General features: G+C 39.8%; 1 protein-coding gene and 1 non-coding gene across 2 annotated transcripts; both read right to left on the bottom strand.

The window, feature by feature from the left end:
* Positions 1–19,050: 19,050 nt before the first annotated feature.
* sf3b3 (splicing factor 3b, subunit 3) lies at positions 19,051–58,306 on the bottom strand. Its single transcript, XM_088339585.1, has 27 exons — positions 58,185–58,306; positions 54,575–54,675; positions 52,820–52,975; positions 51,838–52,008; positions 51,285–51,457; positions 50,937–51,078; positions 50,675–50,787; positions 49,458–49,595; positions 48,781–48,884; positions 48,442–48,607; positions 45,956–46,051; positions 43,836–43,908; positions 41,989–42,140; positions 41,738–41,893; positions 36,916–37,071; positions 35,931–36,074; positions 35,034–35,156; positions 34,791–34,945; positions 34,428–34,602; positions 28,780–28,985; positions 28,523–28,679; positions 27,212–27,337; positions 26,828–27,040; positions 26,446–26,544; positions 22,993–23,136; positions 22,808–22,912; positions 19,051–20,848 (listed from the first exon to the last, which is right to left on the bottom strand). The coding sequence occupies exons 2-27, from the start codon at positions 54,642–54,644 to the stop codon at positions 20,708–20,710; spliced, it is 3,654 nt and encodes a 1,217-aa protein (XP_088195711.1). The 5' UTR covers positions 54,645–54,675; positions 58,185–58,306; the 3' UTR covers positions 19,051–20,707.
* Positions 58,307–61,051: 2,745 nt separating this feature from the next.
* trnal-cag (transfer RNA leucine (anticodon CAG)) lies at positions 61,052–61,134 on the bottom strand. The gene has a single exon. It is a non-coding gene; the product is annotated as a tRNA-Leu (tRNA).
* Between the last annotated feature and the right edge of the window lie 10,955 nt (positions 61,135–72,089).

Here is a 72,089-nt window from a genome sequence, read left to right as displayed (position 1 = left end):
GGAAATAAAAGTCGTCCAACACTCAGGGACAAAAACAAAAACAGGCTTACAGGCAAACATGAACAGGCTTTTACTCAGAACGGGCAAGTACAGGTTTCCTCAAGTCAAACAGAACAGAATAATGCAAAGTAATGCAATGAACCCGCAACCGGCAATCCCCAAAACCCGTCCTTAAGAAGCACACACGCAAATTAGAAAATCTGCTACAGCCGGTGCCAAGGGGGCGGGGCCAGCCGGTCGCCACGGCGACCATGCTGGACATGACAAATATGAATAAAATGATGACTCACAACACGTGGTAAGCTTTCTCTCTTGGCTTTGATCTCTTTGATCTCCGGCAAAACTAACATAAAATGCGACAGAAACAAAATGAAAATAAATCCAAACAGCTTGCCAACATCATTTTTGCCGTTCCATGTATTCCGTTACTCCCCAAACTTGCACAAAATTTAGTCATTTTATTCATACATATTTAGTTTCTTTTGTCTTTTATTACCATATTTGGTATTGGAGTAATCCAAAAGTAATTGAAAGTAATCGAGTTAAAGTAACCCTACCTAACCCTGGCTGGCAGTCGAACAGCCAGGTTGGGTGGGCGCACAAGTCAATGTGCTCGTCCAAAACCAATTGCAAAACCCGGCCAGAGCTGCAGCTAGTATTTCAGTGTATCGTAACATTGAAGAGAAATTCATCAATTAAATCTGACTCTGAAGAAAGTGAGAAGAAATGGTGATCACCAGCAGGTGCTCCGTGGATTGTTATTGGGTCGGGTAAGAGACTGAGGCAGCGTCGGAAGAGAAGGGAATAGCGGGACCAAAGGTCCTGTATACTTCAGGTAGGTTACATCCCTCACAAACTACCCCTACCCGACCCTACATCACACCAATACCAGATTCATTACCCATGAAACAGATGACCTGGATCTACAACTGCTAAATTTGTAATGGTTGTTATGGAGACCCTGTTCTATTCAAGACACCTGATGCTAACGTGCAGCTAGCCAGCCCCTCTCTAAATCACTTTTTTTACACTCCAAAGAGAAGCCCTCCAGTTTTGTTGTACTTTTGTATAATTGATAGTGTTCTCGTTTGCCCGCGTCCCTGCGTCCTAGACGCATCATTTTTGCTGGGGACGCATAGTGTCAAGTCAACGTGCGTCCCCAGGACGCAACATTTTTGACACAAAATTGTCATTATTACCCAATTACTTTTTTTTTAACAAAGATTTACCGCACTCCAAACTTTTCGTCAGGCAGATCCGCCATTGTTGTTTCGGTCTCGCGGTTCGAGTTTTCGCCGATCTCGGCAAACGAGATCTCGTTTCACGATGACGTCATTGTTGTGGTGCTTGTCGTCGAGCGAAAGAGAAGTATGCCTCCGAAAAAACAGTTAGTATTAGGCGCAAATCAGCACAAAATTGGTAATTTCTTTAGTGTCAGTAATAAGTCGAAACATAATACAGAGAGTGATAACAACGGCATTAATTCCGGCACGAAAAAAACGGCGGAGAAATTCTTCAGAAGATCGCGGAGGCAAGGAAAACACGTGTGTTGAAGCGAACGATTCGACGAAAGAAAATAAACAAAAGAAAACTCCTAGCAAGAAAAGGACTTTTCTGCCAAAATGGACTCAATTATATTCCTGGTTACGCTCTGAGGAGGATGATAATGGATTGGACCTTTAGAAGGCATTACAACTGTGGCGGGACAGCAGACCAAACTGAAAAATCTGAAGTGATACCTCCTTTTGTATTACCAATTAACTGTGATGATTAAAACTGCATGAATATATAAATATTTCAGCAATATTATTTTGTATAGTGTACAATATTTTTGTGAACTGAAAAATCTGAAGTGATAACTGATTTGAATTACCAATAAACTGTGTTAATTAAAACTGAATGAATATATGGATTTATATTATATATTTGTCGCCGATTTACAATTTCAACCCCCCCCCTCCCTCATTAGCCACACTGCTTATCCTCAGTAGGGTCGCGGGGGTGCTGGAGCCCATCCCAGCAATCATCGGGAAGTGGGCAGGGGACACCCTGAACTGGTTGCCAGCCAATTGCAGGGCACACAGGGACAGACAATCCGCTTGCTCATTCACACCTAGGGACAATTTGGACCGGCCAATTCACCTGAAATGCATGTCTTTGGAATGTGGGAGGAAAACCCACGCAAGCACGGGGAGAACATACAAACTCCGCACAGTAAGTCCGGTAGTTGGATTTGAACCCACACAGGAGATTCCCAAGACCTTAGAACTGTGCCGCACACCCGCTAACCAGTGCACCGCCGTGCTGCCCTTATTTGTAGATCTATAGTTGTTATTTTGTTACACTGTATACTCTCAGTCAGTAAGGACATCATCTCAGGGTAAGTTTGACCGTTGGGGGCTTTTATAAAGGGATGATAGATAGATAGATAGATAGATAGATAGATAGATAGATAGATAGATAGATAGATAGATAGATAGATAGATAGATAGATAGATAGATAGATAGATAGATAGATACTTTATTCATCCCCGTAGTGAAATTCACACCTCCAGCAGTCTACCCTGTTGTTTATTAACAGATGAACATGATGCCTTAGGGGTGCTTGTAGCGGAGTGGATGACGTCACACGCCAGTCCAAAAGTTCGACATCCCTGCGGCAGATGGAAAACTTTTCTTTGTGAAAATCCAGGGATACACCACCTCGTGTTAGCAAGTCCGCCTCCTCTCCGATTCTCCCCGGCTTTCGTGTCTCTGTTTAGCGGCGTTGAAGCCGGATAGCTCCGGGTAGCTCCGGGTGGCTACACGTTAGCGTCCGGAATGCTAAACGTGAGCCACGTTTCCGCAAAACACAGCAACTGCGCTCCCTGTGCGCTTCGATGTTTTCCACCAGCACTCGATGATCTTATTTGGTCGTGAGTTCGCATTTACCATGATTACGGATGGTACCGAAGACTTACAACGCCACTAGCCGCTTCGCTAGCTCCGGCTCTTCTTCCACGATAGGCCCCTTCATCACGCCGCCACGAGAATTCTTCAGGGCAAGGAGTTGAAATTCCTTGAATACACGCATTTTCTGTGCGCTAAAACCCATGTCCCATAGGATAGAAGTAATCCATTGTGTAGTTGTCAAAATGGGAAGAAAAAACACCAAAGTTAGGAGCAGACAATAAAACAATAGGGCAGCTGCTGGAAAAGGCAGCCGCTCGTGGCAGCGCCGCTTTGATGTCGCTACTTTGTGGATTTTCACGTTTTGGTCACCAATGACCGTGATAACCGAGGGATCAGTGTACAATTTTTTTAAATTCAAGTCAGGTGGTTATGGGTGGGAACTCATGTTCTCTATTCTGTTGCCGATGGTGTCATTTGAAACAAATCTAGGATGATTTACCATCGGCTGCCCTTCTGGTTATCAGATTTGCCATCTTGAAGGGTATTATTAAAGATTGTTACATATTTTTTTAATTTGGCACAGTACTTTTGGCGATCATGCAGATATGCTGCAAAATATTCCACGAGCCGGGGGGCTCGATAAATTTAGTCTCAAAGTTGACTGATTTACTCTGTCACAAGATGGAGAAAAATATTCATAAGAACGGTGGGTTCCGTTGAAAAACAAACAACGCTAATTTCTGCTTGGAAAAATTGGAAATTTGCTTAACGTGTCGCTGGGGGGCTACTGACTGTTTTGTCCGAGCTGCATGCTTTGATCATTAAAAGCTGCGTAGTGTAAGTTAAGCCGCAGATGTGTGCAGCGCATGTTCCTTTTTTACCTTCGCCTCCTTTTAGTCAAGTCAAGTCAAGTCAAATTTATTTATGACGCCCTTCATCACAAAAATGTCTCAAAGGACTGCACGGGATTACAATGACACAATGACCTGATCTTAAACCAACATGCGGGCAAGGAACAACTCAAAAAACCTCAGCGTGAGGAAAAAGAAAAACCTTGAGAAGGGACCTCACAATTGGTATCCCCCTTCCAGGATGACCAGGGTGAATCACAATTAGCATTACTATACACAAGCATAGTAAACACTAGGTAACATGTAGAGAATTTGTCCGGAAAGTGCATGACAGGAGCGACGCCCCCAGCCTGTAAACTAGTCCAGAAAGTCTATGACGGCCACGACGCAGTTTCCCATCTCTGCCAGCCGGTCCATGCGGGCGTTCACATGCTTCAGGTCAAACGCTGGTCCGCTGACTTATCTCAAATCGTCCTTCTCCTTCGTATCACCACCAGGCAGGCGGTCGGAAAAAGACAGGACAATACAGAATATGAGGTGGGCATCAATCATAAGCTTTGGAATGGAAGTGTGTCTTAAGCCTTGATTTAAAAACTTCCATTTAGGTTGCAGATCTTATCTCGGGAGGCAGGGCATTCCATAGCACCGGGGCCCAGATGGAGAACGCTCTCAAGCCTGCAGACTTCTTGGCTCTCGGAGTCACAAGTAGACCGGCATTTTCCGAGCGCAGACTCTGTACAGGAACATAGGGGGAAATCAAATCGGAGAGATAAGAGGGTGCAAGCCCATGCAAACATTTATATGTTAATAAAAGAACCTTAAAGTCACATCTTAAGTGGACTGGGAGCCAGTGCAAGTTGGCCAATACAGGAGTAATATGCTCAAACTTTTTGGTCTAGCTGTGACTTTTCCTTTTGTTTTTTTTGCCGCTTGTCTTGCAATATTGTCCAGATAACTCCTCATTAGCATCCAGGCTCTTGAAGGCTTCCAACCTCGTTATCAGGCGGTTACTGGCTAGCCTGCAGTTTTTTTTCCTCAGCTGGATTCGTGCTTGTTGCTGTGGCCGGTTTTCGTTGTAGGGTCTTGGGTAGCTCACCAAATACGTCATCTTGCAGCCATTACATTCGATGATAGCACGGAACCATGGCTTCCTTACATCCGCGAGGGTCTAATAAATCCATCCATCCATTATCTGCACCGCTTATCCTCAGTAGGGTCGCAGGGGTGCTGGAGCCAGTCTCAGCTGTCTTTGGGCAGTGGGCAGGGAACACCCTGAACTGGTTGCCAGCCAGTCGCAGGGCACACAAGGACACACAATTCGATCGCTCATTCACACCTAGGGACAATTTGGACCGGCCAATTAACCCAACATGCATGTTTTTGGAATGTGGGAGAAAACCGGAGTGCCCGGAGGAAACTCATGCAAGCACGGTGAGAACATGCAAACTCCACGCAGGAGGTTCGATCTCACGGCCTCAGAACTGTGCTGCACACGCGCTACCCACTGCGCTGCCGTGCTGCCGCTCTAATGAATCCAACCGTGTCAAATATTTATTTCGAAACAAATGAGAATGCAGACGTATTTAAAAAAAATAATATTAAGCCCAAAAGCATCCATACATCGATGGACATTCCTTGTTGCTAGCTGTCCCTTTACCTCCATAAGTCATCTATCTATCTATCCATCTATCTATCTACCTTGGTCATATCCCTCTAGAGGGGTGACCGACAGCAAGACAAACACATACAATAACAAAGAAAATAAAAGGGAAAAAATAGCAAAAAACACACATAAAATGTTTTGGGCCATGGCCAACCCAATTGCCCAAACACCCAAACGAGTTAGGCACCTCGGCACCTAAGTTGGTCATGCTTTCGTCCCTCCAGATGAAATGGGACACCAGAAAGCGGCCATGTCACTCGGGTCAGGGTGACAAAACACACTCTTGTTCAACAGCAGGGCCCGACAGCTTTCACTGGTTTACCCCTGCCGCATCATACGGGTGCCCAGCCCATCCTTAAGAACGTGTCCACAATCCCACTATCCTTTCCATAAGTCATAAGTAAATCATTTTCAATTGTATAATGTTTTATATTGTAAGGCTAAAAAACTTTTTATCCCCGAATAACTTTAGACAATAGTGAACTATTCAAATGATGATTGACACATTATTTAGCCAAAGAAATTCTGAAAAAATCAATTGGAAGATGTCCCAAATGTATTCAAATTAAACCCTAAAATAAGTGTGTGTAACACCACGATTGATTCATCATTTTTATGCGCAAGTGTGCACAATAGTGATGCATATTTACTTTAACTGGATTACTTTCAATGACTTTTGGATTACTCCAATACCAAATATGCTAATAAAAGACAAAAGAAACTAAAAATGAATAAAATGACTAAATTTTGTGCAGGTTTGGGGAGTAACGAAATACATGGAACGGCAAAAATGATGTTGGCAAGCTGTTTGGATTGATTTTTATTTTGTTTCTGTTGCATTTGATGTTCGTTTTGCCGGAGATCAAAGAGATCAAAGCCAGGAGAGAAAGCTTACCACGTGTTGTGAGTCATCATTTTATTCATATTTAGTTTCTTTTGTCTTTTATTAGCATATTTGGTATCGGAGTAATCCAAAAGTAATTGAAAGTAATCCAGTTAAAGTAACCCTACCCAACCCTGCATTTTATGTTCGTTTTGCCGGAGATCAAAGAGATCAAAGCCAGGAGAGAAAGCTTACCACGTGTTATGAGTCATCATTTGATTCATATTTAGTTTCTTTTGTCTTTTATTAGCATATTTGGTATTGGAGTAATCCAAAAGTAATTGAAAGTAATCCAGTTTAAGTAACCCTACCCAACCCTGTTGAAGAATGGAAATACAAGGAAAGTAAATACAAACTCACATGCTGGATTACTGCGCTTAAATCGGTGAAGCACTGATTGGCCAAACAATGTCACGTGATCATCTGCAGCCAGTGATGGCCAAGTGGGGAATGTCAGTGTGAACAGGCATGATTTTAAACTATAATGCATTGTATTTATTGTATTGTTCTCTAGTTCTGCCATATGTAACATATTGTGCAGAAGTCTGGGGCAATCATTAAAAAAGTTCACTACAGCCCCGTTTTATCCTCCAAAAATGTGCAATTAGAACCATACACTGTCTCGAAACGGACCGGGAATCAGGAAGTTGGAACTCATTTGCGTAGACGATCTGTCACTTTAATCGAGAAAGAAAAGTGGTCCAACACACAAACGGACCAAAAACAAAACAAAGCAGGCTTAAAAAACTACAGACTAGGCGTTTAACGGGAATAAACAGAATTTGCAGGAATCTCTCTGAATGTTACACCGGAGTGCGAATAAAGTCCAACAAGCAAAACAAGAATAAACAGGTAAGTACCCATAGGAGTAATCAGGAAAATGCAGGTCAGCCGGTGTCAAGGGGCGGGGCCAGCTGGGCGCCATGACAACCGTGCAGGACATGACATACACAGGGTAGGATATCGAGATCATACTCATATTTTATTCCTGCAGTCCAAATTATTAAAATGAGATGATTCAGTAAAACTTTTCACTGCACAACTGCTATTTAAGGTCAACAAAAACATAGTGCCAGAAAACATCCGTAAATTATTCATTTGGAAAGAGGGAAATTATAATTTAAGGGGCTGTGGTGAATTCATAATCCCAAAGGTGAGAACCACCAGGAAAAGTATTCGTGTGTCTGTGTGTGGAGTCAAACTTTTGAATTATTTACAAGATGAGATCAAACAATGTCCAACTATTCATGTGTTCAAATTTAAATACAAAAAAAACATTACTGGCGAGAACAGAGATGAGGAGGGTGGGTTATGAGTGGTGCGGGAGATTGGGAATAGTGCGTCGAGTTAACTTTGTGTTATTGTTGCTATTCTTATATCAAAACTGTTATTATTAACAGCATTACAATTGTTGTTATATTTGTCAGGTTCAACCCAACACTTGTAACAAAAACCTGCATGCAAAAAAGACACAGAGAATTGCGTATGGTTTACTTGCAAGGGAAGCTAACGGAAAACTGCTTTTGGTTACAGTTCCTCCAACTCACTCCAAAGCAGGTTTCCCTCACCTTGCTTTTTATTCAAAAAAGGAACACCCTGGTTACAATGTCATTTCAACACTAAGGGTTAGGGGTTGGTTGAAGGTTGAATTTTTCCTTTGAAACCAGTTCTTGCACAACAACTTGTTATTTGAAATGTGACTGATTAACTTTTTTTTTTAATAGCTGCACACAAGACTTCCCAAAGCGCATTACAATGTGCTCCACATTTCCCAATAGTATTGCAGCCATGTAAGACGCTAGCCTGCTTATTGGGGGTATTGGGGGTTCAGTGTCTTACCCAAGGACACTTTGACATGTAACACGGACAAGACGGGATTCGAACTGGGATCCCTTGATCCCAAGACGAGCGCTCTACCTCCTGAGCTACTGCCGCCCCTCTTCATGCTATACTTCAGGAAAAGATCCTTGGTCTTTGGGTCAAATCTGTAACTGATTCACACCGTTAGTTCTCTCTAGGGTGCAGTGGAAAACTTTTGCTGAGAGAATATCCTATTTTGTAAGCACAATATCTCACAAACATATAACACACATAAATTATAGTAAAGTTGCATAACTTATGTACATTATTCCAACAATATCATTGGTGTACTTGGTGAAGATGAGCATATGCTTCTTACTACCCCTTTTCGAACATATTTTGTAGCATTATTTAGTTGTTGAGTTATTGTTTTTGTTCTGTTTTGATTTTGATCTTCGAATAAAGTTTTCATTCATTCACGATGAGTTTGAATGTCTTGAACTCCACGACAGAGACTCCTCTGAAACCCTGAGACTGACTCCCCGAACCCCTAGGGTACGATCGAATCCAAGTTTGAAACCACTGAGTTAGAGGGAAACCGAGTGTGGTGAATTGCAGAAATACGTAGAATGATCCTCCAATCCGGTGCCAGACAGGCCATTTTTAATCATGGCTTTACTGTTCGATGTTCTTGTCACTGTTTGGGAAAATTGATGGGGGTCTTGTAAGAGAAATGCTAAGAAATATAGTTGCTCGTGTTGTGTAATCAAGATTGGAATCTAAAAAAAAACCTGCCTCTGACGTTAAACAGATTAAAATTCACGTCATGCTAGATCAGCAGATGTCTTATGAAAGCCGCAAAAATCTAAGTTCCCCAAAGACGAACCGTAGGATAAGCTTTGATTTTTCTAGACCTTTCTTGATTGAAATTAATCTGTTCCAGTTTCCCAAACACATTTTTTTTTAATTTTGTACTGTTTGTCCTATTCACAGTCTTTAGAAAATGCATTTTCTTTTTTATATTACATATAGCGCGTGTGCGGCACAGTTCTGAGGTCGTGAGATCAAACCTGTGTGGAGTTTGCATGTTCTCCCCGTGCTTGCGTGGGTTTCCTCCGGGCATTCCAAAAACAAGCATGTCAGGTTGATTGGCCGGTCCAAATAGTCCCTAGGTGTCCATGAGCGAGTGAGTTGTCCGTCTCCATGTGCCCTGCGACTGGCTGGCAACCAGTTCAGGGTGTCCCCTGCCCACTGCCCGGATACCTGGGATGGGCTCCAGCACCCCCGTGACCCTACTGAGGATAAGCGGTGCAGCTGATGAGATGAGATATTTATTTTCCCACACTCAAGTCGAGTTAATCATACGCAGTTTGCTTTTTGGGAAGGAATAGGGATTAAATCGTGTCAAGATTGAACGGGGGAAGCAGTGGTTAACGCGTGTGCAACACAGTTCTGAGGTCGTGAGATCAAGCCTCCTGTGTGGAGTTTGCATGTTCTTCCCGTGCTTGCGTGGGTTTCCTCCGGGCATTCCAAAAACATGCATGTCAGGTTGATTGGCCGGTCCAAATTGTCCCTAGGTGTGACTGAGCGAACAAATTGTCTGTCCCTGTGAACCCTGCGACTGGCTGACAACCAGTTCAGGGTGTCCACTGCCCACTGCCCGGATACCTGGGATAGGCCCCAGCACCCCCGTGACCCTACTGAGGATAAGCGGTGCAGATAATAGATAGACAGATTGAATGGCCTCTTATTGCTCCGTCATCCAAAATGTTTTAGGACAATCTTGCTCAATGTTCAATTGCATAGTATTTAAGAAAATATGGTATCAATGGGCGACACTGCAGCCTTCCTGGGCGGAGTTTGTATGTTCTCCCCGTGCTTGCGTGGGTTTCCTACGGGCACTCCGGTTTCCTCCCACATTCCAAAAACATGCATGTCAGGTTAATTGGCCGGTCCAAATTGTCCCTAGCAATGTTCCCTGTAATTTTCCAGGGGTCTGAGCGTTCACACAAAGTCGGTGAGCAACGCTTGAAACAACAGTGAGCAACAGCAAAAGTGTGGCAGTCATTATCAAACATGTCCAAAACTTGACATCAAGTTACATTTTGCTGAGTTTCCGGCAATGCAAAAAAAAATTCACTTTTTTTATTGCAAAGGTTGTACAGCCTACAAACGTCATTTGTTTTTACAAAAATTCTTTAACAAGATTTCCATTTCCTTTTTTGTCCCTGAAATATTTTGTCCCACAATACTAACATTTTTGGGGGCTTATTTAGTCGGTTGTAAGACACAGAACTGTACTTAATCACATTTTTTAGTGGAAGTACAATGTTGGCAACAAGATTCACTTAGTATGATTGGAAATGATTTGAATGCAACACAAACTTTTTCTTCTTTTTCCCTGTTTTTTTCTATTTCTTTTTTAATTCCTTTACAAAAATCTCATTGTGTTTATTTTTCCCACTTGTTACTTTTTTCTTTTTGTTCTCTATTTACTTTTTTTCCTTTGTTTATTTTTTCTGACTTTTTTTTCTGAATTTTTCCTTCTTTTTTTCTCAGCTTTTCACTACTTTTTCGTTTTGGTATTTTTTTTATTCTTTTTGGTTTATTCCCCCTTCCTTTATGTCATTTTGTGCATAATTTTACATAATATTTGCTCATATAGGGATGAAAGAAGCAAAAACAACCCGAAGAGCCGTTTAGGACCCGAAAGAGCCGGTTCCTTTTAGTGAGCCGAGCCGGAGAGGCCGGTTCTCGAAAACCTCTACTGACTTTACTCAACTTTGTTCTACTTCGACCTTGACTTCCAAATACCGCATTTAGTTTAGTATTTTTACCTTCATGCACTGTAACTTTGACTTAATTCGCTTCTTAATTAGCAATTTTGAACCCTCATTTTTGTGAGCTGGCTAGATTGTGGGCAGTGTGCAATTGCGCACACACGCAGCTTAGAGGGAACGTTGCACTGGCTAGATTTTCTTGTGCGTTGAGAATGTGCGAGCAGTGCACGATTACGCACGTGCACAGGTTAGAGGGAACAGTAGTCCCTAGGTGTGTATGAGCGAGTGAATTGTCTGTCTCTGTGTGCCCTGTGACTGGCTGGCAACCAGTTCAGGGTGTCCCCTTGCCCGAATACAGCTTGGATGGGCTCCAGCATCCCCGCGACCTTACTGAGGATAAGCAGAGCGCACCTGATTATAAGCCGCACCCACCACATTTTAAGAGGAAAACCGATTTTGTACTTACACAAGCCGCACCTGTATATAAGCCTCACGCGCCCACATTAAATAAATGTAACACAAACACCAAATTAACCCAGCCCCTTATTAAGTCCCGCGATTGTAACTGAATTTTCTTCATTAAAGTACACAGTCCAAAAATCACAGCCGGCAAAATGAACAGAAAATGATACCGGTACTTAAGGTTTGATGCAGACCTGCAGAGTCCGGGTCCCGTTGAAAGTAATCCAAGGAAAAAAGTGTATATTTCCAAGGGTAAGGGTGGGAAAAATATATATCCACTATTGTCCACCGCGTCCACAAACACGTCTCACCTTTACTCCACTTCCCGTCAGCCCCTGTCTGTTTCGCCCCTTCTTTTTGATTCGCCCATGCAAAACATATCAGAATAAGTCTCTAAAATAAATACATTACAAAAATATACAGTTGCAAAAACATATTATACATGGTTACACATATTTACAAAAAAAGACGGTACACCGAGAGAGTTTTCAAAGCTTTAATAATAAATATATAACTTTCATTCCAAATGGTGCCTGTGACAGGGCAGTTAATGGTAGCAACACGCTAGCAACAAGCTCGCAAAACAGTAAACGGGTCTGTTGAAAAAACATACCGTACTTGTAAAAAACACGGTAAACCGTCCTCATCTTCCTCCTTACAACTGAAGCCATCAAAGTCGTCTTCCTCGGTGTCGGAAAGAAACAGTGTCATATAGACGTCGTCCCACGCTCCCATCCACTCCTGATTCCTTCCTCTCCGTCACACAGCAGACCGGCTTTCCGGAACCCGTTGGTGATGATGGATTTTTTGTTGCTGCCCCACGCTGTCAGGATCCACTGGCAGACTTGCGAAAGAGTTGCCTTTCGCATGCGGCCAGTTTCAGTGAAAGATTTCTCGCCGCTAGTCAAGCTAAGAAGTTGCAGTCTTCCTTGGCGCATATATTCCAGCGGTCTAAATCTTACCTTTTGTACTCGAGCGCCGCTGGCGGCCGTTACAAAAATATAAAATAAATTGGCCGCATCACTGAATAAGCTGCAGGGTTGAAAGTTTGGGGGAAAAGTAGTGGCTTATAGTCCGGAATTTACGGTACTCGTATATAAAAATAGAAAAAGCAATACCCACAACCTACCCTTAAGTAGCACACACGCAAATTAGCTGATCTACTACAGCCGGTGCCCAGGGGGCGGGGCCAGCCGGTCGCCACAGCGACCATGCTGGACGCGAGACATTTTTGCCGTTCCATGTATTCCGTTACTCCCCAAGCCTGCACAAAATGTAGTCATTTTATTCATATTTAGTTTCTTTTGTCTTTTATTAGCATATTTGGTATTGGAGTAATCCAAAAGTAATTGAAAGTAATCCGGTTAAAGTAACCCTACCCAACCCTGCGTCTCAGCACGGGTGATGCTCTAATAGTGCACAGCCATTGTAGTTACACGCTTTAGTTTAAAATGAACCGATCAGGCTTCATGATCATCCTCTATGTCACAGGTGTCAAACAGGCGGTCCGCGGGCCAGATCAGGCCCGTTAAGGGATTGAATCCGGCCCGCGAGGCAACACTCAGAGAAGCGCAAGAGAAAAACAAGCTGCAGGTTGAAATATGTCAACTTAATGTTGCCAAAGCCAGGTTCCTCTCACAAAGACACTGTACTTGTATTTATTTCTCTCTCTCTCTCTCTCTTACTCTCTCTCTCTCTTATCCACCCCTTTTTTCCCACTCTGTCTCTTTCACTCTGTGTCTCTCTTTTTCTCTTTCTTTGTTGCTCTTTGTCTTTTTCTCTCTCTGTGCCTTTTAACCTCTTTTGCTCTAACTTCCTATTTTCCTTTTCTCTCTCTCTTTTCATACCCTTTGCACTTTCTTTTCTCTTTTCTCTCCTTCTGTCTTTCTATTTCACTTGGGATTTCTTTCTTCCTCTCCCTTTCTTTTTCCCCTATCTCACAACTTTTTCATCTTTTGTTTCTCACGCTCTTTCCCTCTCTCTCTCTTTTTCTTTCTTTGTCCCGCTCTCTCTCTCTTTCTTTCTCTCTTTTCCACCCCTTTTCTCCCACTCTGTCTCTTTCACTCTGTGTCTCTCTTTTTCTCTTCCTTTGTTGCTCTTTGTCTCTTTCTCTCTCTGTGCCTTTTAACCTCTTTTGCTCTAACTTCCTATTTTCCTTTTCTCTTTCTCTCTTCATACCCTTTGCACTTTCTTTTCTCTTCTTCTGTCTTTCTATTTCTCTTTAGATTTCTTTCTTCCTTTCCCTTTCTTTTTCCCCTATCTCACAACTTTTTCATCTTTTGTTTCTCACGCTCTTTCCCTCTCTCTTTTTCTTTCTTTGTCCCGCCCTCTCCTTTTCCCTCCCTCTTTCTCTTATTTCCTTACCTCTCTTTTTCTTTCTCTTTCATCTACTAGTCCAACCCCCGACAGAATGTTTGTTCTATTGCGTGGCCCCCGAGTTTGACACCCCTGCTCTATGTGTTGTGTCTCTTCTGGTTGCCTTAATACAGCGCACATGTCCTCCAGATGAAGTGTTCAGTTCAGCAGGGCAAAGCTTTGCACCTCCACTAAAAATGATTTACAGATTTAAACTCTACAAAAAAAGGAAAAGAGCGCACACAAGCCAAATGTTTATATTTTCCCTCAGACTATGCAATAAGGGTGGGCGGATCAACACAAATATCGATATTATTGATACCAACCATGTTCTTGGATAGGATTGATACTATTTTCCTGGTATCAACGCTTTGCTACTCCTCAAAATTCCTCAGTGCAGCTCTTCTTTTTCTCACATTCGCTCCCTTCGGCCTTCTATAAGCTTATACCTGAGTGTGTGACTGACAGGCGTACTTTTAGAACCTCTCCTTACCAGGCCTGCTGCTGCATCCTGCTTGCCAGGCAGAGGAGAGGGTTAAATCTTTCCACACCGTAAGCTAAAAATGACAGAGGGCTAACAGGGAGGGGAGTTCTGTAAGTTTATGCTAGGTGTAATTTGTGTGGTAAAGTGGTCTGTTACCAGGGTTGGGTAAGGTTACTTTAAGTGGATTACTTTCAATTACTTTTGGATTACTCCAATGCCAAATATGCTCATAAAAGACAAAAGAAACTAAATATGAATAAAATGACTACATTTTGTGCAGGCTTGGGGAGTAACGGAATACATAGAAAGGCAAAAATGATGTTGGCAAGCTGTTTGGATTTATTTTCATTTTGTTTCTGTCGCATTTGATGTTAGTTTTGCCGGAGATCAAAGAGATCAAAGCCAGGAGAGAAAGCTTACCACGTGTTGTGAGTCATACCTTTAATCGGAATTTTACCAACAATAATTTGATGCAGAAAATGAATTCATAATTTGATGATTAAAACTGAATGAATATATAGATTTTAATATGGTTGGGGGCGGCAGTGGCTCAGGAGGTAGAGCGCTCGTCTTGGGATCAAGGGAACGCAGTTCGAATCCTGGCTCGTCCGTGTTACATGTCGAAGTATCCTTGGGTAAGACACTGAACCCCTAATACCCCCAATAAGCAGGTTAGCGCCTTACATGGCTGCACGGCCGCTATTGGGAAATGTGGAGCACATTGTATTGCTCTTTGGGAAGTCATTGACTTGAAAACCGCTATATAAATGAAGATCATTTCATTTTCATTTCAAATATTTTAATTTATTTTTATACTTATATTGCAGTTATTTGATAAAACATTTTAGTGCCTACAATCTTTGTGCTGTGCTGCGTTTGGTCAGTTATTCAAGAACCATAACATTTAACATCTGGTTAGCTGCTCCTCTTGCACTCTTTGCACTACTGTATAATACTATACAGAGCCATAATTATTTAGTATATTATTAGTACTCAATACTCCAACTCAATACAACATTTTATTTATATTTATATCTGTACATTCAAGGAAACTGTGCGGGTCAGATGTATCGACATTTCATTCTGTATACCAGGTACTAGAATGAGAATAAAGTAGATCTGAATCTGATTTCCCAAGCAAAAAGTATCGTTATCAGATCGGTATTGATCAATACCGCCGTGTATTTACTTAAATCGGATCAATACCAAAATTCCAAGTATCACCCACCCCTATTTTTAATGCAATTACATTTTCAACTTTGTACGCTAGCTTCCTTAGAAAGACGATTTGTTTACAGTATTTGCTACAAACTGAAAAGCATAGCAAGAAAAACAACAAACTATCACAAGTGGATGTCACTCAATTTCTTGCGTCTTAACTCTGAAAAGACCGAAATGTTAGTTATTTGTCGTGTCCAGCATGGTCGCCGTGGCGACCGGCTGGCCCCGCCCCCTGGGCACGGCTGCAGTAGGTCAGCTAATTTGCGTATGTGCTACTTAAGGGTGGGTTGTGGGTTTTGCGGGTGCTGGCTCATTGCATTTTCTGTCTGCATTTCCCGTTCTGTTTTGTTTGAGTCGGAAGAAATCTGTGTTTGCACGTTTTTAGTTAAAGCCTGTTTGTTCTGTCTTGTCCCTGAGTTTTGGACGACTTTTATTTTGCTAAATAAAAGTTTTGATCGTCAACGCAATTGAGTTCTCCCTTCCTGCCTCCTGCCTCCGTTCTGGTCCGGTCTCCTTCGTGACAGTTATTGGTCCATCTAAATGCTGCGACTTATTCTCAAAAACCGCTGTGAACATTGACAAAATGTCACATCACACAGTGACTCAGTTAAAAATTTAGGTGTTGTATTTGACCACGATCTGTCCTTTCAAACACATGTGAAGAAAATGACTAGAACCACTTTCTTCCATCTTGGCAACATTGCTAAAATTTGTCCTATACTGTCTAAGTCGGATGCGGAGATTATAATTCACGCGTTTGTTAACTCCCGTCTCGATGACTGTAATGCCCTACTCTCCGGTCTTCCGATGACCAGACTCAAGAGTCTTCAGCTGGTACAAAATGCCGCAGCGAGGCTTTTAACTAGGACAAAAAAGTCCGATCACATCACACCGATTTAGGCTAACCTGCATTGGCTCCCAGTTAGCCTTAGATGTGATTTCAAGGTTCTCTTAGTATTATACAACATCATACATGGACTTTCCCCCTCATATCTTTCAGATCTGATCTCCCCCTATGTTCCGGCCCGAAGCCTTCGTTCCGAGAGCGCCGGTCTTCTGGTGATCCCAAGAGCCAAGAAGAGTTCTGCAGGTTCGAGAGCGTTCTCCATCCGGGCACCGGTGCTGTGGAATGCTCTTCCCCCTGAGATCCGATCTGCAACCTCAGTGGAAATGTTTAAATCCAAGCTTAAAACTCACTTCTACTCTATAGCATATGAATAACCTAAACTGCTTACGTGTAATAACCTGTGAAGCCCTTGGAGACTCTTTGTGATTAAGGGCTATACAAATAAAAATGACTTGACTATCACAAATTCTTTCCATCTCATCGTAACTGAGTAAAGTTCAGAATATAAATCCGTCAATGTGCGCAATAGGGTGCATTTGATTTATGACATTCCATTAAGAGAATGTCAAGGTTTAAAACCCGAGAGGGAATTTATGCCTGCTTTGGAGAAGATGCCAGCCTCAATCTGAAAATATGTTCTATTGTCCATGCAGAAAATGTCCACACAGGGGAGAATTCTATGCTCATTTCATTAGCCTTTGTATGCTAACATCGCTATCCAACAAAGTGTCAGTCCAATCTTTTATGCTTTGTTTTTTACCATATAGTTTAGGCAATCTTTTTTTTTCTAAAATAAATACAGACCATTTACCTGGGATATCAATCTTCCAGTGTTTCAAAATGATCCGAGCGCAGGTCATGAATCGAGTGGTTAGTATCTTAAAAGAATGATTTTAGGAGACTACATAAAAACCATTTTTCCATACATTCAATGACATGACTTTTTTTTTTTTAAACATTAGCACAAAGACTGATTCAACATGCCTCTTTCATTGCTACATTTCCAACATATATCATCTTTAAGTTTTGATGGCGTGACATAATATCTAATGATTATTTTATATTGGATACATTTAATTGTAGCTTCTCTTACATTATCCTCTGACCTGTCAGGAATCCCATCCCATGTTTTTGTCTAAGATGTCAATCATTACGTTCGGGCCGGGTTTCTCTCTTGGTGCCTTTTCTAAATTATCCACCTGTTGGTCTTTGTATAGAGCTGAAGCCCTAGGTGTGAAATGCATAACCAATCACTGGTTAGTCGCACTTTTTACAAAAGGCTGTTCGAAATAATTTGTGCCCCCACCAGTCCAAACGTCGCATTTGATCTTCCGGGGTAAAGACACAAAAATGAAATGATCTGCATTTATATAGCGCTTTTCAAGTCAATGACTTCCCAAAGCGCTTTACAGTGTGCTTCACATTTCCCAATAGCGGCCGTGCAGACAAGTATAACCTGCTTATTGGGGTTCAGTGTCTTACCCAAGGACACTTTGACATGTAACACGGACGAGCCGGGATTCGATCTGGGATCCCTTGATCCCAAGACGAGCGCTCTACCTCCTGAGCTACTGCCGCCCGTGTTTGATGCTACTGTGCGCATGCGTCTGCTGTCTGGGGATTTCCCATCATGCATCATATCGTGGTAGTTGTGTAGTGAAAGGAAGTCCGTCTCTTTTTAGAGAACCGGCTTTTTCGGCTCAACTCATTAAAGAGAGCCGGCTTTTAAACAGCTCACTTGCTTTGATGCATTACATTACGAATTATTATGGTGCATAACAAAAGTTAAGAAAAAAAGGAAGTATAAAAGGAGAAAATGAAAAAAGACAGGTTTGTGGTTATCCCTTTAAATCAGTATATTACCAATAATAATTTAGCGGCCTTGCAGCCATGTAAGGCGCTAACCTGCTTATTGGGGGTATCAGGGGTTCAGTGTCTTACCCAAGGACACTTTGACATGTAACACGGACGAGCCGGGATTCGAACTGGGATCCCTTGATCCCAAGACGATCTACCTCCTGAGCTACTGCCGCCCCCCTGTCACCTGCTTTCCCCATTCAAGAGTCGGCTACACTGAAAACGGACATCAGTTGCTCAGAAGTCATATCAACCATTCTCATTTCAGCTTCAAAGTCCAGACACGGAAGAGAGACCCCGCTGTTTTCAAACTTCCCTTTTTCTGTTACATTACATTTCCTACGTTTTACACGTCATGCATTTTCCCTATCATTTTAACGTTTTCCCACTGGACACACTATTTCTAGGTCATTTTTAGGCACCACCAAGAAACAAAGATGCGTTTTGTTTGGTGTCTCGTGCTATTTCTGTACCACTATTGTGGGACTTATTCTGCTTCAGGCCATCTTCACGAGGCTTAAACAATCTTTTAACACAGTTTGTGTTTTTGTTACCACGGCGGCGCAGTGGTTAGCGCTTGTGCGGCACAGTTCATGTCATGGGAACCTGTCGTGGGTTCAAATCCAGCTCCAGACTTTCTGTGCGGAGTTTGTATGCTCTCCCCGTGCTTGCGTGGGTTTCCTCTGGGCACTCCGGTTTCCTCCCACGTTCCAAAATCATGCATTTCAGGTGAACTGGCCGGTCCAAATTGTCCCTAGATGTGAATGAGGAAATGAGTTGTCAACCAGTTCAGGGTGTCCCCTGCCCACTGCCTGGAGATGGCTGGGATGGGCTCCAGCCCCCCCGCGACCCTAATGAGGATAAGCGGTACGGCTAATGAGATGAGATGTGACATGACTTGAACTGTAAGTAAACGTTTTTGATACGGTTGATCTTGGAAATACAGAACATTCAGTATTTTGTGAAGTAAAAAAACGTTTATTTACAAAAAGACTTCCCTAGAGTAAGCCACAAATGCTTGCATTTTCTACAAGTTGCCCAGAAACTTGCCCGAAACGTTTGTGGTCGAGGTGGGGAAATTTACAGGCTTGACCAAGACAACACTCAATCGTTCAAGGTGCGTTCCGTCTACCAGACATTTTTTTCTACACTTTACACCAAATATTTGGCAAAAGGCCAACTTCCGCACCGCAGACAGGAAATTTTGTGATTCTTTTGGTTTGTATCGTGATAAAACGGAAACCGAGAACGCATAAAATAAAATGTTGAGAGCAGCCATTGCCAAATATGCGGTTTTTGGGTCACACTAAAGAGAAAGCCTGTAAAAATATAGGAAATAGCTATACTTTTGTAAGTATAGTAATAACCAGTATTTGTGACGGTAGGTATATTGCTTGACATGAGGGTAGAATGCACTTTATCTGCACATTAACTCAACTACCGTATTTTACGGACTATGAGGGGTGACCCCCTTACTTCGCCTTGGACAAGATTAGAAATGCATACATTATACATACCTGTATGCGTTAAGACAAGAGGTATTACGGTATATTACCATGTTTGTGCAATAATTGATCAATCGAAGAACAAAGTTGACCAAAATTGCAAAATTATGTATGACACAGGTATCAAACCCAAGTTGCAGCGGTGAGAGTTATGACACTAAATTACTAAACCACCAATGGATCAGATGAAAAAAGGAAAAGGCATTCAATATTATCTCAATATCACACTATTTTTACTCAGGGACCAGAGATAAAATCTAGAGAATGGTAAAAAAAAAAAAAGATCAAAGTCTTGCTCAAGAAGCAGGGAAAAAAAGCATGACGAGGGATTTGACGATGAATCTGACTTTATTTTTGCGTTTATTTATCTCTTTCGGGACAATTAGTTTCTGGCACGGTGAGTAAAAAAAATAGTGTAATAATGAGATAAACTATTGCCTGTTCATATGTCATCTGTTTCACTAGGCCGGTCCTTGAGAGCCACATGTCCTCCATATTTTTGGAGTCTCTCTGATCCAATAAAGGTGATGCAAACTTTCAGCTTGTCAGCAAGTTGTGTGGGAGCTTGATAATGATAATGAATGATAGGAATCACCCGTATTGGAGCAGAGAAACACAAAAAACATGCAGGACATGCAGCTCTCGAGGACCAGGTTGACCACACCTACACTAGTTGTTTCGTAGTTATGTTTCTACGCTCTCACTGACGTGACCTGGGTTCCATTACCGTTGAATACAATGTTTGTGATTTTGCCCAGTGACATTTTTTTGACTTATCAACCATTGCAGTAATATATACCGCAAGTGTATAAAATGCGCAACGGATATAAATACGGCTGCACTTGCCATAGTGCGACTTATAAATGAAATACTTTTTTTGGGGTAGGTCTTATAATTCGGCGCGCCATATAGTGTGGAAAATACGGTAATTTTACATTGCAAGATGTGAGAAAGCAACAACTGTCTGAATAAAGGCTCCTTCTACTTTAAGTGAAAGGGCAGACATGATTTCGATGTTCTCTTAAGTTCACGTCAAGTCCAATACGATAAAAAATAGCATGATCGATTTTAGATAGAATTCGAATTTGTCAAGCTTGTGGTCAGCATTTAGAATGCGTAGCGTGTGCGGATGTCCTCTAGTTTCTTGGAGACTTCTGGCGGCGTTCTGTCCAGCTCTTCGGCAACACTTTTCTGTTTGTGAGGCTCCATGCTGTTAAATTGCTCGCACAGGTCCCCGTCGATCACGTTCTGCAAGCACACAAACAACAAGCATGAAGTTGCCAGTCTTCTGTGCACCTCCCTCCCCAAACCTTTTCGCCTCTATACACATGTCAAACTCGTGGCCCACCAATTTTGTGGCCCAAAAGACAATGCTGAAAGAAGCACGAGAGAAAAAGGTGTAATTTTAAATATGTCCACTGGATGTCAGCGAAGCCAGGCGCTACTCGGAAAGCACCCACTCTCGCTGTACTTGCATCAACCAGAACAATGGCGAAATCCAGCCCGATGTTATTTTACTAAAAAAAAAGCATGGACACGCCGTTTAAAAGTGCTGTACGCAGATAGAAACAGTTACTCCCTGTCGCCATCTCCTGGCATGAAGTCATGTGGCAGCCTCAATCTGCTCATTCACGAGTACGTGCATTTCTTCAACACACTAATATTAATCTTTTTGGAGGTTTGGAATGAAATTTGGGCTCTATTAAACAAAGTCACATTTCAATAATTCATAATTTTATTTTGATCCTCCGAAAAGACCCCCAGCCCAAAGCTAAGGCACACTTCTTATGCCATTAATTTACTTGGCTTGCCCCGTCAGAATAGGTTTTCCAACTAAAATAAGAATGATGACACCACAGTTCGACAGGATGGTTAGACACCTGAAAATTTGGAAAACTGCCCGGTTTTCAACTGATATTTCCCACTTAGCCAGAAATGCACAGTACCCATTTATAGGTGAACTTGGATTTACAAAGCCTATTTTACATTTTTCATCACAGCAAAAACAAATGAAATGCTGGACAGTAGAGGATTTAAGTGTCAAAATAATTTTCTCGTAAACGACTACAGACGCTCCCCTACTTACGAACATTCAAGTTACAAAAAACGTTTTTTTTCGGGATGTCGAAAAATAGCTGGACATTGCCGTTAGATTTTGCATCGTGCACCTTTTTCCGAGGACATTATTGTAGCGCTTCTTTCCGCCGCTACCAGCGTTTGGTGGCGCTGTGAGAGGTCACCCAGCATCCAACACGAAGAAGTCTGGCTTCCTCTTCCCAGTTCGTGTGTAAACATTCTATACTGTCGATGTCTATACTATCTCCAGCACGCTAAGAACTGTGACATTTTTATTGCTTAATATCTCATGCATCCATTCAACATGGTTGGTGTAAAGTGTAAAGAAGAAGCGAGCCGTTTAATCTGAAATGAAAGTGGAATAAGAAAGAATGATGCTGTTGTGAAAGTGGTTGAATCGAAGAGGAGGTTGCCCAACTCTTCAAGTCCATCTTTCAAAATAAGTTAAACTTAACTTTTTTTATCTTTATAGAGCATATTGTTTCATTAAATGTTTATTTTTCAGTACAAAACAATACAGGTTACTTATACGAGCCTTAAACATACTTATACAAACCTTAAAAATACATTCCATACAAAATATAGCACTAAAGCAACTTACTAACAAAATCAACTTACGAACAATCGTGTGAAGTAGGGGAGCGCTTGTATTGCGTACTTAAGGATCATTCTGAAATGTCTGGCTTCCGGGTGTCAAACTCATTTTCACACCAGCGTAACGGCTGTCTTCAAATGGCCTGATGAACCTTATACTCCTAGCTAAATACAACTGGTATGTAAGATCATTCCAACTACAACTTTATGAAAAGTGACTCTGAATTCATTAAATATTCGTCACAAACACTGCATCCAAAAGTTAGTTATTTAGTTTTTCCTTGCCCGCATGTTGGTTTAAGATTAGGGGATGGTGTGATTGTAACCTGTGCAGTCTTTTGAGACCTTTTGTGAATAAGGGCTATACAAATAAATGTAACTTGACTTTAAACTCACACGTGCCACATAACATAATGTGGCGGGCCATATTTGGTGTACGAGCCTCGAGTTTGTCACTTGTGGACTAGTCCAACATACAAAGCCTTTTTGTGGCAAGGGCAAATGTTCTGAATGTATTTGTTATGTTGGTATACTCACCTTGACGGGGAAATAATAGGACCTAAAGCTGAGATGGTCTCTTCCACAGATTGGTGGGAACTCTGAGCGCATGTGCATCTCTAAATGCTGAAAGAAATCATGATCCTGGACAAAAACAAGAGTGACATAACTCCTCATTTGCAAACAAATCAGAATAACACGATGTAAAATTGAGGTGTTCTTACCTCATGAGAAGTAAACGGGACAAGTATTCCAATTCCTCCAGACAGGGTGGTGTAGACCAGTGACTCTGATCCTCCTGGGATTAGCGTTGTTTTCTGCAGGGACAGAATGGTCTCCCCTATGTGGTAGTTGACGATCACGTCAGCCTGGAAAACAAGTACAAGAGTTCGTGCTGGACCTCAAATGACCGAGTCATCTGGTTAAGTGTGGCTGGCAAGCAAAAAATTGGTGGCAAAATTTGTATTCCCTAAATGTGTCACACTCTGATGAAAATGCTCATATAAACCAAAACATCCTCATGCTTCTTCACTGCACATAGCCCTTTGGCCATGTGGCAAACAGTTGAGATGGAAAAAAACAGGGCACATAGCCAAAGATTTAATTGAGGGTAAAAAATATTTTTAGATATGTTAAGGTCCGACATTAGCGGCACAAAGACACAATAAATAAGGTTGAAATTGAGGATTCACAGTTGTGTCTATTAAAAACTTGTAACAAGCCCATTTCATCAAGTTTCAGGATAGATTTCAAGCTTTGTCAGATTTTTTTAAATGAAATCTTTCCAAATATAATGATAATTTTTCCACATACTTTTCCATTATGCGGACCGGTTTCTTTTTTTGGAAACCATATAAATCCATTAAGGGAGTTTTTTTATTTTTAAATGACCCAACTGTGTTGTTTCAAACTTAAAATGTAAACGTAAAAATAAATGTTCTGCTTATATCTTAAACAGCTAATATAAGTTTTGGCACAACTCACCAGTAAGTATCAAGCCTATGGAAATGATTTTCAGAATTTAAAAAGATCCAAAATATTAAAGGAGTGTTGATTGATTGATAAGCGGGTCGGCGCATTGCATGGCTGCTATTAGTGTGTGTGAATGGGTAAGTGTGGAGCACATTGTAAAGCGCTTTGGGAGGTCCTAATTTACTTGAAAAGCGCTATATAAATGCAGACCATTTACCATCAGATCTTTGTCCAGAGAGAGCCCTTACTTCCTAATTTTGCTTTTGTGCCCAGTGAATGTGTAGGCAGTCCTATATGGCAAGTACGTAGTAAAGCAGTGTGATAAAGGCAAACATATGGATAAGTACAAACGAAACATTTTTCCTTTTAAGAAAAATTAAAAAGTCCCTATGTCATTGTCATAGCCGAGAGGGATGACGCTAAATGCACATCAGCAGGAACATTGTCGCCATGGTGACCAAAATCGTTATTTTGCAAGCAAAGTGGCCTTGTGTTTATTGAAGACCTTTTTTTAGATATTGGGTGTATCACAAATGCAAAAAAAAAAAAAAGCAAAAACAGATGTTTTTCTCAGAAGTTTTCTTGGAAACCAGTATTTTCAAGAAACTTAGCAATGTTCAAGAACTGTTGTTTACTAAACAATTATAAAAGCTCGAAGCTCTTTTAAGATGTCCCGTGGCTGTGGAGCTATACAAATCTACATTTTCTAGCCGCCTTTACAAATGAGTCAAAATGGAAAAATTGGCCGGTACCGGCTCTTCTCATTTGTGAACATCGTCCGAAATGGAGTGAGTTCAAAGAGACATTCTCAAGTGAAACAAATTTTTGGTGCTTTTAGCGTTTCAAAAATGACAATTACTCACTTAAAACCAATTTCAACAGGTGTTTTGCTACAATCCCCAGTCCGAGTGAATCATTCCTTGCACTGTCTTCACCCATTACCGTGAATGTTTTTCCTCAGTCATACTTGCACTATAGTTGTTAGGTACCGTATTTTCACAACTATAAGGTGCACCGAAAATACTATTTTTTTTAAATAGCTGACAATGCGCCTTGTAATACGGTGGGCCTTATATATGGATCAATATTGAGTCGCAAGGTCTCGCAACTAAGGCAAGCAGCCGCCGACGAGATTGGCTAAAGTTATTCGGAGGTAAAGGAGGCAGGTCCTTTTTAGCATTTACAGGCTTGCATAGGCTAAAACGGGGCAAAACAAAGCCTGCAATTGGCCGAAAAAAATGTGAATAACAGTTAGGTTGCTCTACGGCCTAGAGAAAATATTTTTTAGTAGTCTGTATTTGCAAACAGGAATTATGGGGGCTAAACAGAAAGCTTACAAACAAGGAACACCCATCGATGTAGATGCTTCTCGGGGGATTTTTCTTTTGTCGGCACTTGCGTGTATTCGAGTTTCAATATTTTACACGGTTTGATTTACTGCACTCACAGATGTGAGAGGACCATGGTTGTGATTTATTATTGAACTTGATGGCTGCGAGACGACTTTGATGAGCTACCCTGGCTTTATATTTTCCCAGTATCCTGTGTCAGACTGATCTTGATGTTTCTGTTATAAGTCTTTTTTTTTCAATTGAATTCAAAGTGTTATTTTTCATATGCACAGTAAAGAACCACGTTTTCCTGCACAATGAAATTCTTACTTTGCTGTCCGGACAGCTGCCAGCAAAAAACAAAATAGAAACTAAGAAACGGTTGGCATTTCTTGAGATCCAAGAGTTTACCCTTCCTAATGATATGTGGAAAGATGCATTTGAGTAATTGGTTACATAGTACAGACACCGTGTCCGTACGTGTCTGAGACACGCATTTGCTTCTTTGCGAGCCGTTAGAATGTAAAGGGATTAATAAGTTTGACTGAATTATCTGACTGTTTTGTTGAAGTTCCCACTTTACCCCCTTCAGTCCGATGCGCCTAATGTATGGAAAATATAGGACAAAAAAACTATTTTTGTGGGGTACTCCTTACAACCCGGTGCGCCTTATATTCGTGAAAGTACAGTACTTTAACTTCAAACATTAAGAACATCCTCTTTTCAAAAAGAAACATTCAGATGCCAGACATTTTACTTTTAATATTAGAGTTTGAACACAATGCAGGTACAACACAGGATGGGACTTGTCGCAATGCCTGAAGATTAGTTTTCGTTACAGAGTGTCATACCTCTGGGTGAAAATTGTCTCCATCAAAATTACATTTACGAGATGAGACATCACTCTTGCATTAAACATTTTATGTAATCCTATTAATGCCTTAATGTTAGTATGAAAAGGCTTACAATCACAAGATGTGTTCTCTAATGTTTGGTATTGCTTCCTTATACAATATAGCTCAATCGTACTCCTGCTTGGGTGACCAGCCGGCGTTGCAAATGCTAGCATGAGCGATAAATCCACACAATCCTTTTTCAAATATGCCAATTTGTCGACAAATGTAGGTGATACCAAAATAACAGCTTTTCATAAGGTAAAATGTTTTTCTGTAGTTATGACTAAGACTTAGTTGGCAACGTAATGTACTGTAAATTCCAGACTGGAATATCAATCACATAAGAAAGCAGTCAATATTGGCATTAGCATACACACAGGAGTATAACAAAAACATACTCTGAAAAAACTAAATTTACTCTTCTGACTAAAATTAAAGCCTGTACAATAACATAAAGGTTAAAACTTATGCACAGTACCTTTTGTGAAGCTCCATTGAGAAGCCCTCTGTCCCATAAGGCCTTGTTGCCAGTTGGATCCTCATCCACATCATCACTGGTGTTGGGAGGAAGACGCACCTGAAATGTAAATAGTACATTAAAGGGAAGAGTGTATGTTGGACAGTTTGTATGCATTATATATGGTAAATTAAAGGACTGAAAGCATTTTTAAACCACATGTTTGGATGACGTGTTCCACACGGAGGGCCTCTAAAGTAGTCTACTATCGAAAAACTCAGTCAAATAAGCTGCAACTTTTCCCCCAAGCTATCAACTCTGCGGCTCGGCTTGCATCCACAAAATGTACTGGGTGCTGCTTATAATCAGGTTCTCTCTATAGTCCCAATTTTACGGTACTCACTATGGTGATGTTGCCAAACTTGTCAGCAGAGGCCATGGTGTCGTAGTCGAGCAGACACGCTGTTGTTACCCAGCGGGGACACGTATCGTCGGCAAAAATGATGAGCTGGTTCTCGTTTCGCCTGTAGCGGACCCAGAAAAGACTTTCCTGGACGTCTGAGACCACCACACGCTGGCCAATGGGATGGATTCCAGTCACCAGATTGGGTATATGCTAAAGAGAGAAAAAGTGAGACTGAAGATGGCACACCGTACATTTCAACTAATATCCCTGCCAGTGTTGCCAAATATGCATTGAGAAAGAAACACTAAGTTTCATAATTGCTTTCCATTGCAAAGCTTTTGGTTGAAGTGGCCACAAATTGTGTTGTTTTAGGCTACACACCTTGTTCTCACACTTCCGCAGCAGTTTCTTTTTGCCCATGTCATAAATTCTTAGGAGTTTCCCGACTCCAATCAAGGCCCGCCCCTGGAACGGGGCAATGGCTAGTGGCACATGCTCTACTGGTGTCTGTTGAAGGGAAAACAGGGGTATTGATTATTTTTCGATGAGAGTAAAACAGTTGTTGCAAAACATTTCCTGTTTTTAAAGACTATGCCAACACACAACACCTTGGCTCGATATCCTCATTGATGTAAATGCTCCATTTCTAGATGTTAGTTTTTTTTCCATTCAAAATACAGGCAAAACTATTGTGTAAGTTAATCTATGTCAAACTTTCATCACACTTTGGCTAATTCTTTACATCTATTATTTTTTCTCGCATTTTCTTTGTCTCTTGTCCATTAAATGTATAAATCTGTGTAATCAACTCAAATCTGAATTTTAAACGCAGACACTGATGACTAACTCCAGACACATTAAGCAGGGAAAGCCCTTAAAAGCCACATGATGTAAGTCATGGCAGTAAAAAACATGTACAAAAGCCACACATATTTAACACAAAAAAACGTATTGTTCAAATTAGGTCAACCTCAAGATCGAGGGAAAATACAAAATCAAAATGTATTCATTCAGTACATGTCTTGCTTGTCTTCAACAGTCTTATCTAAATAATATATCAATACTCATTATCCTGTATATATATATATATATATATGTATATATATAAAATTTGAACATGCCCCTTAAGGTCCCATGCACTTAGGGCGGCAGTAGCTCAGGAGGTAAAGCGCTTGTCTTGGGATCAAGAGGTCGCAGGTTCGATTTGTGGCTCCTGCCTGTTATATGTTGAAGTGTCCTTGGGCAAGGCGCTGAATCCCTAATGCCCCTAGACCCTTTTTTACTAACTTTTAGGATACATTTGCATAATCCGGAGGAAATGATATGGCTATGCTATCAGGTAGTTGCCTTGCATGGCTGACGCTGCTATCTGTGTGTGTGTGTGATATGGTAAGTGTGAAGCACATTGTAAAGTGCTTTGGGAGGTCTTCAGTGGCTTGAAAAGCGCTAGATAAATGCAGATCATTTACATATATATAGGGAGAAAATTGGAAATGTCTACTGAATTTGATACTTATCCCAGACAATATTGCCTATTAATGGTGGCACCAGGGATCAAACCCAGATTACGAATGTAAGATCACTCAATTGTAACCAATTGATACATTTTACAGCGAATCAAATGCACCCATTCTCTACTCAATATAAGCACCGGCAATGAAACTTCTAATATGCAGATAACGCAACCGTCACCTTGTGCACAAACTCAAGCTTTTCACCACCGGCAGTGAGGCGGTAGGTGTAGATGAAGCCACCCTCGTCTGTTTTTGGGTTGAGGATCATATCTTTGGCCACACCTACCAGGACATACCAGTCATCCCCTGCATTGTGGAATCGGCAAACTGCCACACTAACAGGCACAAAAACATGAATTATTAGAACTAAAAATGTGCATTAGGGTTATCAAAATAATGACACATAAATTACTGTCTCATACAAACAAAATATACCTAAAAGCAGCTTCTTTTTGTTCCAGTTGCACTTGGTCAAGTGTTTTACCCTGAATAGGGTTGATCAGCCGCACCAGCGAGGCCCAATGCCCGGCACCAGCTTTTGGCGAACCAAAAATGGCTTCTGGAAGATTCTCATTGAGGAAAGCAGCGGCCATTTCAGCAGCTAGCTCTCGTTCGTCCTCTCCTGCAGCCTCCACCATTTCCTGAATGTGCAAGACCGACAACGGAAACATAAAAATGCATCAGGCAAAAGCATAAACTCTGTTGGTTTGTCTATTAAATCAACATGATTGCATTTAGTGCAATCATACTCAGTTTAACATAGATAATGTAGTTTTTACTTTCCGTGTCTTTCACCCTCAAGCATGCTATGCATTGTGACATGACAAATAGAAGGCTGTGTGTGAAAAAGAAAGACTACTAAAGCAATTAAGGAGCTGTAAATGTAACGTGATAATGCATTATTTGTTTTTGCAAGCAACCACAATATATGTAAAAAGAATGCCAAAATGTAGTTGACTTTATGCTCCATATCAGAAAAACATTGATCTCTCTTATTAACATGCTTTTGATCTATTGTACTTTATTCAGCAGTCACCATTAGAAAAACATCATCACAATACAATTAAAGTCACAAGTTTGTATGGAAAATACTTTTATAATTTTTGCCAGAAAAGATAACCAGGAACCTTGACAGCTGAAGGAAGAAAGAACGTCCAAAATAATGCCCTTAACGAATAAATACGGGCCACTTTGCCCAGACAGACAAACATTGAACTATACAAAGCTTTGTAGTTACAACGGAAACACGGTTTAAATATAGACTAAACTAAATGTGAATTCAGGCAATTGGCGGATAGTTGAGCAGGAAACAAGGTCTCCACTTGCAATGTTTAATTTAAGGATAGACACGAACTGACATATTTTGGAATTGTTTGGTTTGCACAGAAGTCATAACGTATTGCACGCTGCAACAGCTGTCCATAAAAATTGTCAAACATCATTAAAACGAATTCAACCCAGCTGCCCAATGTCTCTTGCTTGCCACAAGGCAATGTACCAACCACATTTTTATTAGAAATAAACCAAGCTGTGGGAAAAATTGTTTTGATGTTCAAGTGTTTATCATTGGTGACCCCGTGTCTACACGGCTCCAGGCTAACATTATTTTTCACACAGAGGGAGGACAAAGCCTGTTCCTGTTAATACTGAAAGGAGCCCATTCTCTCATGTTGTGCACCGTCGTTCATAAAATCCAAATCTCACGTCCTTTGTGACCATTTCACGCGGGGGGACAGTTTTCGGCACACACCAGTAAATTATAAAAACAACTGAGAAGACAAAATGGCACCCAAAACGAAAATCATATACCGTATTCCATATTACAAGCTGCTAATTGTAAAATATAAAGCTAAAAAAAGAGGAAAAAAAGAGGTTGGAAAGCATGTGTAGGCGCAGAAAGTGAGGTGCGTCATAAATGAGGAAGGCGGGGAGCCCGGTGTCGCAAGAGTGAGAGTTAGCTGTGGAGTTGTTGTGTGTTCAATAAATGAATGCCGACTGTGTCGCTCACCCAAAAAGTCGCACGTGTTCTATGTGTATTTTTCTACACTAAGGAGTGACCCACAACCCTCCTCAAAACGACACGTTACACTTGTTAGTTACTGTCAAAGAGCAGAAGGACATCTGTTGTAAGAGACGCACATGTGAAAAGAGGAAGCGGTGCATCACTACCATGACACAGAGGATGAAAATGTATTCGGATTTAGTGATTTGGAATCAAACCTATAGTTTGTTAAGTATGTTCTTTATGCTAGCGTTATCTGAATATCAGATTACTGATATTAACAGGCGTACAAATTATTTAATGTTACGTTCAGAAACTACGAATGTATTCAGCCCGTGGCTCTTTATTTTTAAATTACCTTTTAGGATGACGTGAATGGTTTTGGTGTTCGATTTATCAAATATATTTCCCCAAAAAATGGGACTTGTGCTCCTGTGCGCCTTATAGTCCGGAAAATATGTTAGTCCTCAGGGGTATGGTCGTCAAACTGTTAGCATACTATGACGTCACTGTCATCGGCCTGATAGCGATAAAAATAAACCTTATTATCAACCACTTGGAGTCACGCTATAATATTCAATCAGTCGACACAACTTGTCAAAATCTAAGAATTTATTTCTGTTCATTATTATAATTTGTTTTAATCATAGTAGCACAACTCAATAGAGATTCCAAGCACATATGTACCTTGTTATACATATTAATATTTTTTCAAATAGTATGGAAGACTACAACCTGGTCATGACTCTTCTCTACCTTTCCATAATGAGTGCAAGGCATCAGAGCTCACCAATTAATGATAAAGTTCTCAAACATGGAGCACGATGTAGATAGAGAGATAGATAGATATCCATGGATCACAATGTATACAACAAGTTGTGATTGTATGGGCTTCTGAACTTCCCCGAGTGCTGTGCATTACGGTTGATATGAATGTTGCATGTGTTTGTGCCATTACGCCAATTTACTGTATTGTCATGACTCTAAGGCGCACATAAAAGCAGTGTCTGAAATAACGTCTGCCCGGACGCCCGGGGCGCGCATATTTTACGTCGGGTGTACAACTTACAAAACGTCTCCGCCCAGGTGGCCGACCACTCTTTCAAGGGGAAATTTTTTTTTTTTTTTTTCAACTCAAACGTTTGCTTAATTCAGATTTTGAAATCTTCGTTCGGTTTGGAAATTTTGGCAATTTGCATAATCAGCAGCCAATCAGAAGCCTAACTTCGTGCTTCCGGACTTTCCCGAGCGTTATCAGGTCGTGCATTTGCATATAATTTTCCAAAGTAGACGCACAGAGAACACAGGAAAAATGGATAAGTGGTTAGGAATCAAGCCAAAACCTCAGCCCCAAGAGATTCAAAAGAAGATAACAAAATTTATGATGCTACAAAACATAAACGTACATTAAAAGCATCAAGGGGAAATAACTTTTTACTAATCTGTATTTGTAAACAGGAATTATGGAGCGAAACAGACAGCGAGCAACAAGCAACGTCCATCAATGCAGATGCTGCTCGACGGATTTTCTCTTATTTGTCGGCATTACTGGGTGTTTTGGAGTGTGTAAATATTTTACAGGGTTGGATTTACTACCCTCACGGATGCAAGAGGACCATGGTTGTGCATTGTTATTGAACGTGATGACTTTAGTGAGCTACCCCGGCTTTTGATTTTCCCAGTATCCTGTTTCAGACTGATTAGGATGTTTCTGTGATGAGTCTATTTTTAAATTCAACTCAATTCAAAGTGTTTATTGTCATATGCACAGTGAAGAACCATGTTTCCCTGCATTCCCTCTCATTTATTGAGACCGACAGCTGCGGACACAGTCAGCAAATGTGTTTATTGAGAAACATTGTGTAGTTTTCTGCGGTAGCCATAAACTTAGTGTACATATTTTACCGTTATGTTCTTTACTCCTTTGGCACGTTGCTTCTATAAATCAGCTTCACATGCACTACTATGAGAAACCTCCATGGTTGCTCAATGCAGTTCCTTGAATACTGCGAACAACTGACGCCAACAGCATAGGAAATTTGACCTCTGCGCCTTTGACTCAAAAACTCCAAAGGCAACGTGCCCCTGCAAACCTGACGCAGTTTTCAGCGACGCTGCCTTTCGGACCATTTCACATTGATGTCTGAGTGACAAAATTATCAAACATGTTTGATAATTGGCGCCGCAACGTTTTCCTCCAATAAGTTTCTCCACACACCTGACGCCACAAGCAAAATGCCGTTGGAGTCCGGTGTGCGTGGGCTTTATGCATCATTATTTGTTCATTAATTTTGATTTATCGTAGCTACTAATGTAAACTCCTCAGAAAATACCACTTCATAAGAAAAGGTGATATTTTTTTAAGGATGCGTGATATGTTTTTTTTAATCCCTTACAATGGAGCCTTATGCTGCCGAGACCGTATTAAAAAAACGAGAAAGCGCTGGACAAAATTAACATCTGATGGCCGGGTTAATAAGTATGGGTGGACGTAAGATGAGCAGGACTTAAGTCGGATGTTACCTGTATTATTATGTGCACTTTTTGTTCTAATCACAAAAACATACAGCTTCGGTAATCATGTGTGCAAAAAGTATACCAGAAACCTTTTTTACCTAATAAACATACCCATAATCATATACTTACGCCGTTATAATTAACCCCATAATCATGTACTTATGCATGTTCTGCAATATTTATGTCAGCTTTATGATTCTGATAAAAACATGTTGTTATTATAGTAATTATAATCATTTTGACAAAATAAGTCTTGATTAAGTCAAGCTCTGGTTTCTCCCACACTTTTTGGAGACATGTTTACAAAGAGTGGTATAACATTGTTAGTGTATTGAAAACTAAAACAGTTACACATATAAGTAATTTGATGTATGCTCTTTCTGTCAAAACATAGAAAGTAGTCTAAGTAATTCATCAGTTATCGGTCAACGGAATCAGGATTTTATTGGATATCGGTAGTAAAAAAGTTCTTGTGCATTCTCAGTCATACCGTAAATTCCGGACTATAGAGCGCACCTGATTATAAGCCGCACCCATCATATTTTAAGGGGAAAACCAATTTTGTCCATACACAAGCCGCACCTGTATATAAGCCACATGAACCCTCACCAAACAAACACGAGATTAATTGAAGCCGAACTTCAAGTCCCGCGATTGAAACTAAATGTCTTTCATTGAAGCACACAGTCCAAAAATCACAGCCGCCAAAATGAACGTAAAATTATATAGGTACTTAAAATTTGTTGCAGACCTGCAGATTCTGGGTGCCTGTTGATAGTAATTCAAGGAAAAAAAAGTGTATATTTCCAAAAGTAAGGGTGGGAAAAATAAATATCCATTGTCCGCCGTGTCCACAAAAACTCACTTTTACCGGTCCCCACTTTCCCATCAGCGTTGGCGTTTGCTCCGCCCCTCTTTTTTAATTTGCTCGTGCAGAATAAGTGTCTCAAATAAATACATTACAAAAATATACAGTTGCAAATACATATTACACATATTTACAAAGAAAGACGGTACATCGAGAGAGTTTTCAAAGCTTTAATAATAATAATAATATAACTTTCATCCTAAACCGTGCCTTTGGGAGGTAGCCTCACGCTACTAAAAAGACGCTCGCATACCTGCTAATCAGTATGTTAAGGGAATAAAAGCCGTAATCGAAAGAATCGCGGCAGACGACACGCTTCTTCCATATTGGTAAAGACATCTAGATTCTCTTTCTCAATGTCGGAAAGAAATTATGTCATGATGAAGTCGTTCCACGCTGCCTTGCCTCAATACGTCCCAGTAATGTGCCCGTTTGCCTTTGACATAGTGGCCGCGTCATGAGCCCGTTTTGTGCAAATTGCACGATGAGGGTATGTTAACGCTCATAATTTGTGATTTTCCTCGGCACATATATTTCACCGGTCTAAATCTTACCTCTCATACGCGGCCCGTTAGAAAAATTACATAAATTGGCCGCAACTCTGAATATGCCGCGGGGTTGAAAATTTGGGAAAAAAGTAGCAGTTTATAGTCCGGAATTTACGGTAAATATTACTCCCCACAAAAATGTCCTTACCTCAGCCATCTGTTGTTTTCTTTGCGCTTTGGTAGCCTCTGTGTAGGCATTGTGATCAGTCTCAATCAAAATTAAGTTGCAGGTCTCTGGGTGTATTACAAACTTTCTGGGAGTGTACTGTAGTGGAAACGCCACTTGGTTGAAGACCGCTCCAAGTTTTTCCAATGCCAAAATTCTGTAAGGAAAGGCATTAAAAGGTTTATTAGGTGCCAAATCAATGCATAACTTTCTGAAGCTAAAGGAAGACCAGACACTGAAAACCATCCACATAATTCAGCAGTTGTTGTACAGTTTAGTAGGCAAGACATTTTACAAGCAGACCTGTCCATACCCGCCCAATTCTTATTTTTTATTTTTTTTTACCTCAGCGTGTTGGTGGAAATGGCCACTATGCCTTCAGGGCATTGCTCGGAGGCAAAGCCTGAAGCATACTCCAGGGTTTCATACGAAAGAGGGGTCAAATGGAAACGAGACTGGTACGAATAGCTGAGCCACGAGCGACTGGACATGGCAAGCACCTGATGATGATGACAGAAGGATTAACGTGGAATTAATTCCAACTTTGAAGAAAGTACAATTGTCTTGTAAACATTTGCAAAAACACACAGCATCTTGGCCCTGCATCTTGACTCTGAAAAGCTTGACAGGACGTGAGCCCAGGTAGCGAGTCCTCGTATCAGACAGATCACCAGTGACTGGATCCAAGACAGTCCTCAGCAATACACCATTCTACCACAAGAGATGACACACAAACAAGACACGGTTACAGTAATCCCTCACTATATTGCGGTTTATTCTTCGTGGTTTTGATACATTGCTTATTTTGATCGTGCCTTGTGTTCTGTATTTGGATTGGCTAAACAGTCGCGTTGCTTCTTTCTTGCCTCTGTAGGCCTTTGTGACAATAACTTTGCGGTCTTATTTGCACACGTACAGAAAACTGCTTGACGAGCCTATATTACATACGAGCAAATCTTCAATGTCGAGTTTCTCTAAAAGCTATCATGTCAACAAAATACTCTGGACCCAAAAAAAGCACCTGCAGCCAGGTCAAAAAGAGGAAGATACTTTCCATGTAGGGCAGTGCTTCACTATTTTTTTATATCATGTCAAATAGTATCAGATTCATTTAAAAAATACAAGGCAGCTTAGTATATGGACTGAAAAAGCAAGTGAACCCCCCCGAAAAATTACAGAAACAGAAGTGAAAATCTACATTCACAGTAATAGCTGGAAAAATCCGTTGGTTGCAATTTTAACTAATTCCTTATAACACTGAATCCGATCAGCCTCAGAACATGACCTGAAGCTCCACCACATTTTCTTATAAACTTTTTTCCCCATAACCTCAGGGCCAAAAAAAAAAAAAATCAATACCAATGACCCATGCTGCTTTTATATATTATTCATGCATATTAGTTTTGTATTTTACATTTGTATATCAAATAAAAAAACAATTATAGGAATTTCGTTATTTTTATGTGATGTAAAGATGTATCTTACCTGAAGCCCTATATTAAGGTAGAGGAAGCCAATGGTTCCTTTCTCTCCAAGCTCGTCCTGTTTCTCAACTCCTCCCATTTCAACAATACAGAGACTCTCAGGCTGGGCTGGGAGAGCTTGCATACTTAACGGCTGCAAACAGTCCTGGAAAGTAAAAGATTCAAATTAATTTTTTCGCGCTGTGTTTGGGGTTTCTTCTTCTTCTTTAGAACCACATTATTAGGTTAGGTATTAGTACTGATGACCTCCGGCAATACCATTAAAGACTTGAGGTAGACACAAAAAAACCTTTCAAACTCGTCAGGAGTCATCAATGTGGCTTCTTTGCATTTGTGCAGCTGAGGCCTATCATGTGGTGCTTTTGCGCAGATATTACGTTGAAAGATTGAATAACTGACAAGTATCCTTTTGTATATTTGCAAAGTCATCTTTGATGTCATTTTATGCTGTTATAAAGAAACTGTTTTGACATATGAAGAAGGAACTTCAATTAGTCTCAAATTTCCAATACCTGCTAACCATTCTCTTAACCGCTTGTGCTCACAAAAATGGGGTCCTGAGTATAATAGAGCCTCTCAAATCATTTAACACTGAGTGTGCATTTGCATGATTACTTAACCATATAATTCAACGACAATGTTGACTTTTCTGTGAAATGCTTGGGACAAAATACGCATAAAAATGTAGAATGGATGGCAAAATAATTGGCAATGTTCACAATATCAATGTAAATTAATCTAATGTTGCAAAACCATGTTTATATGAACATCAGGCAAAGCTTCATTAATTTTCTTTACTAAAAAAGGGGGAACAAAGATGGTGAATTACTGGTAATGCAACAGTCCAAAACTCTCAGGGCACTTCAAAAGGATGATTTGTGTTCATAAACATATATATTTGATAACGTGTTAACAGTCTTAAGGGTTTTACTGTGAAGATGAAGGTTTCCATAAACCAGCAAAAAAAGGAGAACCTGTTTTCTTACCGAGGGGTCTAGGGATATGATCCGAACAGTGTTGTCAACAAGTCCCACAGCCAGAAAGCGAGAGCGTTGTTCGCCAGGAGGAACATTGGCCAAACTCATGCAAACCACGTCGGCGGACATCTCTTTACGTTCAGTATACTCATTTAACTGGCCAGACTGGGGAGATGGAACAAAAGAAATACAACAATTTATCAGAAATAAAAACCAAGTTGTCAGTTAATTGCATAAAAGGCATAACTGCATACAAGTAACCAAACATAATTAACATGAAATTAACAACTAAGCAGACACACTAAAAAAATAAAATATAGCTCTTAAGTAGTACCAAGAGCATGTGAAAATGAAAAAGTTTTTGTGAAAATGTCCAAATATTTCAAGTCATTTAGGCAGTCTCTAGCAGCTCAGAATTTAGACTAAAATGATGCACAAAACAGAGGATTCAAATACACATTAATAACATTTTCTTATATCCATTTATCACTATACATTTGTATAATATTGTTGAACAATCACAATATATGTCCAGTGTTCACAGGCCACAGATCTACAAGCTTTTGATTTATCTAATAGGTCAGACTTGTTTACAACCAACTATTCAGATGTGGTTGAGCAGGGAAACCTTAAAAGCAAGCAGGATTTTGGCTCTGACCTAAAATACTGGACCAACACCGGTGCCATAAATTATTTAGTAAAAACTAATTACCACTCATGGCTTCAAAATTTTAGTGCATTTTGAAATCTTGGCTTTACTTGATCTGTGTGGATTGTGGTGAAATCAATTTTTAAAAAGTCTTAAGTCTAACGGAGAATCAACAACATTTAGAAGCCGTAATCGACAGTTGCATGTATGCTGTGAATGCGGTTCTCGCCCAAAGTTAAATAACTGAATGATTACATATATTTTAACGGCTGCTCACGATTGCATTTTTAGAGTCATTTGCAAATGGTAAGGTGAATCCAGGTTAGTATGTGTTGGTTGCTTTTGTTCTTGATTGCTCTGTATTTGTCCTGGCTCTGCCCAGCTATGAATACAATCAGTCTGCTGATTTTACTCAAGAAATTAATTCGGCACAGCTTGATACTGAGAACATCATCTGTTCGGTATGGCTAATTGAAATGCAGCATGTATATTAACTTTACACATAGCGTCTTGCAGAACATAGCTCTCCAGTACGTGGGCTTTGACAAATCAAAGATGTGGAGGTGTTAGGTCAGGACCGTGTCAGCGGTTATTCAGAAACATTCTCCAGTTTTAATGATTTGTCCCATGATAGTCTAACACAGATGGTCAGTAGGGCCAAACAAACTACTTGCCTGTTTGATCTGTTTCCAGCTTCACTGGTGAAGGATCTGTTTGGGATCTTAGGACCATCAGTTTTAAATATTATTAATATATCGCTATCCTCGGGTACTGTTCCTGTAGCCTTCAAGTCTGCCGTCATTAAACCCACGCTTAAGCGACCTAACCTTGACCCAGAAGGCCTAAGTAATTATAGGCCAGTGTCAAATCAGCCATTATTTGCAAAATTACTTGAAAAGGTCGTTGCACAGCAGCTAAATGACTTCATGTCAGAAAATAACCTCTTTAAAACTGTCCAGTCAGCATTTAGGGCAAATCACTCTACTGAGACAGCCCTGGCTAAAGTAACCAAAGATCTCCTTTTAGCAATAGATTCTGGTGCCTCATCAATGTTACTGCTGCTGGATCTCAGTGCTGGTTTTGATACTGTCGACCACAACATATTACTTGTTCGTCTGGAATGCATTGGTATCTCAGGAACTGTACTCTCGTGGTTTAGGTCCTGTTTAATCATAAACGCAAATTTTTATGGCGAAACTGATTACAACAACCAACGTCCAATGATGCGGAAACCTGTTTAGGCGTATTTTTTCATTTATATCTGTCAGCATTAACATGTGTTTAGGAGTAAATATTTTTACACGGTTGGATTTACTTGCCGGTCCTTGATGTAATGACTAAAAGTTTGCGGGAAATCCTATAATCAGCTGACTATCAAGTGACATATTGTTGAGCCATCGCGGCTTTATAGGTTTTTTGTATCTCGTTTTAGACTGTGACATTTCTGTGATGAGTACATTTTGATATGGTCAGCATATTTTCAATCAGGAGTCTAAGCTTTCCAGTGATACGTGGCACAACATATTTTAGTGACTGGTGACATGAGACACATATTCGTTTATCAACGTTCCGACAGCCCACTGGAAGTTACCATGCTACGCTTGGATTCTTCTTAGAGATTAACCATATAAAACGCATGTCAGCTTAGGTGCTCCAGCAGATGTTTAGCGTTTGGGATGTTTAAAAGCTCAACGCTGCATGAAACCTGGCTACAACTTTGTCCCTGACCTGCTGTACAGTCTGATATGTTTATCTACTTACGTTCCTAAACAAACCTGAATTGATTGTGCAAAAAAACATATTTACTCTGACTTAAGATTGGCAGTTTGCGGTTGTGGCATGCCACACTGATAATGTCCCAAGTGGTTCCCTCGGTCATACACACCAAGCGTTTTAGGAGCTTGAAAAAGGGGGGTTAGTGTGCTTCCAGTGCTGGGTGGGGATACAGTAACGCCATGGCCTATGACTCTAAAGTGGGCTATCATGGCTTGGGGCAGAACAGGCGTCAAATGAATGACCTTCTAATAGGTAGACAAAAACTGAAGAAAAAAATAAAAGATTTTCATGACACTGCGCCTCCATCCATTGGTTCATGATAGGCCTTCGTCTACCATTTTCTTGTATAATTTACTATACAAACCTATGTAGAAAAATGTAAAAAAGGCCCATCATGAGATCTGCAGATGACTCAGTGATCGTTAGTCTTCTCCCCAAGGTCCCATTTCTCAGAGCCGATTACTGCAGTACATTTTCACCAAGTCACAAGACTTAAAACTAAAACACTGCATTTGTGTATTTTCTACTTTGCACACGCATTTGCACCTATTGACATAGAATATTTTAGTGAACTTCCTTTAATTCCCCAAGAGGTATGTCTGAATGCCATACCATGTAATAAGGGAATAGAAGATTCATTCAGAGGTCAGACAGACAGGCAACCCACTTTCTGAGTTGGCGCCACAGAAAGTAGAGTGGCAACATTTCTAAAATAAAATCATTCAGAGGAAGATCGCTAAAGGCAAAAGCCGATCATAATTAGGAGTGGAAAATTTATTAATATGTATATTGCGATTTATAAAATGAACGTCATGGTTTTTCTGACATATCCGGTACGTAGACATGCGGGAAAGCAAATGGGCTGTCGCAAATATGATACAATCATCTAATCGCCAATCTTTTTCATATTCGGGAATATTTTATTACAATCGCGATTACCGTCTCTTTTTCTTCCCAGCACCCCCTTTTGTGACCATCCATGACTGAAATATAGTGGAACTCATGCCAACGCGCAGAGATGCAGAAGCATACAAACTCGGCTATCTTTTAAGGCGGTGCAACTTTTAGATTCAAAACCACGTACCACTTTAGTATTTTGGACACATTGTGGATGTGAACCGAGCAACAGCTGTAAGCCCCAAACTACCGAAGATGCGGTCTGGCAAACCTTGTTTCCAGAAGGTGCCACTAAACAGGGTTAAAACACGATAAAAGATTGTACCACAGGGTACATTGCTACTGAAATGTTGCCGTTCAATATGATTGACAATCAAGCATTCAGAGACCTGGTGTACAAGTTTGATAAGCTGTATGACCCACCAGGCAAAACAATTTCACTTTACAAGCTCATTTTCAAGTTGATGACTAGTTAACAGTGCTTAAGCTGTGCGATTGTTTTTTTTTCTTTCTTTTTTTCTAAGAGAAACTATGTTTACTTAATTACATACCTCCTTTTACCATTTACTAATTTTTGTTTTCAAAGCCTAAGAACTTCAACTTCAATGTGTGAAATTTTCAGACTTGAAGAGAAGCAAAGAGACATTTATATGCTCTACTGTAGTCACTTTAAAAGTCTTAGCACCACATTTTTGCACTAATTTACTGAAAAGTTTAGTCAAAGACCTTTCGATCGGTTTCATCATTGTTCCTCAAAAAGTTTTAACTTAACAGGCTGAAATCGTGCACAGGGGTAGTTTTAATAAAAGGAACAAAATGTCAAGCTAATAATGATTTCTTAATTAATCCTTGACTTGATTTCTTGAACATTACATTGCTTTTCTTCAGAACGGTATTCAGTATTATTATTAAACTGATATCATAATAGCATATAATGCAGAGGGGATTTTTTTCTGAACAATATATCTGTCAATCGTGATTATTTGTGTGACTATGGAGGATGAAAGCAAGCAACGACATTATAGTTGATTACATTTTGTGGCTGTAAAGTTGTTGCATTGTGTACCTGTTAAGTTCTCATTGTCTCTGTTAAAACAAATGTCAGCTTCCGGACTGACTGACAGACCGATGTGCATTGTTTGAACTTAATTCATGATTTATTGTCCCAAAAGTATATGATTTAAGTTGCTTGTTTTTACAAATGAAAATTAAATTGCAATCATCAATTATATCGAATCGCAATACTTGTAGAATGGCAATTATCGAGGAATATGAAGTAGAATATGCACCTTGGTATCGAGTTACAATAGAATCGTGATCAAAGCATATGCTCCCACCCCAAATAGTAATAGCATCCGTCTGATCGACCTAGTATCTAAGACTTATTAATATATGATACAATTTTATGGTGGTGGTAATTGTTGTTAGGGAAAATTGTTACACAATTCGCAGACCTGCAACATTCAGCATGTACTGTATGTAATTTTAGTGTGACAACATTCCTCTTACCGGGTCCATTTCAAAGTAGACCAGCTCACCACCTGTAAGTGCGATAACCACTTGTCGCTGGTTTACGGCACAACGGACGATGGTCTTTTTGCCAGGAGTTTTCCACTCATTTACACGCTTGTCTGCTCTGATATGGCGGATGCCATCGGGGTAAACCTATAAAGAAAGACAAAGATCAGACAGGATGAAATGACAAAGAGAAAATTAATCACCGTTGCGTTGTTCAGAAAAGGTTACAACATTGTAAACACCTGAACAAGGGCATCATCACCCAGCAGTGAGCAGGAGAGTGTAGGAGTCGTTCCCAAAAATCCAGAATCCGTCACCTCCTCTACGGTCTCGCCAATGGAGAGAACCAGCGTAGCATTGACGAAAGAAACGATGATATAGGCATCAAATTCATCTAAGTAGTAAAAAGAAAGGACCATTAAGTAAATACACATGAAAACAAAAATACAATATTTAAGAGAAAATTAACTTCACCAAAAATGGAAGAAAAATGTTACATGAGAAAAGTAGGTGACATTATTGAAATTGTAGAGATGAATGGACCATTTCAGATGTTTGAAAACATTCTACCCACTCACCGACTGACAATATTTTCACAGCTCAGCTAAGGCTGACATAAAACATGAATACACTTTTTTTCCAACGATATCAATGAATAAGAGTAATAAACTTAAATTAACTGCAACCTTATTTGAGTGTCCTAATAAGAACTCACCACACTCGCACGCCATGCAGACAACATTTATTTGTGCATCAAAACATACTTTGGTTTCTATCGTAACAGGCGGCGATGTTTACTTCCAACGTGACAGTTGTGCGGATCATATGGATCATTTCAATTGCACAGCCAGAAACCCCCAGCTCACGTTCAGTATGACCATAGTAAAATCCCCAGACTGGAGGTTGGGGACCCTTGTTTTACAGGCTGAAATATTTACATTGTTGTATGCATATTAACCTAATCATATGTACAAAAACCTTTTGTAAATGGGTGCTTGGTCATCTGGCCCATAATAAAGGGGGGGAAATAGGGGGTTGTTTTATAAATGGACTGTTACCCCACCTCTATAATAGTTTTGACAGACTTTGCAATAACATGTTTAAATAAAGTTAATTGCAATACAGATGTTTTAAAAAAGATGGGTTAATTGCAATATAAATGACTTTTTGCTTAAGAAAAATTGGTGTGACATGAAGCACATCACTTTTAGACAGTCATTTTATCATCATCATCCTAGTTTTCGCGTGTATGTCAACTCTCAAGAAGATGAGCAAGCTTAGTAAACCGAGCAGTGTGCACAGTGAGCATGATGTTTGTCAACACACACACACACACATCTATCAAGCGAAAGGACAGACAGACATGAGCAACTTGTGACGGACAAGATAGGTAGTGCATTACCATTTTTCTATCAGTAACTATCGTGCCTGAAAATTCACCAATTTCACTCATTTTTGACATTACAAATGACTGTAAATTTAGTGAATAATGAAAGAATACTGTTATGGCATGCGATGCCTTTGGGTAGCACTGTCCTTGCTTTTTGTTTTTCAGAAATCAAGACTACTGCCACGCCATTGGTTGAAAACGGCTGCTCCATTTCCTGGTTTGGCCTATCAACCACCATCTGCTGCCATCACCCGTTGTTAATGAGCTATTTAGTACAAAAGCAGCCTGTATTTTACCGTTTACGCTCTTCTGTTGCTCTTTTTAAGCCATCAATGCACACGCCTACCAGCTCGTATATTGGTTTGGCCAGGCCATAGGGCATGTCAGACAAAGACCTCTTTACATGCCACATACGTAGGATTTATTCAAGTTAAATTAGAAATGTATAGACAGTGACTGGCTGCTACTGGGGGGGAAATAGCTGGACAGTTCAGCTGCTTCCCTTCTTAGACATTTTATTAAGTTCTTTAGTTTGACATACTTCCTTGGCCTGGTTCTGGGAGTTTTGTAGAAGTTCTGTTACTTCACTATTTCTCAACAAGTTATCCTTTTTTGTTATACCCTTACTTTTTGGGACCCCATTCTTACTCCAGCACATTCAGAATCACATGGTTAACCCAGGCCCAGTCATAACAATACCTTCAATATGTCTGCGGACAGTCCACACAGCATTAGGGTTACCAGGCAGCTCAGACACAGCCATTTCGGAAACCTGTTTAAAAATAAGGCAGATAATAAGTAAAATGTCAGGATTTGAGACTTTCACACTATACAAAATACATTTATAAGCTTATCAAATTGATTAAACAGATTTCAACATATGCTTAAAATCAAGTGGCCTCTTAATAAGATTCACTTTATCAGTTTATATAACATCAAATTGTTTTTTAACATCAAAATATCATTAGAAATAAAATTGATCAGGTATGCGGCATTCCTGCCTGATAATTGACCATTGATACCAGATAATAACTTTGACTTGTGATGAAGGTGGAGATGTTTAACAGATATAATTGCACACAAAACCATTCATTTGCTAACAGCGTTAACTCTTAAAATAAAACCTTTCCTCCCATTTAAGTCAGTACTCCCACTAAATGCCTATAGCGTATAAAAACTCAAAGGTTATTAACACATAACAATTACTGATAACTTTTAATGACTGTAAACTTTCCAATATTGGTAACTGTGTAATAATATAACTCAACCCCCATCACCAGTTTGATACAACAAACCCTTTTTTTGCGCAAAATTTCCCTTATCACAAAAGGCATTCAACAGATTCTCCACTTAAAGTAATGGAACGCTGTACTGACTAGACTGTTTTTTAATAGCTGCTGAAGTTTGTAATATAAAACAAAAATCCTACATCATATGAAAAAAATTGACACGTTGGATAAATGACTGGCATTTGGACAGGGCTATGATTCACAATGTGTGAGTTAATCACAGACATTGGGAACATCTGAGACCATTTGGGGTTTGGATGAGAAGTAGTTGGTATCGGCCAAATCCTGATTAAACCAAGTCGACACCAAACAATCGACGGAACAATTTGCAGAAAAATTTAAAAGAACACCGACATAAATCAGGGATCAGAATGGAGATTTTCATTTTCAGCTGAAATAGCCAGGGTCCAGGGGCCGCAGGCCCCGGCCAGGTCCAGGGCGGAGCCCGGTGGGGGGCTCAGGGGGGCAAACCCACCCCAAGCCAACGGCATTTATCTTATTTGCTATGTGAAAATTGCACTAGAATGAATTAAATCCAACAAAACAGAAACCATGTTTTTTTTTTCAGTTTTAAGATGTTTAAAACAATTGGGGGATTACAATGTTACAACCATCACCATTGTTATTGTGTTTTGATGATGAAGATGGACCTTGTATTTAGCTACTAATCAACAATATATATGAAAATATATACATTAATAACCATTCATCATTAATTTGAAAATAGAATGCACAAACTGAACATGCTTAAAGAAAATACATGTCAGTCTGTGAGTCTTCTCCAGCCATGACCACTTAAATTTATTCTTGATTCCTTTATCAATCTCGGAGACAAAAGCCTCGTCTTCTTTTCTTAGTATTTTCATATTTACTTTTTCAAACACTCATTTCACCGTTTGAAAAGACCGGAAGGAGCGCCATGTTTGAGAAAGCCAATGCTCTGAACAAAAGCTCTGCTGATTAGTTATCAGCGAACCTATCGACCAATGGTAGGAGTCGATCTATTTGTTGTGTGTTATAGATCTAATGCGCTGCGCTTCTTTTTGCCGATTTTTCTCGCCATCTCTAACTGCTAACTTGGGGTGATGAAACAGTCACGTATCATACCTCACCCCCCAAAATATTTTCTCATCAAAATTAGACGATTTACGGGAATGACCTTTGGGGTTCAAAAACAGCGGAAATCCGCGGATCCGCGGAAAATTCTGATCCCTAATAAATACAGATGATTTCATTCTTTCCTCTTTGCATTAGCTTGCATAATGACTTCAGAATAGTGGGGTGACCTGGCAAACACTAAATTCAGTCAGTATGGAAATAAAAAAAGTGCCATTAGATTGAGTAGTATTTGGGTCAATATTATAACTGATAGCACAAAAAAATCATGTATTTATTTATTATTTATTTATTACAGAATTGTAAAAAAAATACCTATGATCAGCATTGAATATGTAGGGGGAAAAATGCACTGAAGTGTAAAAATCCAAGATTACATGATTTGAAAAATATCATTAGTTCATGTGTGTTTACCTCTAGACCATGTCTAAGAACCCTTAAAGTTGATTTAGGTCCTCGTCCACAGGCCACATAAAGCTGTGGCGTGTCTTCATTGGCCAAATCAGCGATCTATAAGAAAAAAATAACTGCAGCTTATCATATAAAACAGGTTTATAAATAAAAATGTATTCGAACAACTTGAACAGGAAAAATATGAATTGTAAAATATTGACAAGATGCCTATATGCGAACAATAGTGACGTCATGAAAAGATACCCAAAGTGCATGTAAAAAGTTCCATATGATGAGGCTGTCCAAGTATCGCTTTTAAACTAGGAGTCTAAGTTAATATTGTAGAATTTACAGCTCTTTACCAGATATTAAGTGAGCACAAGCAAATATTCACACTGGATGTTTTTTTAACTACCACAAGTAAAAGCAAGGTTGTTCAAATGTGCATCTGCTCTGTGCACACCTCTGATATCTTCTTTTAAACCTAGTTAATAAGAACTTGTACACCGGAGTTAAAAATTGCTGTAACAAAATGAGCAGTTATCTTTAGACTGCTCTTTTGTTTGCCTGGATGTATTGACCCTTTGCACCTGACATCACGTTCCCGGTCAGTATGAGCGCCATGACGGACGGCAAAAGCACCTGAGCAAACGGCAGTTGAATAAGCAAATAACCACAACAGAAGAATACATAACTTCTAACAATGAGGACTTGCTGTGCGAACCTGCAAGGTTCTTCGGACAATTTGGCATTTTATCGTAACCCTTTTGATGAAGACAGAAGCGATGGATACATGCAAAAAAATTTCGGCGAGCATTTTTTTTTAAAGTTACATTTTATGCTTTTCCAACCAATTATTTTTCAAGTAGGTACAAGTTAATCCAAAGACACTCAATGTAGCTAACAATAAGTTAGCTACTGTGGAAAAAAAATAAATAAATAAAATTAGAGATGCTTACAGTAGATTTACCATTATTTATAATATGTCACTATTTGCTGCTGCTTTTAACATTTTTTGTATGTTTTGTCTTATGTCAGTTGTTTGTACTTTAGTATTGGCTTGCACTTTTGAGTATTATTTTAGGTCAGGACTGTTTCGTGCATTTGCACCTTGTTGTTATCAATTGTTGTCTGCACATGGTCGAGAGAAATGAAATTTCGGTTTCTTCAATGTCAAGTACTATAGAGAAATTGGCAAATAAAATGGACTTTGACGTGACTTTGGTGTTAAATAGTAAAGCTTTTTTGTTGTGTATTGTTTACTGGCCGACCAGACGGGAAGTACCGTTTTCTGTGGTTGTCTGCCGTCCGTCATGTCATCATCATATGGTTAAGTCGCGTGTGTGCAAAGTCAATACCTGTTTAATGCGAGTGAAATTAATAAAGCTCGCGATCTATCAGCCACAACATTTTGTCTTTTGCCGCTTATAAACGTTACAAAACCTGTCAGCAAAACACCAGTGTGATATCTTTTCACATTTGATGCAGTTTTTAATCCGCACCCTGCCCGAGGGTATTAAAGCCTAAACCAGCCAGGGCTCAACCTATTAATTTGATTTGAGGGACCGAGCCCGGTGTAAACCAGAAGCTGCACTTCAGTGGTGTGCATACTTCGGCGCCATGAGTGTGCTTCGGCGGCGATGTGTGTTTCTGCTGAAGTACGTGCAGTGCCGAGGTACAACTTCAGGTTTACTTCAGGCTCCGTCCCTCAAATCAAGCGTGCTGTGTGTATTGCAATTAATATAATACTGTCCAGATAGCTTCCCCGAAGCCTTCAAGGTTAGAACCGTTAGCAGTTGGCTAGCTGTATAGCCGGCCATCCTAATTGTTTTTTCCCTGACTGGGTTCGTGTTTGTTGCCGTAATCATTTTTTGTTGTTGGCTCCCATTTATAATGACTGCTTATTGCATGTATTTGATCAGCCAGCCGCCCGTTTTTCTGCCGATCGGTGCAGGTTTGCTCTTTATGGTATCCAGGTAGCCTGCCATGATCATTTGGTTTATTTGCACATCGGTTCGTGTTTGTTGACATAATCGTTTTTGTTGCTATTGGCTCCCTGTTATCCTGGCTGCTTACTGAATGTTTTGGTTGGCCAACCTTGCATTTTTTCCCCTATCAATACCAGTTAGCTACTTTTAGTAGCCAGCTAGCCTGAGGTGTCCTGGCAGGTAGAGCCCGTTAGCTCTCAGTTTTATTTTTGTAGGTTTGCCCCATTTTGCCTACTTGTCATTTGTTGCTGCACCCACCTTCGACGCAGCGCCTAGGCGATTGTATAAAATAAACATGCCTTATTATTAAGCGCGCCTAATGTGTTAAACTGAGATGACACCTTTTACTACAGTGTGTCTTATAATTGTGAAATTATGGTACTGTAACTATTAAAAGAAATTAAATAAATGTATAAAATACACTTTTTAAATACAGAGGAAATATGTATAAGAATATAATTTATCTTGTGTTTGTACTGTATGGGAAAAATAACACTGTAAAATTGTTGTAATAACTACCTGACAGGCCATGATTGGTGACAAATTCTCCTGTTCGTCTACTAGGACTAAATTCTTGAGAGGCCGAGGCTGGAAGAAGAAGGTATCCCCTTCTTCAAGCGGCATTGCAGAGGAGAACTCGGGCTCTTCATCGTCATCACCCAAGTGGGCAATCTGATAAAGATAACTAAAAAAGATTGCCGGTAATCAAAACATCATTGGTCATTGTATGTATGTGGAAAAATTAGAATGCATAATACATGAATTTTCCGCAAAGAGGACCGCCAAATAACCAAGTGTAGTGTTATTAAAAAAAAAAAAAAAAAAAAAGAGTAAAACATCAAAGCTCAAGTTACTTACTGATTTCCAAATTCTGAAGCCACAAACAGGAAGCCGGTCTTCAGAACACACATGGATGTTGCCACTGGGATTGTGTCAAAATACTTCAGCCTAATTTCTGTGACCTAAAAACCGCACATTTCATACAATAATTAGCATATTATATTTCAAGTCTGTTTTTTGGCGGGCATTTTATTTAGTGAATACTGACAATTTTTTGGACAGACATATATTGAAGAGTCACAATACATCGTACTAAAATGTTTTGGTATATTTTGATTTTGGGCGCATTTGATATCTCACTACATTTATTAAATTACTGTGTTTTGTTGCGTGGATCATTTTTTCGATTATTAAAGGATTTATCTAAACACCCCCAAAAATTAGGTAGAAATGACTGAATTAGGGCTGCACTATTAAACTAAAACTTATCAATATCCCTATGTGACGTAGTGCTATAGTGTAACTGCAAATCACATCGAAATTCAATGCAGGTCTGAAAAATTAAAAAAACAAAAAATTTTCAAAATCATGCAGACCAACTATGGATGACTGATCGATTCAAGGGGAAAAATATAAAACAAACTAATTGAATACTAAATGAAATAATACTGATTAGCAGTAAATTCTCAGTCACATAGATGACAAAGACTGATAGGGTACAATGATCATACAAGGAGTGGATTGATTTTGCTCACCATTTCTTCATCAGTTTCCAGGGTGACCTTGAAAATATCTCCCTGCTCCGTTTGGGCTAAGAAGAAAAACATGGACTTCGTCTTGTGGGTTGCTGAACAAACAAATATCATACCACGCTCTGGGTCATCAAGGTCATTCTAGCATGAAGAAAAAAAAGAGAACTGATAAATTACATGTAAATGATTTCTCAGAACATTATACAAAGTTGTCGGCAACACTATGCAATTTAGTCTTTCTTAATAGTTTACATTGAATGCAATGACGTTATCTGTCTCAAGGTTCACATGTATCTTCTTTCCGAAATCTAAGTCTCAGTTTTTATCATAGTTTGGCCAAGGATGCGACGTATATGTGAATTTATTAACCCATTATATCATGAGTTTTAATGTTTCACTACTGGTACTGTATATAAATGTTCATGTTATTTTCAAATTATAGAGGGCGCTCTATGCCTGTGTTGATAATTTCAAACTTGACCTGGTGTGGGTGGACATTTTTTGAAACAGAAGAAGGAAGAGACTTATCGTCCAGAGTTGGAGTTGTTAACCAGTAAAAGTGACACAGAGAATGAAGATTTTATTAGTGATTTGGAGTGAAGCTGATAGTTTGGTAAGCATGATCCTTATGTTAAGAGTTATCTAAGTAGGTTTCGTCGTTACTGATGTATTTGGGCGTGTCCGAGAAATACACGTCCATGAAACTTTAGTATACCGTGTACTATTTTGTTTATATTTTAAATTGCCTTTCAAGATGACGTTTTTTGTGTTGAATTTTATCAAATACATTTCCCCAAAATATGCAACTTGTATTTGCTGGGTGTGACTTACATATATTTTTTTCTTTAATTGTGCATTTTCTGGCTGGTGCGACTTATACTCTGGAGAGACTTAAAGTCCGGTAAATACGATAATCAAATTCGGGATCACATTGGCAATCAACAGGAGTCATAGGTCCCGCTTAAGAATATCAAGTACACGAGTGTCCTGTCCGTATTTCTGAATTGAATAGTTTTTGTCATTGATAGTAGTGAATATTATTTACGAGATCAGGCATGGCACTCAAGGATAATCATGTAATAAAACTTAAAAGAGAACCGATAAAAAAATAAGGTAAATAGGTCTTTCTTATATTTAGTGGAATGTACTTTCAAAGTGAGAGACAAAATACTAAAGTCCCTTATCCTCTCTGCCAACCATAAATGGATAGTTTGACTTACCCTGCGACGTGGAATAGGACAGCGGATGTCAGGCTGGTCTCCAAAATTCTTGTATGTGATGTAGTTTTCGGAACAGATCAGAACTCCACTTGGACCATCAGAACCACCGGGAACTATAAATGCAGATCATATGAATGGGATAAAGCAGTGAGTTTATTTTGGCAATTTTAGTTCATCGTTAATCAAACTCCAAATTAGTCAAAGTTAATCTATTGAGTGTTAATTTATAGTACAGGCCGTCAAATTGTGAACATTAACCTACCTGTGATTAAAAAGTTTCCATGTTCTTCTAGAGCCTCGCTATACTTGCGGACCACGTGATTCAAGCCTAAGTCCAACTCATAGAACGTGAGTGTCTGTTGAGTGTTGGCTGCAGCTTCTCCAGTAGGGTCGTTGTCAGCTTCCTGTTAAGTGGCGGACAGCATAAAAAAACAAAGCTTGACTAAACAAGCTTGATTAACTGTAATAGCCCAGCATTTATATTGAGAAATCCAGTCAGAAATAGTGATTTGATCTTCAGTTAAATTCAGAGAAGAGACATGACAAACTCATCATAAGGTGTCAATACATGTTGTGTCTTATCATCACAACACGATTTACATGCAAGTACCTCATAGTCCATTTCAAGACAGGCGAACATAGGATTTTCAAAGCCAACGTCCACACCGACAACATGGTATACCAGTGTGTTGGCTTTGTGGGCCTCCAGTGGGGAGGAAATAGTTAGTCGTGCTGCGGCATCTCTGTTCAGTATATAAACCAACTTCTGTTTCTCTATTGCTCCTAGACAAGAAAATAAAAAGGTTATATGACTAAACATTGGTAAAAAAAAGTTTTTCATACAAAACAAATTTTTCTTAACACAATCTTATACTTTCGGCCATTTTAAAATGCCAGGCCATTAGTTAAATCAGTTAGTGTTTTTCCTTAATGACCTGGAGATTTACATTGAGGCACAAAGTGGCGCACTCACATTAACAGCAGGTCGACTGAATAAATACATAATTAATAAAAAATGTTTCTTGTCACTGGAAAACTAGAATTCTTTATTCACAGGTAAAAACAACAACAATAAACGGCCCAAAAAATGGCCTAGCCAATTGCCTTGCCATCAATTGTATGAAAGTACAACATGGTTTGACAGCTTGAAAACTTGGACGTACCTATCATGACAGCTCTGCCTTTGGGGTCCACTGCCAAAAACTGTCCTGGTACAATGCGGCGGCAACCACTCTTTCCAAATGTCTCCTGGTGAATTTTCTCAAACATATTTTTGGACGGATGATATTCCAAGATGACGATACGACCGCTGTCACTTCCAACGACAATGTAATCTACAACACCACAAGAAAAGACATCGACTAAATCCAGTTTACCCCCCTTTTCATAAATAAATTCCACATAAAGTCAACATGAAAAACACATACCGTTATGATTATTTAATTTCGCAGCGAACAAGCTTAAGCACCATTCCTACATCAATTTGCAGGCATAATCTAAGTCGGTTAAAGAACTGCGTATCTTCTTGGATAGGCTAGGTTCACACCGCAGGGAAATCAGATTTTTTTTGCATGGATGCAACCTGTATCTGTTAAAGTCTGGCTGAACAGCACATATTTGATTTTTTTTTCACACTACACTTAGGCCAGTTTCATATCGTGGTCCCAAATCGAATACATTTCTGATCTTTTGGAATGCGAGTGCTGTGTGGATAGTCGAGACGCATTCAAGCGACCTGCACGTCATCGATAGGCGACAGGCATCTCTATTCTGCGCTCAACAAGGCACAAAGAAACCGAAAATTCAAAAAAAATGGCGGATGAAAACACTGCATTCAATGGAGGAAAAGCAAGGCTTTGAATTAACATTTGGCGAAACACCTTCAGTACAATAACTTTAACCGCCGTTAGCATCCATTAGTACTTCCGCAAAAACTGAGTGTATTGTGTGTGATGTCACTTGTCCTTCTGCACATGCAGGACACTCGTGGTGTTCACATAGGAGATCAAGTAGTATACAGGTCGCATTCAGTTGGAAAAGTGAACGACCTCACAAAACCATTAGATTTTACCCACCACCCCCCCAAAAAAATTGAGGCTTAAGCTCAACAGTGTAAACCTAGCCATATTTAATCAAGTAATATACCTTTGTTTCCTCCTGTGAGCCGGAAGGCCATTAGTGACCGCACAATCCCAAACACTTCCATTGTGAGTAGCGTGTGCACCTTTCCCGTGTTTGCGTCTGGCCGGAGCAACTCTATGATCTTCCCCCTGGAAACAACAATCTCTTGCATCTTTGTTCCTAACAGATTGAAAATAAAACACAAATTAGGGTTTTGGAAATGAATTCCAAAAGGTGCGGTAATGAACCCAAAATGATGGTGCCAACCACCATTAATCATTAAGAAAAAGAACATTTCCAAAAGTCAAATGAGCTTTATATGAAACAAACCCATGGCTCATGCACTGAAGTTTGGCATTAGAAGGTATATCAGTGTTTAACAGTTGAGGTGCACTTTCATTTTAAAAACTATTTTGCACTAGCGTTCCCAAACGGCTCCACTCGAAACTGCACATTTCCCTAAAATGACCGAAAAACAAATTCCCTGGACACCATTAGTTTTCTTTGCCTACGTACATATTTATGTAGACCAGGCTTCTCTAACGCGGTGCCCCTAAAAACAGCTGTTGTGCCCGGGAACCTGTTCTGAAAATAGCTCACTAGTGCTGGGTCAGTGATTTTTCTCATGAAATATTTTTTTAGTGATTGAGTCTATTTAACCCTACAATTCAAATTGTTATAAGACAGTAATAACATCGTAACAACATAGTAAAAACATGATAAGTTGCGAATTTGGAAATGCCTATCAAACTGGGTGACCTTTGTGCTAGTTAGTAACAAAATGTAGCTTTTGGCTTGAAGAAGGTTGGAGACCCCTTATGTAAAGCATCATTGTCCCCAAAAAAGGTCGCCCGGATAACCACCTTAAACTTAGCAAAAATAAATACATTTTCATCTCGATGATTAGGAATATTCTAATGTTCAGTGCACTGAGAGTATGCGTACATTCATTCATAACACATCAAACAGGTAAATATTTTGTTGGAAAAAAAGTAAGTTTGATTAGGCCTGGGCATTATGACATAAATTGTTATCACGATAAAACTTTTCTTATCGGTCGATAACGATAATAATCACGTCTTTATTTTCTTTCACATTTTAAATCTTATGGGAAAGTTGACAAAAGCCAAAGATGCCCTAAAAAATCTTCAATGTCAGAACAAAGTTGCATGGTGACAAACTACTACACAGCATTTCACAAAGATGAGGAACATTAAACAATTGAGTACCTACTCAGAGCGGGAGCTGGTTGCAGGGATACACAGGTAGCACCATGCTAGCTGACTGACTTGTGAAGTTTTTTTCATGTGGCTCGGTGAATGTTGGATATCCACTAGCACTCGTTTGCGGCATATTCTAGCAGGTTTTTTTTTATCAGACTAAGTAGCCAAAATATTTTCAAACAACTAAAGATGGGGGACTTCTCGTGCCCCAGCATGCTTTGAGCGTGTCTGCTGGCTGTCCATCGTCTCTCATTTTGCCTGCAGTGTAGTCCTTCTGCTTTCACTGTGTGAGCTGCTATTCCCTTGTAATGGCAGGTCCTTGTCACCTTCTTCATCTTCTGAATGTTAGTCTGGATCCTTCGTTTTCATTGCGATGGTTGAGTTATATTTACGGTTTGAATTATCGACATTTATCGAACGTTTTTATGATTTATTGTGGCAAAAACTAAATTAACATTGTTGTTTTATTACCCAGGCCTAAGTTTGATACCTGAAACCTTTAAACTAACATAGCATCATGGAAGTCAATAGTAACAATGGCAAGGAGAAAACTCACCTGAGAAGTTTCCATGGATGGCATGTGTGATGCCAGTGGCACGCTGTAGTGTGATGTTGTAAAGAAACATGGTGGTCACTCACTGTGGCTTCTCCACAGTCCTATCCAGAAATAATAAAAAAAAAAGTGCACGAGTTTAGCCTGGTACCCACTAGCCAGACATTGGTCGTGTCTACATGCTAACACTGAAGAACTCAAAGTGTTTACATATTTAATTTGTAAACGCGCTAAGCTATGTAAGGCGAGACTTCATTAGTTCCCTTAATCTCCAGTTTCACTCAGAAGTACCCCCCCAAAATAAAATGCCTCAGAACTATTATATATTATTACAAATAATGGATCGGCAGACCTATTTTTGAGGATGTCTTACTCAAGCTGCCTTTCCACACTTGCTACCGATCACAGACCGCAATGCGCTGTAAACCCATAGACTTAAAACAATTATTGTGGGGCTATAGGGACTTAAACACAAGTATAACACGTGTGTATGCAAGTTTTCATTGTGATAATTGAGGGTTTGCATCTACAGGTAGCCTTTCAGATGGTCACTACTGTTGCTTGGTAGATTTCATAGGGATTTTTGCCCCCAATGTCATTCAAAATTGCGTAATAACAGGCTCTACTTATCGCACTTAAACGTTATTATTCCCCTCTCTCTTTCATTTGAACACCATAATGAGGACTGCAATAACAAGGCCTTTACACCATTAACGTTGATCATGTTTTTGGATCAACAATCAGGGTTCCTACAGTTTACGGCAATTTAAATTCAAGACTTTTTAATGCCTTTTCAATTCAAATTTAAGTCCAAGTCGAAAAAGAAAAAAATACAAACGAAACAAATCATAAAAACAAAAAAGATATTTCTGCACACAATGCATCGCGCCTTGTACACATTACCTAACACAGCTTTTAACAATGGTGAAAAAGGTTTGTCGGACAGCCACTTCTCATTAAATCGACTCTTTCCCGGGGTCCAAAGTAAACGTCTCCGTCCGAAGTTGCTAGTGTATTGTGGGTAGACCCAAGTCATGAGTCTGCCTTGAAAGGCCCGACTGAACCCACATCACCATTTTGGTAGTTTTGTTTGTGGTCACACAATGTTGTCACAAAAGATGTGCGGGAACCCTGCCATCTTAATAAAACACATTATACAATTATAAATTAAAATAAATGGTATTAAAGACATTTTATAGATTATTATGTAAATCATCCCATAAATGAATACCCATGGTTCCATGGCTTTTCTATTAAATACACTTCTAATCAGTGCAACTTTTGCAGTTACTCAAACAGTGACTGTAGCCTTCAACCAGGAGAAGATGTCGTCAGGTGGTGTCCAACCGTCACTGGGCGTTTGGACCCTTAACCACAACACCCTCGAGTTGGCGGGCCGGCAGTGATGGCCAGTCACTGCCCATCTTCTCCTGGTCCCCAGCTAAACTCCCCTCTCCAACTCCAGAGTCAGCAACAGGCTCTCTCCGCGGCTTCCCCCACCCTATGGGCAGCTGCCTTCCTCTCCCTTCCACTTATTCCAAGAGCTGTTAATGTGTCCCATACAGACTGTAAATATTGTGCGTACCGATTAGACTTTCAAATGATGGATTCGTATAGCTAATGAGTGTCTGATCAGTCAAAATACAACTGTTAACCTTGGGATGCATGACCTACCAGTAAATACACTCTTCCAAGTAAAGTCAAGTCACATTTATTTATATAGCCCTTAATCACAAAAAATGTCTCAAAAGACTGCACAGGATTACAATTACAAAATTGCACAATTACCTGATCTTAAACCAGCATGCGGGCAAGGAACAACTCAAAAACCTCAGTGTGAGGAGAAAAGAGAAGCCTTGAGAAAGGACCTCACATGTGGTAATCCCCCTTCCAGGATTGACCAGGGTGAATCACAATTAGCATTACTGTACACAGAATAGTAAACACTAGGTAAGATGTTGAAAATGTCCGGAAAGAGCATGATACCAACGACGCCCCCAGCCTGTAAACTAGTCCAGAGTGATGGTGGAAAATTAGTGCCCTCCCCCCAAAGAAATTACTAATTACATCACGTCATAAACACCCTTTAAGACGAATACCTGGAATACGACAATTTTACAACTTTTTTTTTTACTCTGTAAAGAATTTGAAGAATAAAATACATTGTGGTCGTATTGACCACACTCATGTATCCAAGAGCGAAATATTTGTTGGGAGTTGATGCAATGCACTGTGAATGTGTAACTGGAGTGACATGCCCAATTTCGTTGTCACAAAATGTAAACCCATTTTGTAACAATGACAATAAAGGTATATTCTATTCTATTCTATTATTACAATTCAAGACTTGACATGTTACTAACTGGGAGACCATCTATTGGGGAGAAAGGTAGTTACTTAGTTTTCTCAAGAAGACTTGAATTAGCTTAGTATCTTCTCTCACCACCTCTTCGACCTGCTGCCTTCCGGCAAGCGCTACAGGTCACACAAAACAAAAACAAACAGACTCAGAGACAGTTTCTTCCCCACAGCCATTACCACCCTAAACAGACACCGCACACAAAAATGAAAAACTCTTGCAAAAACACTACCTCGTACAAACGTAAACGGTACTCATGTCTGTTTCTTGCACAATGTCGACTGCACTATGTTTACTGCTCACCTAGCACAATGTTGAATCTTTTTTTGCACTATGATGACTATTTTTGCACCAAATGCATATGTTGACTATTTTTTGCACTATGATGACTTTTTTTGCACCAAATGCATTTTGCACAAACCCTTACGATACCAAACTGTATGTAACATCCTACATGCCGACATTTCTTGCGTAAATTTGGTGTAAATTATAACTATAACCTTATCCTCCTTGTTTTATAACCTTATGTTCTCTGTTCCTTTATCTTCTTGGGGTTTTTACCTCACTGTGAATGTGTGAACCTGGAGTGACATGCCCTATTTCGTTGTCACAATATGTTCACCCATTTTGTAACAATGACAATAAAGATATATTTTATTCCACTGGGGGGAGGGATTTTTAAGGGTTATTGTTCTATTTTCTTTATTAATTATCCATTATCTATTCTATTGGTGCCAAACACAGCGCAAGGCGCAGCAAATTATCACAAACATCCTCAGCTACTTTCATAAATTAAATGAGACGCGTCGATACAATTGTTGGCGTAGGTCATTTTTTCTCTACTCGCAAAAAAAATGCGTTAATTATATTAAATAAAACATACATTAGAGCATCGTATTTGGTTGCCACTGGTACAAGAAAAATAACGAGGAAGCGAAAACGTTATTAGTTGTTAGCATAGCTTCATGCTAGTCTAGCCGGCGAAGTCGTTTCACCAAAACAGGAATATTAATCCAAACAATACATTCGCCATATTTATTTATGTAGAAAGAAAGTTTTGCTGGAACTAAAGAATTATAATCATTCAATACTAAGACTACTTCGCCATTAGAACTGGCGTGAATCCATTCATACGAAGCGACTATTTAGAGACCATCGAATCAGTTATATTTCTTCTTTTTACGAAACACAATCCTCACATACAATGTGTGCTTGATAACAGACATTTGTAGATTGGAAAATGATCATATTTACCAGTGCTTACAAACAGATGATAATGATTACAATCCGATTTAATTTCTTGACTTTACTCAAGACAAAGCAGCGGATAACTTAGCGCCGTTTGCCGGGTCCTTACACCGTTTTCCGTATCGTGAGGTAGCAAGCACAGTGCCTGACAGAAATCTGTAAAGTGGACCGTTGGTGCGTAGCCACGCTTATTCCACCAGATGGCGACAAAGACTGTCCAGAAAATAAATAAATACAAAAACTCATGAAAATATATGAGCTGTTTGACTGTGTGCACATGTGAAAAAAGAACATTATTTAAATACAGTATGTAAATTTTCAAAATGGGTGCAAATGTATTTACAGAAATGAAAAATAAAATAAAAACATAGAAATAAGTACAAAATTAAGATAGATATAAGTAAATGAAATGAAATGAAATGATCTGCATTTATATAGCGCTTTTCAAGTCAAGACTCCCCAAAGCGCTTTACAGTGTGCTTCACATTTCCCAATAGCGGCCGTGCAGCCATGTAACCTGCATATTGGGGGTATTAGGAGTTCAGTGTCTTACTCAAGGACACTTTGACATGTGCAAAAATATATACTTTATTGGAATTTCATATCCTTCACTTTTACAAAACTCACAACGCATTTATGTTTCATAAAAAATATGTTTTTACGGATCAGGAACAAAAATAACCACACACCTAAGCAAGTTGTAACCCAAATTAACATTTCCAAAAAACGATTTTTCAAGAAGTAGGGTTACTTTAACTGGATTACTTTCAATTACTTTTGGATTACTCCAATACCAAATATGCTAATTAAAGACAAAAGAAACTAAATATGAATAAAATGACTAAATTTTGTGCAGGTTTGGGGAGTAACGGAATACATGGATTGGCAAAAATGATGTTGGCAAGCTGTTTGGATTTTTTTACATTTTGTTTCTGTCGCATTTTATGTTAGTTTTGCCGGAGATCAAAGAGATCAAAGCCAGGAGAGAAAGCTTACCACGTGTTGTGAGTCATCATTTTATTCATATTTAGTTTCTTTTGTCTTTTATTAGCATATTTGGTATTGGAGTAATCCAAAAGTAATTGAAAGTAATCCAGTTAAAGTAACCCTACCCAACCCTGTGGGTGGGGAAAGGGTTTGGGGGTTAGAGGGGTACGTGTTGCGACCCTGTTCAACTGCATGTTCAACTCTACCATCACCGACCATGATTCTGGAGAATAATGCTCTCTAAGATCTGCATATGATAATTTCATTCTCATTCCTCTATTAGTTTTGTTTGAAAGATAGGCACAGGCCTCGGTGAAAGTACATCTGGTGAAGGAAAATGAGCTGGCAAATTAGGGGAAGACCACATACTTGTCAGAACCACAAGATCTTGAATTTCACCCGGCTCAGTCATGGTGTCATGGAGGAGTGGAAGATCATTCCAGTGGCAATTTTTGAGGCTCTGGTGGTGCCCATCCCTCTCCAGGCTGTTTTTTAGGGTAGGCTTTCTTGATTGTTTTTCGGTGTAAAATGTCATCCTCGTCTTCAGATATGAAACAGAATTCGTTATTGAAAGGCAACGGTGTGTGTCAAAACTGATACTAAATCACTATGTTGTTACAAAATCTTTAGTATCAGATCAGGTATGATAATCTGACCTTGCCTTACCAGTCGGATTGGAGGTGGGGTGTTGGAAGACATGTTACAGCGTTATGTAATCAGGATACAAAACAAATGAAATGGAGTTAAATGAAATGATCTGCATTTCTATAGCGCTTTTCAAGTCAATGACTTCCCAAAGCACTTTACAATGTGCTTCATATTTCCCAATAGCGACCGTGCAGCCATGCAAGGCGCTAACCTGCTTATTGGGGGTTCAGTGTCTTATCCAAGGACACTTTGACATGTAACACAGCGGTGCTGGGATTCGAACCTGCGTTCTTTTGATCCACAGATGAGCGCTCTTCCTCCTGAGCTAATGCCGCCATAAAAAAGATATAATCAAATCACAGGTATATTTTCTAAAAACAAGGATTACTTTGCAGGATTACATAATTGCATTATCTGCACCGCTTATCCTCAGTAGGGTCGCGGGGGTGTGGAGCCCATCCCAGCTATCTTTGGGCAGTGGGCAGGGGACACCCTGAACTGGTTGCCAGCCAATCGCAGGGTACACGGGGACAGACAATTCGCTGGCTCATTCACACCTAGGGACAATTTGGACCAACAATTAAGCTGGCGTGCATGTTTTTAGAATGTGGGAGGAAACCCGGATTCCCGGGAGGAAACCCACGCAAGCATGGGGAGATCATGCAAACTCCGCACAGGAAGGCAAGTAGCTGGATTTGAACCCATGACATCAGAACTCTGCCGCGCACGCGCTAACTACTGCACTGCCCCTGCAAGATTACAATTCTATTTAAAAGCATTTTGTGTTGCACACTACAGGGGGAAATATTGAAGTCCAGGGTGTGTAAGTTTAAACTCTTTTTATTATTTTCCTCATGCCCGTAAGATTTGTTTACGTTCGCTTCTCTCTCTGGTCTCATTCAGATTCTCCCCCCCCCCTCCACCTGCGGAGCTGTCCAAGGTGCCTGACTACAAAGTATGATGACATGAACAAAAACGTCGCAAAATCACCCAAAAAAAATCCATATAATTAAAGTGCAAACTGAACTGGTTGCCAGCCAACCGCAGGGCACATAGAGACAGACAACTCACTCTCTCATTCACGCAATTTGGGATGGTAAATTAATTTGACACGCATGTTCTTGGAATGTGGGGGAGAACCCACGCAGGCACCTGGAGAACATGCAGACTCCACACGGGGAGGCTGCGGTAGCTGACCTGACCATGCGCTAATCACCCGCTGTGCCGCCCAAAATTAATGTCAGAAGTGGGATTCGAACCCACGCCTCCAGGGGAGACTGCGACCTGAACGCAGCGCCTTAGACCGCTCGGCCATCCTGACCTATATCTGACTGTGTAGGTTGGGAGCACTGCAGCTAGTATACGGTGAACATCTATAAATACATTAAGAGGGTGTTTTGTCTATTCCCTCATAGTTACCGTAAATAACAAGACTCCCATTTGAAACCTTTTTACAGAAGAAAACCCTGCAAATATCCATGCTGGTGCTGAGAGGATGACCACACACACAATTTACACACATGCAACAATACACTATTTTTTTCCCAAACTTGTTTATTTATGTAGTTTAACATGTTATATTGCACATGCGTTTCGTTATATCATATATATATTAATCAATATTTTGTTGTGAGATACTGAGTTGCTCGACATGAATGAGGTTTATTATAAAAAAGTTCGAAAATTAAGTAGCTTGGACGTTCACTGTAGAAGGAAAAAATACATGCAAATATAATTAGGTAGAATAATACATTTTCTTATTCAAATTATGAATTCATTTTCCGCATTAAATTATTGTTAGTAATATACTGATTAAAAGGATAACCACAAACCTGTCTTTTTTTCATTTTCTCCTTTTATACTTCCTTTTTTTTCTTAACTTCTTTATACAATATCATAATTCGTAATATAATGCATCAAAGCAAGTGAGCCGTTTGAGTGTCGAATCCCGGCTCGTCCGTGTTACATGTCGAAGTGTCCTTGGGTTAGACACTGAACCCCTAATACCCCCAATAAGCAGGTTAGCGCCTTACATGGCTGCAATACAAGGCTGCTATTGGGAAATGTGGAGCATATTGTAAAGCGCTTTGGGAAGTCATTGACTTGAAAAGCGCTATATAAATGCAGATCATTTCATTTCATTTCATTTCAAGCACGGGGGAGAACATACAAACTCCGCACAATAAGTCCGGTAGCTGGATTTGAACCCATGACCTCAGAACTGTGCCGCACACGCGTTAACCACTGTCCCACCGTGCTGCCCATTCAATATGATCATAAAAATGTCATAGGAAAATAAGGATAAGGTGAGTCTTTGAGTAGGAGGGAATGGTCACCCCACTAAATGGCACTATTTGAGTATCAGACTCTTGTGGTAGAACAATATTTTCTTGTTTCTATCTTGAGCCCCCTTTACTTGTTTTTCTTCATCTTTCTCTTGACACAGAATTTGTGTAACTTTCCTTCTTTATTGCTTCCACACCAGTTGACAAAAAAACAGACGTCTTCTCGTCATCCGAGAATTGTCCTTCCGCTGCTACAAGTGAAAAGGCACCCATTGGAAAATGACGATAATTGTCAACATCCCATAATGAGTCACCAGTGGCTGCTTCAACTAAAACGGGTGTCAGAATCGTACGAGCCAATTTGTGATTTTCCAATTTTATTGTATGCGAAGCCTAGGAACACAGTAAGCCGTTTGTTCCGACCAGGGTTGGGTAGGGTTACTTTAACTGGATTACTTTCAATTATATTTGGATTACTCCAATACCAAATATGCTAATAAAAGACAAAATAAACTAAATATGAAGAAAATGACTAAATTTTGTGCAGGCTTGGGGAGTAACGGAATACATGGAACGGCAAAAATGATGTTGGCAAGCTGTTTGGATTTATTTTCTGTCGCATTTTATGTTAGTTTTGCCGGAGATCAAAGCCAGGAGAGAAAGCTTACCACGTGTTGCGAGTCATCATGTTATTCATATTTAGTTTCTTTTGTCTTTTATTAGCATATTTGGTATTGGAGTCATCCAAAAGTCATTGAAAGTAATCCAGTTAAAGTAACCTTACCCAACGCTGTGGTTCGTACACTATATTATATTGAAAAAGCCCAACCGGAAATAGTGCCTCGTTAACGGTATTTTCGCAATCTGATGGCAGAAGCGAGAGCAATGCATTGATGAGATGGGAAAGAAAACCCCAAACGCACACCCACCGTCACCTGCAAAGACTGCATGAGCCATGAGGATCGACTACTGGAACTCTATTACTGCTCCGTCTGTGTGCTTAAGCTCCTTTTATTTCATTTATATTCGAGCCGGGATGATGCACAGACTAACATCTGTCTTTGTCTAGCTAGTGTGGACTCGCTACCATCGCCCACAAACGAGCGTTATCTCCATTCATCAACAGCGTAGAAAAAGCGTGCAGGGGAAAAAAATGCACATTAAGATTCAGAGTGCGTAACGAATTAAAGACGAGTTACTGGAAGCGTGGAGCTGGCTGACTGGGAGGAGAAAAGACCGTTATAACTCAACGTCTCTGAGAGATTCATCAGCCGAATATCTCTTGAGGAAGATCCAATACAGTAAGGGAAAATTTATTTTATTGTGTGTTGTTTTTTTATGCACGATCGAGTTGTTGGATTGCGTCGTGTGGTTGAAGATGCAAGGATCATTGCTGCTCAAGGCTAGCGATTTGTGCATCTGCTGCTTCCCTGGTTTGCGGTTTATGCTCCTGCTAAGCTTCACGTCAATAACCTTTGTAACCAGGGTTGGGTAGGGTTACTTTAACTGGATTACTTTCAATTACTTTTAGATGACTCCGATACCAAATATGCTAATAAAAGACAAAAGAAACTAAATATGAATAAAATGATGACTCACAACACGTGGTGAGCTCTCTTTACTGGCTTTGATCTCTTTGATCTCCGGCGAAACTAACATAAAATGCGACAGAAACAAAATGAAAATCAATCAAACATCATTTTTGCCGTTCCGTGTATTCCGTTACTCCCCGAACCTTCACAAAGGTTAGTAATTGTATCCATACTTAGTTTCTTTTGTCTTTTATTTGCATATTTGGTATTGGAGTAATCCAAAAGTAATTGAAAGTAATCAAGTAACCCTACCCAACCCTGTTTGTAACCTTTCCTACCAACACGTTTCATACGATTCATCGAAATTCTTGAAAATGCTTGAATGTTGTGCTTTTAAGGATAGACAAGTCCTTGAATTTTGTGTGAAGTGCTGGAGTTGAAATTTGATTGTTTTGAGTTTTTTTTTGAATACTCACAAAATATGTGTTTTTGTTGCATTACTGTTAAAATTTGGCGGCCTTGGGGGTATGGCGCCCCCCCTGAGACTGGGAGGTTGTGGTTCAAGCCTTGGCCGGGTCATAACTAAGACTTAAACATTGGTACCCGTTGCCTCAACGCTTAGCGTTTAGCATTAAGGGTTGGAATTGGGGGGTTTGGTCACCTAATGACTCCCAACACCTCAGTTGGGTTGAGCGAGGGGGCTGGGAATCCCCTCCTCTGAATCAATCTCCCAAAAAGAGTCAGAAATAACTCTAGCCACCTCCCACTAGGGGGATATGGCTGTGGTATATATATATATATATATATATATATATATATATATATATATATATATACTGTTAAAATTCTGGTACCTCATTCATTTGTTAAGCCATGGGCGTGTGCGACTGTCTTTTTCGTTTGGCACTTTATGGGCTTCTGCGCTTGCCATACTTTCAGCTCAATAACATACCTGTCAACCTGTACGGTTTTGCCGTACAAAGTACGTTTTTTATGAATTTGTAGACGAGTACGATGTACAAGGAAATCTGTACGGAAAACCGCAAATTTGTCAATGATGGGTACCATCCGGTATACTTCGACTATCATGAAACGGCAAATCAGTCAAGTCAAAAGAGTTCGCCGCGGTAGCCTCTACCTCGGTATCGTTTTTTTCGTTGCAAACGAAGCGAGCGGTTTGATGCTACTGTGCGCATGCGTCTGCAGCCTCGGATTTCATGTGGTAGTTATGTAGTGAAAGGAAGTCCGTCTCTTTTTAGAGAACCGGCTTTTTCGGCTCAACTCATTAAAGAGAGCCGGCTCTCAAACGGCTCACTTGCTTTGATGCATTATATTACAAATGATTACCGTATTTTCCGCACTATAAGGCGCACCTAAAAGCCTTTATTTTTTTCAAAAGCGGACCATGCGCCTTATAATACAGTGCGCCTTATATATGGATCAATATTAAGTCGCAAAGTCTTGCAACTAAGGTAAGCAGCCGCCGACTAGATTTTCCCCCGAAGGCGAAGTAGTCCGCGGTGTATGCTGGGATTTATATACCGGCGTTTCACTTCCTAAACAATGTGTCAATCATCATTTGAATCAGTCGATATTGGCTAAAGTTATCCGGAGGTAAAGGGGGCGGATCCTTTTTATCATTTACAGGCTCGCATAGGCTAAAGGGGCGAAACAAAGCCTGCAATTGGCCGAAAAAGAAGAATGTGAATCACACGTTGGGTTGCACTACGGCATTGAGAAAACATTTTTTACTATTCTGTATTTGTAAATATTTTACTCTCCTGGATTTACTACACTCACGGTTGTAAGAGGACCACGGTTACGTATCGTTATTGAACGTGATGGCTGCAAGAGAACTTAGGTGAGCTATGCGGCTTTATATTTTCCCGGTATCTTGTTTTAGAACGATCTTGATGTTTCTGTGATGAGTCTATTTTTAAACTAAATTCAATTCAAAGTGTTTATTGTCATATGCGCAGTAAAGAACCCCGTTTCCCTGCACAATAATATTCTTACTTTGCTGTCCACACAGTTGCCAGCAAAAAATAAAATGGAAACTAAGAAATGTTTGGCATTTCTTGAATCCCAAGACTTTAACCGACGAATGATAATTTGGAACAATGCATTTGTGTGATTGGTGACATTGTACAGACACTGACTGAACTTATCTGACTGTTTTGTCGACGTTCCCATTGTAGCGCCTTATAATCCAGTGCGCCTTATGTATGGAAAATATTGGACCAAAAACCATTATTTTGGGGGTGCGCCCTATAACCCGGTGCGCCTCATAGTGCTGAAAATATGGTATGTTGTATAAAGAAGTTAAGAAAAAAAGTATAAAAGGAGAAAATGAAAAAAGACAGGTTTGTCTACCGCCTGGGGATTTCCCATCATGCATCATTTCAGAAAAAAATAATTCTGTGCGATTATTTTGTATTTTGTACGGGAAAATGTGACAGTTTGTACGGGCATGGAGCCGTGGAGGTTGACAGGTATGCAATAACATCGTGCTGAAAATGATTGCAGTCATGCACAGACGCCCTGATTTTTGTATTGTTTTGTTTACTGAACGCAGGCAATAAACCGAGTGACTGTGAACCCTTGTGTCACGCATGATTGAGGGTTGTTACACTTGTAAATGCTTGAAATTGTTGACAGTTTTCTCTTCAAGTCTGCTTAAGAATGACACCGACACTGCTGTCTGGGGGGCTTTTCGTTGCCATTGCATTTCTTCTTCCTTAGTGAATAACAGCAGTTAGCATTAGTTTGAATGGTATAGTCCTATGAACAGGGTTGGGTAGGGTTACTTTAACTGGATTACTTTCAATGACTTTTGGATTACTCCAATACCAAATATGCTAATAAAAGACAAAAGAAACTAAATATGAATAAAATGACTACATTTTGTGCAGGCTTGGGGAGTAACGGAATACATGGAACGGCAAAAATGATGTCGGCAAGCTGTTTGGATTTATTTTCATTTTGTTTCTGTCGCATTTTATGTTAGTTCTGCCAGAGATCAAAGCCAGGAGAGAAAGCTTACCACGTGTTGTGAGTTATAATTTTATTCATATTTAGTTTCTTTTGTCTTTTATTAGCATATTTGGTATTGGAGTAATCCAAAAGTAATTGAAAGTAATCCAGTTAAAGTAACCCTACCCAACCCTGCATATGAAGCATCATTGTGCCCTATGGGTCGCGCCCAAGAAGAAAGATGCGTGCTACACCTAAAGTCAAGTCAAGTCAAGTCATTTTTATTTGTATAGCCCTTAATCACAATTAGTCTCTACATATAAGAAGATTAGGTTACTCGTATGCTATAGAGTAGAAGTGAGTTTTAAGCCTAGATTTAAACATTTCCACCGAGGTTGCAGATCGGATCTCAGGGGGAAGAGTATTCCACAACACTGGTGCCCGGATGGAGAACGCTCTCGAACCAGCGGAACACTTCTTGGCTCTTGGGATCACCAGGAGACCGGCGCTCTCGAAACGAAGGCTTCGGGCCGGGACATAGGGGGAGATCAGATCTGAAAGATATGAGGGGGAGAGTCCATGTATGATTTTGTATAGTAGTAGGAGAACCTTAAAATCGCATCTTAGGCTAACAGGGAGCCAATGCAGGTTAGCCAAAATTGGGGTGATGTGATCGTACTTTTTTGTCCTTGTTAAAAGCCTCGCTGCAGCATTTTGTACCAGCTGAAGACTCTTGAGTCTGGTCATCGGAAGACCGGAAAGTAGTGCATTACAGTAGTCGAGACGGGAGGTAACAAACGCATGAATTATGATTTCCGCATCCGACTGAGAAAGTATAGGACGAATTTTAGCAATGTTACGGAGATGGAAGAAAGCGGTTCTAGTAATTTTCTTCACATGTGTTTGAAAGGACAGATCAGGGTCGAAAATGACACCTAAATTTTTAAGTGAGTCACTCTGTGTGATGTGGCAATTGTCCAAGTTCACTGCGGTTTTAGAGAATAAGTCACGGGACTTAGAAGGACCAATAACTAACATTTCAGTCTTTTCAGGGTTAAGACGCAGGAAATTGAGTGACATCCACTCTTTTATCTCAGTGAGGCAGGCCTCCAAAGTTCCACAGTTTAGTGTGGCAGATTCCTCCATCGGGAGATAGAGTTGAGTGTCATCTGCGTAGCAATGGAAACTGATATTATACTTGCGAATAATATCACCTAGTGGAAGCATATAAATGCTGAAGAGAAGGGGGCCAAGCACTGAACCCTGCGGAACGCCACAAGTAACACTAAATGGCTCAGATGTCATTTCGCCATATTTAACACAGTGCGTCCTATCTGAGAGGTAGGATCTGAACCACGAGAGGACGGTTCCTGAGAGACCAATCCATTTTTACAACCGTTCTAGCAAGATAATATGGTCCACTGTGTCAAATGCAGCACTAAGGTCCAGCAGCAGCAAAAGTGATGATGCGCCCGAGTCCATTGACAGTTAACTAAACAGGGTACTATGGAATGTGTAGTAGTGCAAGAATTATGTATCATTTATATATTATAATTAATATAGATAGCGTTTCACAGTGGTGAATTGTAAAGGGAAAAACTTCCTGCAACTGAAAATGTAAGCTGTCATTTTTACCCAACACTTATATGGGGAGAGATTTGTCTCAAAAACAAATAAATTCGCCATTTACTCAAGATCTAAAAATGATATGCTCTGATAAATGGACTCATACCATTATTCCTAACGCATATGAAAATCACAGGAGAAGAGGATTTTTTTCTTTTAATCGCACTGGAGAAATTGGAAAATTGACTTTAAAGTCTTCCAAAAAGGTGCTTGATATGACCATAAAAAAACATGTTTTTTTTCTCAATATAATTGGTCCACAGCACTCTTACCTAAGCATAATTAAGTCAATATTCTCATTTTATAAGTGCATTGATAAAAGATCAGTGGACAATAATTTAGGTCTTTTTTTTTCCCTTTTTTCCTTTTTATGTTGCAACAAACAGCACATCACAAAATGAACAAATCACCTGAAAAGAAAAAATGGAAGACAAGTTGAAGCCAGAGGTTTACAAGAGACCCGTCCCCAAAACATCTTTGGACACTTCTATATATCATAAAACATAAACAAATATCATAAACAAATTATGTTTATACGGCATCATCATAACAATCCGTCTATCCATTTAAAATGATCACATTGTTTGAATCATTATATAATATTTTACCATTTCTATTATTTTTGTCTGTTCCCATCTTCCTCCTTACTCTCTATTAATACAATTTGTAAAACCTAAAATATAGGGATTACAGAAGGAAGATTTCCGGAGGAGGTGTGAGAAACGTCCTTTCACGTGAGACTTTGGAGACTGAAATTCGTTGTTCGTGGAATAATATATGTTAATACTTAAAGGGACCTTGTGTATTATTTACTGTAGCACCTCTTAGTGGTAAAAAACGTAATTATATACGAAACAATATTACATTGATTTGAATAATGAGCAACAATTCATGAACAACCATATAAAGATGCTTTTTAAAAAAGATATTCATATGTTACCGTATACCTGTCCCACTAAAGATCCATATTCACGCTGGACTGGATGATGAGGTTTTTATTACAGTTGCTGCAAATTAATGAGTCACAACACATGGTAAGCTTCTCTGCCGGCTTTGATCTCTTTGATCTCTATAAGGGGAATTAGCCTTTTAGCACAACATGCAACGTCCGGCAAAACTAACATAAAAGGCGACAGAAACAAAACGAAAATAAATGCAAACAGCTTGACAACATCAATCACATGACTGTGCATGTTGAGAGATTTGTCAGCTGTGGTTTTAAGGTTTGAATTTTTTTTTCGGAGCACCAAGAAATCGTGTCTTACCGTTGACAGCTCGCTGAGATTGGGGATTGGGACACCACTAGTAAAGACTTGCAAATCCATGCAGAAGTATAGTATTTTTTTGTACATGGATAATGCCTTTACGAGTTTGGGGTATATCTTCACATGTTCATCAATTTTCTACTGATACAGATGATTGGTACATCTCCACTATGTCCCACCTTTGTTGCATCCGTCTATCCATTATCTACACAGCTTATTCTCAGTAGGGTCGCGGGGAGAGCTGGAGCCCATCCCAGCCATCTTCAGACTGTGGGCAGGGAACACCCTGAACTGGTTGAACTTTGTTGCAATGTTATCAAACTGGTTGTGTATTGCTGTTATTGGCCTGAATAGTGGAAGTGACAAAACATGATGAACTTTTTATTTTCTCCTCTCATCTCATTAGCTACACCGCTTATCCTCAGTAGGGTCACGGGGGTGCTGGAGCCCATCCCAGCAATCATCGGGCAGTGGGCAGGGGACGCCTTGAACTGGTTGCCAGCCAATCGCAGGGCACACAGGGACAGACAGCTCGCTCATTCACAACTAGGGACAATTTGGACCGGCCAAACCACCTGAAATGCATGTCTTTGGAATGTGGGAGGAAACCGGAGTGCCCGGAGGAAACCCACGCAAGCACGGGGAGAACATACAAACTCCGCACAGGTAGTCCGGTAGCTGGATTTGAACCCACACAGGAGGTTCCCAAGACCTTAGAACTGTGCCGCACACGCGCTAACCACTTTTTATATTACCACTAGATTTTACGTCACATTTTCAAACAGGGTATTTGAAACCTGAATATAAAAATAAAAATAAAATCAGTCTAGGAATGAGTATGTGTGTATGTATGGATGTAAGGCACTGTGAACAATGAGACTAGATTTCCCCCCCCCTCATCCTGGCTCAGCAATATGCAGTAAACAACAAATTAGCTCTAATGAAATAATTCACCAATGTTTAAGTTCTTCCAACAAGTAGGCCTCTACCTCGGGTTTCTGGATGTCTGAGTCGAGGTTTGTCCATTGCAGTTTCTCGGCTGGTGTTTATCTTTAAGCAGATTCTTCTAAATTTGTACATAGAATGTGAAAGGTCATGCTTTCCTCCTCAGTGATTCAGAAAATCATTCACATCTTGTCAAATGCAGATGAAGTCGACATTTTACACTACCCTGCATAGAAAAACAACAGAGACTTTTTTTAAAAGAATTTTAAAAAAAGTAGAAAAAAACACAGAAAAAGGAAGAAAAAGTTTGTGTTGCATTCAAATCATTTCCAATTATATCAAGTGAATCTTGTTGCCAACATTGTACTTCCACTAAAAAATATGATTAAGTACAGTTCTGTATCTTACAACTGACTAAATAAGCCCCCCAAAATGTTAATATTATGAGACAAAATATATAAGGAAATAAAAAGAAATGGATATCTTGTGAAAAAATTGTAAGAACAAACGACGTTTGTAGGCCGTACAACCTTTGCAATCGTACATGAGTCAAGTCATTCCAAAGAGAAAAATAATTTTGCATTGCCGGAAACTCAGAAAAATGTCACGTTTTGGACATGTTTGATAATGAATTATCTTGCCACACTTGGGATTGCTGTTGCTCACTGTTGTTTCAAGCGTTGCTCACCGACTTTGGGTGAACGCTCACACCCGTGGAAAATTACAGGGAACATTGGTCACAACAGAGAATGACAGAAGAGAGAGCACACAATTTTGTATGTGGTCATTGTCCAGTTGTGTGGTATCAGTCACTTCATTGTGCTGCCTCCAAGCCTCAACAGTGACCTTTTTCATAAGAAATGAAGAAAAGAAAAGAAAAAAAAATGATTGGGGGTGCGTATAAACATTTTTATAGAATGTTCCACTCAACTTGAATGAATGCAGACGAGCGTGTACTATACTTGCAGTCCTCTTTTATAGTGATTGACATTGATTGTCACATTTTCCCCTCATTATTTTTTATTATTTTTTATTGCATTACAGACAATTTGGATCCTTCATTCATCTTCTGAACCGCGTATCCTCACTTGGAGCCCATCCCAGCTAACCTCAAACAGTGGGCAGGATTAATTAATAATGAATTATTATTAATTAATTATAATGTTGAAACAACGTTATAACATTATACTGTACAACATTATCATTAATTCAAAATCAACAGCTTTGATAAACAAGTGACAAAACCGAAGGAAAAAAGCTCTGACCGGAAAAAGCCAGAGCTTCATCTCCAAACGGAAGAGCAGCTTCAGCGACAGACTGCTGTCACAGTCTTGTTCCACGGACAGACTGAGGGGATCATTTCTTCCTCATGCCATGAGGCTCTTTAACTCCACCCAGGGGAATAAAAGCCCACATTAAACCACACCCCCACATTGCATATTACCCTATTTTTATTACAGCGTGTATTTTATGTAGCACCATTTAAATACTCTATATCAACACGTTACATTGGGTATTATATTCCTTTTACTTTATTTTTGTTTTATTTTCAACACAAGGATACTGCTGGAAGTGGGAATTTCCCTACGGAGATGAATAAAGTATCTATCTATCTATCTATCGATCTAGACAGCTAGACATCTATCTAGA

The sequence above is a fragment of the Urocampus carinirostris genome, chromosome 7, assembly GCF_059441175.1.
Source record: "Urocampus carinirostris isolate Australia breed hairy pipefish chromosome 7, RoL_Ucar_1.0, whole genome shotgun sequence".
Lineage (NCBI taxonomy): Eukaryota > Metazoa > Chordata > Actinopteri > Syngnathiformes > Syngnathidae > Urocampus > Urocampus carinirostris.
Note: the sequence above shows the minus strand (reverse complement) of the source record. Positions and strands in the feature narration are given on the sequence as shown.

What these genes read in the sequence shown, in the direction of transcription:
- sf3b3 (XM_088339585.1), bottom strand. Translation starts at nt 54,644, where the DNA reads ATGTTTCTTTACAACATCACACTACAGCGTGCCACTGGCATCACACAT. An exon ending in CATCCATGGAAACTTCTCAG is followed by an intron (nt 52,976 to 54,574) that starts GTGAGTTTTCTC and finishes TCAATCTGTTAG; the next exon opens with GAACAAAGATGCAAGAGATT. An exon ending in TCATATCCCTAGACCCCTCG is followed by an intron (nt 36,075 to 36,915) that starts GTAAGAAAACAG and finishes TTTACTTTCCAG; the next exon opens with GACTGTTTGCAGCCGTTAAG.